Below are 72089 nucleotides of genomic sequence, written 5' to 3'. Positions count from 1 at the left end.
TACACGCCTGTCGACTGACAGCGCTGACAGGCTGACGCTTATTAAAATGAATAAAGGCTGGATTTCTCAGAATTTCCAATCTCCACCAGGTGAAGGAAGCTCAACCTGAATAATTGATCCACTCCTCCTCCTCCTCATTTTCCTCCTTCTCCTCCTCTTTGTACAGTAAAGCAGAGGAAACTGGCTATTTTTTGACAGGGCCCACTGGCTCTTGCTATAGTACTTTATGCATTTAATTTTTCTGGAGGGCCACCTACCCGGTCCTCTGTTTGAAACAATTTTTGTGAGTGCCACATACAGGCACTCAATCTATTCCATTTTTCTGGAGGGCCACCTACCCGGTCCTCTGTTTTAAAAAATTTTTGGGACTGCCACATACAGGCACTCAATCTATTCCATTTTACTGGAGGGCCACCTACCTGCTCCTCTGGTTTGAAAAATTTTTGGGACTGCCACATACAGGCACTCAATCTATTCCATTTTTCTGGAGGGACACCTACCTGCTCCTCTGGTTTGAAAACTTTTTGGGACTGCCACATACAGGTACTCAATCTATTCCATTTTACTGGAGGGCCACCTACCTGCTCCTCTGGTTTGAAACATTTTTGGGACTGCCACATACAGGCACTCAATCTATTCCATTTTTCTGGAGGGACACCTACCTGCTCCTCTGGTTTGAAAACTTTTTGGGACTGCCACATACAGGCACTCAATCTATTCCATTTTTCTGGAGGGCCACCTACCTGCTCCTCTGGTTTGAAAACTTTTTGGGACTGCCACATACATGCACTCAATCTATTCCATTTTTCTGGAGGGACACCTACCTGCTCCTCTGGTTTGAAAACTTTTTGGGACTGCCACATACAGGCACTATCCAAATTAAATTGTCTCCATAGCAGCCTCCACACGTTGTCTCCATTGCTACCTCCAAAAGTCGTCCATATAGCTGCCTCCATACATCCTCCCCTTATCAAACGAGGTGTGTCAGGCAGAAATTTGGGTTGTTTTCATGGATTCCACATCAAAGTTGTTAACTTTGTCGCCACCCTGCTGTGTTATCCACAAAATATACTGGCAAACTTTTATGATTAACCGATATTATTTCACCGCTTCTTGCGCAGCTGTTTACATTCCCCTCACCCGCCATATCCCAAACTTATAAGAACGCTACTACACTTGATCTTATACAAAAGGTTCTTAGAAGTGCTGTTTGGGGAGTAGCCTAGAGACAGGGGCTTGGATTGGCGAAAGCTCGCCTGGCTGCAGAGCGCCAGCTCCATCCCAAGATCCAACTAACATAGTTTTAACTGCAGCACCTTTAATCTACTACTAGTTCACTGCCTCCATAATAATAATAATAATAATCTTTATTTATATAGCGTCATCATATTCTGTAGCGCTTTACAAATCATAGGAAACAAATACAAATGTAATGTAACAGAGCACAACATTTGTATGGAACAACAGGAGTGAGGTCCCTGCTCGCCAGAGCTTACGGTTTATGAAGATGATGGGGTAACACGAGGTAAAAGAATATTTAATGGTCAAGCCATTCTTCTTAGGGAATAGAACAAAATATAATAAATGGAATTGCTGTCGCTTGAACCACTCAGCCGTCATCTTATATACCAGGTCCAGGGTGAATGGGACTGCAGAGAAGTCTGGTGCCTGTTGGTTGCTGGATAACAGATGGGAGGACGACACAGGACGGGTTAGTAGAAGAGTTAAAACTTCATGCAGTTAATGAGTGTTATAGGCTTGCCTAAAGAAATGGGTTTTAAGACCACGTTTGAAACTTTGGAGGTTAGGTATTAGTCTGATAGTCCGGGGCAGAGCATTCCATAGAATTGGTGCAGCTCTAGAGAAGTCTTGGAGACGCGAGTGGGAGGTCCGCACTAGGGTAGAGGTTAATCTAAGATCACTGACGGATCTAAGAGCACGGGTTGGGCGATAGACTGAGATAAGAGAGGAGAGGTAGGGGGGTGCAGCATTATACAGAGCTTTATGGATGAGGGTTATTATTATTTTAAACTGTATTCGAAAGGAGACTGGCAGCCAGTGCAGCGACTGGCATGAACTGTAAGCATACATGGTCCCCTTATCAAACGAGCTGTGTCAGGCAGAATTTTGGGTTGTTTTCATGGATTCCACAACAAACTTGTTAACTTTGTCGCCACCCTGCTGTGTAATCCACAAAAAATACTGGCAAACTTTTATCATTTACCGATATTATTTCAGCGCTTCTTGCGCAGCTGTTTACATTCCCCTCACCCGCCATATCCTAAACTTATAAGAACGCTACTACACTTGATCTTATACAAAAGGTTCTTAGAAGTGCTGTTTGGGGAGTAGCCTATAGACAGGGGCTTGGATTGGCGAAAGCTCGCCTGGCAGCGGAGCGCCAGCTCCATGCCAAGATCCAACTAACATAGTTTTAACTGCAGCACCTTTAATCTACTACTAGTTCACTGCCTCCATACATGGTCCCCTTATCAAACGAGCTGTGTCAGGCAGAATTTTGGGTTGTTTTCATGGCTTCCATGTTAACTTTGTCGCCACCCTGCTGTGTAATCCACAAAATATACTGGCAAACTTTTATCATGTACCGATATTATTTGAGCGCTTCTTGCTCACCTCCTTTGGTTCCTCTCTGCCACCCATTGGTTTGAAGCCTGAGTCCATTTAGGGTATGTCGCCATGACACTCTCTAGCCTGCTGCCGCTGCCTCTGCATGCCGTCCCCTATAGTGTCAGGGTCAATTATTGGATGTTTTAGATGCTATCTAGCTTCATTCTGTCACTCTGTCATGGCCATGCTGTTGCCCATAATTTTGGCATAATGTTGCGATTATGCAGCCTCAGAGGCATCCATGCATGCTGCCCCTGCTGTTTCCTGTCCATTTCCGTGGTGTTTCCATCCTTTTCTGAGGTTCCCAGGTGTTTGGCCAAGCTTCCCTGTGCAGAGCCTTGGTCCCCTTGAAAAATGCTCGAGTCTCCCATTGACTTCAATGGGGTTCGTTATTCGAGACGAGCACTCGAGCATCGGGAAAAGTTCGTCTCGAATAACGAGTACCCGAGCATTTTAGTGTTCGCTCATCTCTAGTGCCAATGTATTAGCCACACAATAACAGAACCCTCCGCACTTCATAAGAATGAAAGTTAGAATGTCATAACATAGGAGTAAATAATGGAGGATGATGGGATATAAAAACTTTATTCCAGAACATGTGTGTGTTTTTGGTGTTACATATAACTTTATGGACATGTTCTGGGTTGTGGTGTTAATATATAATAGCGACATTAGGCGAAGAGGATCGAATGTTCATCATTTTCACAAAATAAAAGGCAATAGGAGAGAAAGTGTGTTCTTAGATAGTTCTGCATAGAGAAGGGCTAAAAACATGTTAGTTGATATCATTCCTTATCAGAATGTAGTAACATATAAAGTGAATATTTCCATTATCTGTGAGGAGCAGCAGCTCCTGTGTCCAGCAAATTCTCCCTGTAGCCTGATGGCTAAGAATCTGGAGGGGGCTACACTTCAGGGGGCTGTATCTCTGGCTCTGTGACCTCATAGAACCTAGTGTCAGGAAAACGGAGATATTAACTGTTAAACTGCCGCCGGGAGTGATTTTTATATATAAAAATGGCACCTGATATTCTCATTTTAAACCTGAATATCTTTGGATCCATGGCACCTAGAAACACAATTCAAAATTCATTTGAACGAAGAGATTCTCCCCTTTCATGGGATTGCCCACTTTGCCCACATGTTACGCATGCTCAGTTACTTACACTGTACACTGCAATACAAGTGTATTGCAGTGTAAAGGCTTGAGCAAGCAATCGGATGAACGTTTGTTCAAGCCAAGAAGTAGTAAATGTAAAAAAGTTTTAAATAAAAAGTCATTTTATAAAATGATTGAATAAATAAATAAAATAAAAGTCCCATATTTTCCCAATTACACATAAAATGCAAATAAAGTATATAAAACACAAGAAATATACCTGGTATATCTGGTATCACCGCATCCGTATTAACCTGTACAATAAATCTAAATCAATATTGAACCCGCTCGGTGAACGATGTAAAAAAAAAAAAACACAAAAAACTTCCCGTAATATACAATTTTCCATCAAAAACCATCACAAAAAATGTTCTAAAATGTGATCAAAAAAAGTTACATTCCCTAATATAACACAACTGAAAACGGCAACTCTTTTTGCAAAAAATAAGCCCTTAACCATATCTGAGAACAGAAAAAAAACAGAAGTTATAGTCCTGAAAAGGTGTCAATAGTAAAAACAATGCAATTTCTCCAATATTGGTTTTGCTCAGTAAAATTGAGCAAAGATAAGAAAAACTATATACAGTAAATGAGGTATCATCGTAATCGTAGTGACCAGTGAATAAAGATAAAAAATTATTTTTACGTTACGGTGAGCAGGGGGAAAAAAATGCTAAAAATCTTAAATAAAAATGAAATAGTTAATAAAATCTCATGAATAAGCTATAGACCCCCAAAATGAATTATCTATACATTGTATCTCATCCCATAAATAATAAGCCCTCATATGTTCGCATTACCAAAAAAAATAAAATATATAGCTTGTAGAACAGGACAATACAAATCTGCTGTGAATGGCGCAGCTTCTATTCTATGCCCGGCCGTGCGCCCATATAGCTGTTTACCACCACATATGGGGTATCAGTACATTCGGGAGAAATTGGGCATCAAACGTTGCAGAGCGTTTCATCATTTTATTAATTATCAAACTGTCAGTTTTGGCCTAAATGGATGTATTTTACAAAAAAAATCAAAAGTTTCTAAATCGCAGTTCCATATTGTTTTAACCCATGTGAAACGCTTAAAGGATTAATAGACTTAATAGAAGTTGTTTTACATACGTTGAAGGGTGAACTTTTTATAATTATAATTTATGGGGTTTTACTATTATTAAGGCCTTTCAAAGTCACTTGAAAGCCCAGTTCTCATTCAAAATGTGAGTTTTTGGGATTTTTATTGAGTTCTGCGCCTCATAACATCCTAGAAAAATGAGAGTACGCATAAAATATCTCAACATAAAGCAGACATTCCGTAAAAGTTAATTATCAAGCTTTTTGGGTAGTTTTACTTCCTGTTTGGAAAGCAGAACATTTCAAACTTGGAAAAGGAAGAATTTTTACAAACTTTTGAAAAATTTTCACTTCTTTTCAGAACGAAAAGCAAAACTTATCACAAAAATTTTACAACTAACAGATTTGAAAAATCGAGTCTGGTCATTGAGCTAAAAACTAGTGTCAGTGATAAGGGGTTAAACATCGCCTTGCTGGAACGGTGAGAGAGAGTTCTGTTGCATCATTAATTTGTGTTATTTAACCAATCTAAAGTCATTTACCCAGTAACATTAACATCAACATCATGTATGTATCTGATCACATAAAATCACAGCATGCCTTCTTGGGGGCATGGGGAAGAGTAGAAGTCCATTGATGCATGCTGTGATTTCTTGTGATCAAATACATACATACATGAGGTAGATGTTCATATTACTGGGTAAAGGACTTTAGATGACATCACGTCACATGACATGAAGTTCTGAATAGTAAGGAGGCATAAGGCATGGGGAGGACTAATGAGAAGGGGCTGTCTGAGCAGAAAATCTTTTTCCCCCTCTAATGCAAGGTAGATAACAAAGATTGTTTTATGGGGATGTGAGGGAAACTATTTTTAGCTAAATGCATGCTTACATTTAGTTAGTATGGCTCTATGGGGACTTGTCACTAGTTGTATTTGTGAAAAATGTGGAGACAGGTTCCCTATAACTACATGGCCTCTCCCCCATGATAGGGGATGTCCCAGATCTTGGCCAATACATTATTGCACTGTGACTTCGGGTATGCAGTTAGCTTAGCATCCACACTGCCTGAAATGTGAGGTATCCAATATTCTGCAACAGGGTAAGATGATCCGGCCACCATTCCCCGCTGACATAGCAAAGGGAGGCAGGATTCCCCTGGCTTTGGCAGCATCTCCCCCCCACTGCTAATGTCACATCAGTGATGGGACTGTACTCCCACTGTATCAGCTGCAGAAAGTAGACATATCCCCTATGTCTACATACCTGAGGTATTCTTTCCACACAGGCAGGAGGGAGGAATGAGCGGTTGTACTGATGATAACATGCTAAGTACTGTCCACTACACCCTGGGTGGGTCAACCAGTCTCTACCCGCCTCAAAGTACATGCAACATCCCCGACTGGGGCCTAGTCTTTTCTTTGGGCCTGGAGGCAGGCGAGGCCAGAATACTGGAGTGGCTGTTGGTTGCGGCCTAGGGTGCGCTGATGTCATGGTGCTTGGTATGGGGACCGGAGGGCTGTCCTACAGCTTGGCAGGTGTCCAGCAGGTGGTGTGTGCAAGAAATATGGAGGGAGAGGCTGATGTACTGAGTGTCTGTAAGATAGTTCCCTGGCATCATAGTGATGTGTCATAGTGCGGCTGCTGCTGGACATGTTATTAGAGTAGCTGCATTTCCCACTCTTAGGGCTTATACTCCAGTCAATAACTTTTCCCAGTTTTTTTCCATGGTAAAATTAGGAGCCACGGCTTATGCACGAGCATTTACAATATGAGGGGGAGTTCAGCTGCAGAGCCCAGCGGCTGGGCCAGCCAGGAGCAGCAGTCAACATTTCCTACGCTGTCTGGGAGACCTGGTCTGGACAGTAGTCGGGTTAAGGTTTCATGCAGTTAGGGAATGTGATTGGCTTTCCTAAATAGATGGGTTATAAGAACACGATTGAAGTTCCTAATTAAATTATTTTTATAAACAGTTCAAAATTAAGAATATAGAGTATATAGAGGAAATATCCAAGACAAGGAAGCAGCACTCCATGAAAAAAACATTATCACCAGTGGGCAGATGCAACGTTTCAGGTGTTTCAATGCAGCCATTTTCAAGCATAATTTGTGATAGTACAAGGCAGGTTTTTATCCCCCACAGGATGTGACATTATAAATTTAGTAACAATGGATATAGCAAATAAAAGACATAATTGCATAATGTGCAGTGGTACATAGTGTGACAGCGTTACAACTATTCATAAGCGAATACATAATTTGTGTATTTACAATGTTGCCAACAGACAATCAGCCCGGAGCTCCGTCATGCCTCCATAAATAAATGAACCAATAGCGCATGTCACAAGGGTTGCTATGCAGCCAAGTAAACAAGAGGAGGGGTATAATACAATAAAGAAAGATACAGGAATCAGTAGCGGCACAAACACAGCTACAAGCCCCATACATCAAGAGTAGCTAGGGGTTATCCCACTCAGCTGGTCCGCAGACATCGCGAGAGAGCTAAGCACCTAGACAAATCTTCGCTATTGACACCAAGGACCACGGATCATACACAATCTGATAGGATCCCATTTGTATCCACTTTTGGCCCACAGAGCCAATTTATTTCTAACTTGATTTCTAAACATTGGCCCATTCTTTCCCGGTACCACCATGATATTAAAGCATTTCTGGCCCCTCCTTTGTTCTCCAACTGGAGACTGAGGAATTTGAGAGACTGTCTGGTTAAAAGTGACTTTGGTCCCATTGACAGGAAACACAACTTGGCATCGAGTCTGAAACCTGGGTGCTACCCATGTATGCACTGTGGAAATTGTAGTTATTTGCTTAAAGGTAGTTCTTTTGCTGACCTGGTTTCCAGCAAAAAGTTTATTATTATTTACCATTTGACATGTAGATCAGATCATGTTATCTATGCCTTGACATGCCCTTGCCCAAAGGTTTATGTAGGGGAGATCACTACTGAATATAGACTTAGACTACACAACCATAGGTCATCTATAAATACTTCCAAACTTGTCTTACCTGTCCCTCGACATTTCTCTGAGTGTGGTCATTCCACACAGCAATTGAAATTCTGTATCATCGATCACATACCACCACTGAGAAGAGGTGAAGATAGACAAAAAATCTTGAAAAAGCGTGAAACCGAATGTATCTATAGACTCAACACCTTACAATCTAATGGGTTAAATGTAGAGTTTACTTTGAATACTCTGAATTAAGTTTGCCCTATGATTCCTCTTTCTATACCTCCATACATATGACAATGTAATGAAGTCTTTTGCTTTGTGCATTACCATTATTGTTATTAAATTTTGTTCTCTCTTTTTTATTTTAGATCATATTCTGTATGGAGCAGTGGACATCCAACCCTGTGTATTCTGTCTGCCTATTTTCTGTTTTTGCATGTTGTTTTTATTATACACTGTGTAAACTGTGCATGTGTGATCATCTCAAATTGATACAGTACCGCTACATGCCGTACAGGATACCGATGGGCACTCGAATGGGTGGATTTCTTATGATGTTGTGGACTTTCGGCGCAAATGTCACATAGTGAAATTGCCGGTAGTTTTTTTATTATGCATTTCATTATTCTCACCCTGTACCCTGCGATTGGTTATATTCTTATGTCTTCGGCCTTAGCTCTCCTTTTGATACTTACCCATGTAGTGGCATTTTTACACGCTTTCCCATTTCCAAGATGGTCGCTGCCCTGTCTGGATATTCTCGCGAGAGTAGAGGCTCCCTTGTGAGAGTGACGTTGCAGAGTGACATGATCGAATGCGGTGGGTGCTCCTAGGGTACTCTGCAACGCGATCGCACTGTCGCAGTGAGTTCTGCCGGGAGCCCTGTTTTTTCCGGACTTAGGTATGCTGTGACTCTTGATGTGTGGCTGTGTTTGTGCCACTACTGATTCCTGTATCTTTCTTTATTGTATCATACCCCTCTTCTTGTTTACTTGGCTGCATAGCAACCCTTGTGACATGCGCTTTTGGTTCATTTATTTATGGAGGCATGACGGAGCTCCAGGCTGATTGTCTGTTGGCAACATTGTAAATACACAAATTATGTATTCGCTTATGAATAGTTGTAACGCTGTCACACTATGTACCACTGCACATTATGCAATTATGTCTTTTATTTGCTATATCCATTGTTACTAAATTTATGATGTCACATCCTGTGGGGGATAGAAACCAGCCTTGTACTATCACAAATTATGCTTGAAAATGGCTGCATTGAGACAGCTGAAACATTGCATCTGCCCACTGGGAAATTAAAACACAGTTTTTTCACGGAGTGCTGCTTCCCTGTCTTGGATTTTTTGCTGTTTATGGGATCTTGAGCCGGACCCCTTGAAGCCTGCACCCACCACGAATCTTAATTCGTCTTTCATTGTGTTGCTCTACCTATCTTCTTTGTTTGAGCATATAGAGGATGTAGAGGATATAAAGGATATAGAGGATATAGAGTAATAAATAAAGACGACCTGGCATCCTGCTAGGAGCCGCATACTAAAGTAAGATGCAGATGTAGAAGTATTAAACTGCTAGCTTTATTGGAAGCTTCCAATAAAGCTAGCAAACACTGCAGTACATAGCGCTGTGAATGCCGGACCGAGCTAACAGCAGTCCAGCGTATTCTTGAGGGTGGTACAAGGAGACGGTGAATGCTGCTTGAAGTCTGGCCTATGGTGTGGGAGGGGCGGTCTGGAGATGAAGCAAGGGAAAGGTGAAAGCCTCGGACGCCCCCCTCACGAATACACCAGACTGTAAGCTCGGTCCAGCGTTCATGGCACTATGTACTGCAGTCTTTGCCAGCTTTCTCCGAAGGTTCTGATAACGCCAGCACTTTAACGCTGCTACATCTCGGATAGCGCTAGGAGCTGCTTACTTTAGTAACTTTACTTTAGTAAGCAGCGCCTAGTGGGCACAGGATGACAGGTCCCCTTTAATTCCTAACATCTGGGCACATGTTGATTTGGATGCTGGGGGGCCCTAGGCATGTGAACAGCCTGGGGCCCATGGGACACTTAATCTACCACTGGTTCCCTTTATTTATTTTAGTGCAGTATTCATAGCTTTTATGTAACAATCTTTCCATTTTTTAGTCTTTCATTTAATCCTCCACATCTGCTGCTTGTCAAGCATATTAAATATATATTATAATAATTGTATGAAGAGTGTCACCTAATTGTGCAGAGTAGCGTTGGATTTTATAGTGTGAGAGTTACATTTAGCTTTGGTTTATAAAGCATCAATATTACTTCTGGTATACCATTGCTAGTAATGCAGTATAAGGTGTGGTTTTTTTCATATCACATTCATACAAATGAATGCAAAAAAAGCTTACTCATAATATGAATAATTCATGTTGAAAAAGGCTACCCAGTGGCTAGTACTGATTTTGGAAGTGTTTATTTATTGATTTATACATCGGTTAAAATATTAAAAATGATAGAATTATTATAAATATTTCTTCTTGTTGAACACCAGAAGGAGCTGCAGCTGTGTTTTATGTCAATGCACACAGAACAAAGTCAATAGAGGAGTTAAAACTCTCTCTCTAAGTTTTTAACCCTTCCCATCGCATCTTAATTTTGTTCTTTTTCCAGCCTAATTTCCCAAACCTGACAAACATTTAGAATGCTTTAATAGTTCTATATTATTTTAAGATAATGGGGCACAGTTACTTACCCGGTCCAGTCCCGCGATCCCGTAGTGCGTTCTCCGACGAGGATTCAGGTTCTGCCGGGATTCACTAAGGTCCGTTCACACGGTTGCTGCTGCAACGAGGCCCGCCGGAGTTCACCTTCTTCTCTTCGGTGCATGTAAGTTCTTGTCAAGCGACACAAATTCTTTTTTAAATACCGCGTTTTTTATGAATCCTTCAGGTTTTCCACGCCCCCCATTTTCCGTCGTGTACAAGCCGGCGCGGATGCGACGCAATCCGATCACATGCGCCAAAATCCCAGGGCAATTCAGGAAAAACTGCAAAAATCAGTAATATTCGGGAAACCCGGCGATTCGGCCCCTCAGTAAATGAGCCCCAATGTGTATATGACGTGTGACGTCACATGTCAGCTGCGGGTATTTGGAGAGGGTTCATGGGCTGAAAGTACCTTAGGGGGTCTGAAAAATGGTAAAAAAAAAATAAAAAGTAAAAAAATAATTAAATAAAAGTAACCTAAAAATTCAAATCACCTCTTTTTCCCTACAACTGATCTAAAAAAAATTATAAAGAAAGAAAAAGGCGCAAATGGTTTTTTTCACCAATTTCACTGCATTTGGAATTTTTTTCCTGCTTTCCAGCACACGGCATGAAATATAATATATCATCACTTTGAAGTGCAATTTGTTACGCACGTTTGTTAAAGCAAGCATCCACACAGCTCTTAACATGAAAATTTTTTTAAAAGTTATAGATTTTTAAAGGTGGAGAGTGAAAAATGAAAACTCAAGAACGAAAAAGGGCCTGGTCATTAAGGGGCTAAAGGGGTATTCCCACAAACTTAATTTTTTGAATGTACTCAGGATGACAAAATAACACATTCTCTAATTCAATGATATTGACAAAAATACAGCATTTTACAGATATAATTACAACATGTCTCTATCAGTCCTGGTGTACATAATTTTGGTTGCCCCTGGACTCAACCCTGGATCTTAGTTTCGGCAGACATCTTGCTCTTCTTCCTGATGCTCTGGAGCTGAGCTGTTCTCTACTCTCTCCCTCTATGCCACACCTAACCACATTATCAGCATACAGCATCTCAGAGAACTAGAATCATAATTTGTCTGCTTAGTGAGTCCCTGCACACAGTGACCATAACTAAGTGATAAGAGCTGATAAGACTGATAAGAGCTGAAACAGCAATAAACAGCAATAAAACTGAGTAATGTTGTAAAGTAAAGGATTAAAAATTATTTTTATTGTGTAAACATCACTAGGCAGTTAAAATTTAAGAATTGTCTTTCATGGGCGGCAAACCCCTTTAATATTGTTACATATCATACGGTAGTTATTGTTAGTGTTAAATGTTAGGCAAGTATTTTGTATTTATTCATTTTATTAATGTTTTTTGTTTATTTTCATTAAATTCATGAAAATGTACTTGGCTCATGTAATCAGAGACCCAGCTTTCTCTAACTAATTCCTCCTGTGTAGGTTGTACTAGTGTAGCAACAGCATCACCTAGTGCTCCAAGTGGGTATTATTTGTTATACTTATGTTTACAGTTTAATTCACCTAATTCACCTAACCTTAATGCTGCCCGTCTTATTGGCTGCTTACTTTCCAGACGCTGAGTCCTAGATTCCATAAGTATTGGCTTAGCCCTGTGTTTTCTGTCCCTAGTGTGACTTCAGAGAGAAAGACTTCGGATTCACGCTACTGATGGAGCAGAGCGCATACTGATCCCAGGAGATTTGATCAGTCCTGCAGACCAGAGCTAATCAAACACCTGCAACCAATTGGAAAGTTTTCAGCAAATCTGAATCAAAGTGGAATTTGCAAGTTATACAATAAAACATACTGACAGTTTTTGCATCATCTCCTTTTCCAAGTGTGACTCCCTGGCTAAAGCCACTAACATCAAGGGCCCATGCTGTAACATCAGCCGGGACCATTCATATACATCAGGTGTTTTGCAGGGGAAACCATGTTAGCACGCGGCCCCGCTCTTCTTGCCTCACCCTGCTGGTTCAGATAGTTGTGATAGAGGCCTTGTCCAGGGCTGTGCTATTGCAACATCCACAGCTTGGCAACAACCAAGCCAACCTTGCAACCAAGCCAATTCACCTTTTGCTTCACATCTACCCTTATCTGCATGTTAACATTTACCAGATTTCTGCATTATGATGGCACTATTTTAATGCAATTTTATGTAATTTAATATTTAATGAAACAAATATATATACAGAAGAAAGTATTTGGATCCCTTTCGCTCTTTGTTTCATTGCAGCCTATTGATAGGATCAAACAACTTCTTTAAACTTATTTAACTCACATGCTGTCCATTTCCTTCTGATTCTCCTTGAGATGGTTCTACTCCTTTCATTGGAGTCCAGCTGTGTTTAATTAAACTGATTGGACATGATTAGGAAATGCACACATATGTCTATATATGAGAATCATGAGGTCTAAAGAACTGCCCAAGGAGCTCAAAGACAGAATTGTGACAATGCACAGATTTTGTCAAGGTTAGAAAACTATTTCTGCAACACTCAGGGTTCCTAATCCTTAAATAGAAGGATATGGAATACTAGACCTCCATAATCCTTAAATAGAAGTAGTTTGGGACAACAAAAGAGAATGGCAGAGAATCCCCAACTTCAGGTGTGAAAAGCTTAATTCCCAAGAAGACTCATGTCTGTACTAGCTTGAAAGGTATTTCTACTCAGTACTGAGCCAAGGGTCTGAATACCTATGACCATGTGATATTTAATTTTTTTTTGTTTAATAAATTAGCAAATTTATCTACATTTCTGTTTTTTTCTGTTAATTGGCTGCAATGAAATAAAGAGTAAAACAGCTAAAGGGTTCTGAATACTTTCGCACCCACCGTATATTTTTTAGAACATAAGAAGCCTTACAATTTATGTTTTAGAAAACAATATAGTAGTTATTTTTAGATCTACATCATGCACATGTACATAAAGTGCACAAAAAGTAAAAGTGCACTCAAGATCTGCCTACACCTCTGTCATTTTTATGTATAAAAGGATGGTTCAGAGAACATGTCCCAATCACCCCATACATGGGAACAATAGAGCAGTGCTCCCCAACCTTTATTTTCCCCAGGGACTGGCTGTAAACATAAATTTTTTCCCGGGATCGGTGGGCGAGGGGATGCAGTCTGGTGTCATAGTTTCATAGCCAAAAATGTATATTTGCATGCCCCACCATAACTCCCTGTGTGCCTATTTTATATTGTCCCATTTTCTGAAGAAGCAACCCCACTTATATTGTAGCATGCCCCCTCCCATGTCTCCTTTCCTACAGCATGCCTTCCTCCCATGTCCCCTTTCCTTTAGCTGTCCCCACAGTCTGCTTCCAAAGTCCCCTTTCCCAGCCGAACTCTAAAAAAATTCTTCTTCATTTCCCTGCATAATCTTCTCTTCCGCATTAATGCATGGCTCTATTGTCGGTAGATGACGTGATGACGCAAGAAATTAAAAAAAAGAGAAGACTGCTGCAGGGGAACGGGGAAGGCGAGTTATTTTTTTTGTTTTTACAGAGGTCAGCTACGACCCGGTACTAGGTGTTTTATGCCCTGGTCTTGGGCCGCAGACCGGTGGTTGGGGAACAATGCAATAAAGGAGTAAATTTTAAAAATATTTCATATGTAGGAACCAAGTCAGTTTTAAGATGCTTTGAAAATCCTACATATTAGATATTTCCCATCAATCTACCCAAACTCGGAAACTTCTGCTGAGCCCCTGACATAACAGTTAAATTGGAATATTCTGAGATTACTTCTCTATTTGGAAACTACACAGCCTAAAGGAGTTAGAGGAGTCCAAGTGAGCTCCTAAAAACAGGTTGATTTTCAAACCTTGATCTTCAAAGTGAATAAAGTGTGTTTAGAATATTAAGATGCATTGTGCAGGAATGCCAGATGGTTCTGACCCGTTAGAAAATCTAAGTGCAGTAATCTACACCGGGTGCAGCCTGGCCCTCCTTGTTCCTGATCCCAACATTTAAATTTTTTTAAAGAGTGGCGCAAAAGGGCCAAAAAGCATCAAATAACATGACGTGCACCAGAAGTTTGGGGGGGGGGGGGGTTGCCTTGTATGCCATAACACTGGCACACAAGGCATGATACTACCAAGCTAACAAAGTATTCAATCTTTATTCAATATTCATACTGCTGTAAAGCTCCCTGCACTACTGCATTTAAAGGGAACCACGGATAAAGGTAGATCTGGTGGTAGGTCTATTGGACGTGAGGCTAGCCCATTTAAGGGCTAATCCTTACGTCTCCGCAATATTTTAATAACTATTATTTCGCTAATATGTTAATTTTCTAAAGAGACTACTGGGGCGTTGAGTAGCCGGAGATGAGGCTACACGGTGCGGCTACACCACGCCCCAGTAGACTACCAGATAATTTTGTGTGTCCTCGTCTGCAATGCCTCCCGCCTGCGCAAGCGCAGGACAGCAGGCCTGTGGCTGCGCGGTCACTGCTTCGAAGCCAGAGCCACTGCGCATGCACAGACGGCAGACATTGTGGACGAGGTCGCGCAGCTATGAGGAGCTGTGCACTGAAGTTATCTGGTAGGCAGATCAAAGAGGCTACTGTGACGTGGAGTAGCCGCGCCGTGTAGCCTCATCCCCGGCTTCTCCATGCCCCAGTAGTCTCTTTAGAAAATTTACCTGTTAGCGAAATAAAAGTTATTATAATATTGTGGGGACGTGAGGATTAGCCCTTAAAAGGGCTATTCTCACATCCTATAGATCCACCTACCACCCAATCTACCTTTATAGGTAGATCCATGGTGGTAGGTTCCCTTTAAGTCATTAAATTAAGTTTTATGTTATTATTCACCGTTTGGTAAAGTGTAGGATCCAGCACCACACTCGAAGACAGTCCAGTATCAAAATTCTTCCTTTATTCAATAAAATCAATGCAGACAAGTACAGCTGATATAAAGGATCAACACGTTTCCATACAATGTGTCTTAATAATGTTTATAGACTAGGTTTTGAGCCAAAATGTTCACCCCATGCTTTCCAAAATCCACTTATTAACCTCCATATACAGAAGTCATTGTGTGCTGCTGCTGTGGCAGTTAGAAGCTGAGCCGTGTTTGGGTGCTATTCTGCCACAGGTTATTAATATGAGCTCTGAGCTTTGAGACACAGGCAGGGAGAGTGAGTAAGAGACATGGAGAGTGAGTGACAGAGAAACAGGCAAGGAGACAGAGTGACAGAAAGACAGACAGGGAGAGTGAGAGACAGAGAGACAGGCAGGGAGAGTGAGAGACAGAGAAACAGGCAGGGAGAGTGAGTGACAGAGAGACAGACAGGGAGAGTGAGTGACAGAGAGACAGTCATGGAGAATGAGTGACAGAGACACAGGCAGGGAGAGTGAGAGACGGGCAAGGAGAGTGAGTGAGTGACGGAGACAGGCAGGGAGAGTGAGTGAGTGAAAGAGAGACAGCCAGTGAGTGAGAGACAGGGGGAGTAAATGAGAGACAGAAGGGAAGAGTAAGTGAGTGAAAGACGGAGAGACAAGCAGGGATAGTGAGTGAGTTACAGACATGGAGAAATGTATAGATAGATGTATAGCTAGATGCATATTATTTTTTTGTTAACCAATTCTATTTTGTTATAGCTTAGAGCCGTTATTTACTATCCTGGGCAATGCTGGGATCTTCCTCTAGTTGAAAATATTATATCATGTTGCTGTTATTGAAATGTAGCAGTTGTTAATGAGCGTTACCATATTTAGTTACCACACAAACTCGTCTGCTAAACAAGTTAAGTCAATTAACCAGTGCTACTACTGTACATTGTGCAAATTAAATTCTCCTAGAGACGAAACAACAATATCCAAATGTTCTCGTATGTATTTGATGTTATCACTGCTAAAGAGCACATGCAACACCTTCTTTCCTTTTTTGTAGGGGATCAGATCAGCACTGATTTTAAATTCATGGCCAGGTTTCAAATTTCCCAACCTGTGAAAAGAAACAGTGTAATATTTATTAAAACAAACATATGATCAAGAATGTAATTTTAAGTTGGTGACATGTTCCAATAGCCTAAGCTATGCTGATTTTAAAAATGCCTTTGTCAGCCTTCTGAATCATTTCTGTTCTTTATAAAACTTTATTTACATTACCTGGCTCCCTGCCAGCAGCATGTGTCAATAATCCATCAGTATTGCTAAAGCCAAAAACAAACAGGAGTTGATCCATAACAGAGATGACCTGTAAATGGGATATTTGAATGCCCTCTGTGTTCTGTATCCATTCCTGCTTCGGGCTATCAATCTTGAGGCTTTTCACTCCTTCTGACAGATGAAATGAAGGGGAAAACCCAAACATAGTGGCAACGTCACAGAGTGGTGGAGGGAGAAAACAGAATTATGGAAATCACAGGGTATTCCAGGGAGACAGCAGTCAGTTTGCAGCAGCATGAGTAGGCTGCAGTTTGGCACAATAACAAATTCTGGAGCTGACAGCAACATGGTAGGCCACAGAGTGGCACAATGGCAGAGTGTGGAGGTGGTAGCAACATGGCAGGCCACAGAGTGGTACAATGACAGAGTGTGGCGGTGTCGGCATCATCAGGCAGTCAGAGAGTGGCACAATCACAGTATGTGTAGGTGGCAACAGTAGCAGTAGCATGAGGTCAGAGAGTGGCACAATGACAAATTCCGGTGGTGGCAGCAACATGGTAGGCCACAGTGTGGCACAATAACAGAGTGTGGAGGTGCCGGCAGCAGCAGCAGGAGGTCAGAAAGTGGCACAATGACAGAGTGTGGAGGTGGGTGACAATTCCAGTCCCTGGTAAAGATGGTGGGAAGCAGATGGAGCAACTGGCAGCAGATGTGTGGCATCAGGCGGGTGGCAGCATCAGAATAGTGGCTGAGGCAGGTAGTTAGAATCCAGACTCATTTCTCAACGTTTGGGGGAGGCATCAAGGATGATCAAATCTGATGCATAAGGCATTGGTGTGTTGAAATCCTGGCTGATCCAAGCCTGATTCATCTTGACAAAGGTCATTCTCTCCACATTACAGACATTATGGACAAGCGGTTCTCCATGGGGTAACAATGGCCCCCGCCGCACTGAACACCCACTCGGAGGCCACACTACTGGCCGGGCAGGACAGATTCTCTACTGCAAACTCCGCAAGTTGCAGCCACACATTAAGTTTGGCTGCCCAGTAGTCCAGGTGATCTACCTGGGTTGGTACAGTGCTGTCCAAGTAGGCCACCACCTGCTAGTGCAGGGTCTGCTCCATGTCCTGCTGCTGCTGGTGGCAGCTAACCTCCTCACTAAGTGTATGAAGGAAGCTGCTCATTTAGGACTCCAGATTACAGAACTGAAGAGTAAAGAACCCCAAAAACTAACACCCTGGACTTTGAGCAAAAATCACTTCATCAACTATGTTGATTTGACATGGATACGTTGTTCCTTTCTTCTTCCCAGAGTTCTCTGCCCCATGTAACATGTTGTGCTCACAGCCATCTCTAAACAGAACAGATTTTGGAAAAATTATGTCACACCGGTTAATGGTGTAAAGAGTGTTCAGAATCAGTTCACCATTCTCAAGGTGTTCTTCTTTGGATGACGTCCTTGTACTTCTGGTAGACTCTGTGTCATATTGGCCTATGGCAGTATCAGCAACCCAGTAAACAGCCACAGTTGGCCCTCCAGGTGTTCTCCTCACATAACCATGATAAGAGGGCACCGCATTCCACTACTTGTTTGTAAATCACACAATGTGGCTGATTTACGCCCCATAATAATGAGAGAGACCGACTCCAGGAGTTTGATACCATCAGTTGGTTTACAATAGGATTAACCTGCAACTGTCCATTTGTGATCCCTATCAGGGTGTTGTCCATTCTGTTACCTTCTTGCTACTTTACTTTATTTGACATGAAATGTAATCATGTTGATTTCAACATAGGAATAAAAAAAGCTATAGGAAAACCATATTTGTGACCCTTCCTCTCACTGTAGCTAAAGGTGCTATGGGTGTTCAGATCCAGTTATTCAAATACGGAATTGAAAAAAATGTTATTTGAAGTTTGAAATTAATTTGAAGTTCAAATTTTAATTTTAATTAGAAATAATCCTCTCCTGAAGATTACAGACGCCACATGCATCATTCATTACAGTTTCACTGAAAATATTATGTCTTTGCCTGTTTTTTTTTGGTTATGCACCTACTGCATGAAGCAGCAGATATCTGCCCCACCTCTTCACTGCCATGCAGCTGCTGACTGTCCTCAAAGAGTTTGTCCTCTCTGTATAGTGGCGCTGAACCCAGAACAGCTAGTAGATCTCTGGCTGAGGGAAATGAACAGGATAGTGGCTGGTTGAGGATAGGTGAGGGACGCTGACCTGCTCCTGGGCCATGTCAACTAAGGGTTGTATCTGACGAGCCCACAGACTCTTGGCTGGGGCTGTCATATGTTATTTGGGAGGAAGTGGATGACCTAGTCAGCCAATCAAGAACCTTTAGGTTGTTTATCAACACACTGCCGTCATCTCGACATCCCCTTACTGTGCCGCGACCTGTGCCTTCTCCACCTGCCACCTCTCCGTCTCACATATTGGTTAATCAACCATGCAGATTTTACACAGATTTCTTGCTATTAACTCGAGCAACAAAAAAGCAATTTGGGGTATACAGATCCCCCAAAATGGACACCCTGGAATTGGAGCAAAAATCTCTATAGCAACTACTGTGTACAAGCAGCTAGACGCTACAGGCAGCACATGCAGTGTGAAGTGACGAGATTGGAAATGGCTGCCTGCTTTTATAGGGCTGTGACGTCACATAATCCTGCCGGTCACTGATTGGCTTTCATGTCTGCACATCTGATTGAGAGTGTGCCTTTCTTCTTCCCAGAGTTTTCTCCCCCATGTAACACATTGTGATCGTGCCCATTTAGCTAATAAAGGGGGGGGGAAAAAACCACAAATCACTGCAAACTTTGAAATCATGACGAATCGAAGTTTTCCGGAAATTCTAAACAAATTCAGATTTGTTAGAATCGATTCGCCCATCTCTAGAAATAAACTTTTTTAAATAACTGAAATGTTTTAGAATGCTGACAATTTTTTTTTTTAATGAGCATCGCATAGGAACCTGTCTTTGTTGTGCTGTGTGTCATCTACGCATCCGCAAAGTAAAACGAAAAATGAAGGTTTAACATTCTTTGAAAACATAACAATTGGTTTCTCAGCCTCATCAATAAAAAAGATCATATTTCATCACTTTTTTCTTTGCAGACCCATAGATCCGCATCCTTTAAAAAAATAGGACTTTTCATAATTTTTTCCATGGACAACGGATCAGTGAAAAAATAAGCCAATGTAAACACCTACTGAAAACAAAGACTTTGTGAGGCATCCGTGGAAATCACTGAAACACGTACGTAAAAAACAATGCCAATATGACAGAGCTCTAAAGGACATCTATCATTAAAATTGATATTCATATACCAGGAACACTCATAAATGCAGACTATGACTGTAGTAATCTTGTTATATTTGTTATCCATGGCCTCTCTTCTTCTAAAATTAACTCTGGGTGGTGTTACAAGAACCCCTTAATGTTCTGGCATGAGCACATCTGACTCTCCCTCCAGCTCTCTTGGCACTTCCCTCCTCCCTCTGCTTGCTGTGATGGCAGCAGGAAGATTTAGCAAACAGTCAGAGGGGGAAGTACTCTTGCACAGTGTAACAGCCTGTAAAGCTGCAGAATAGGGGGACTTTGGTAACATCCCCCAGACAGGGGTACACCAAGCCTATCTGCTGCCCGAGGCGAGCCATTGAGACACTCAACCCCATATATGTAAAATATTAGGGAGTGTTAGGACCAGATCCATTATACTGGTTTGGTGTGAAAATAAAGCAATGCAAAATTCGTACAACATACCGCCATGTAGTATAAAATGTATACAGCATACCGCCATGTAGTAAAAAAGAGATATAGCGTGCCACCATGTAGTATAAGATAGATACAGCATACCACCATGCAGTGTAAAATGCATACAACGTATCGCAACGTAGTATAAAATGTATACAGCATACTGCCATGTAGTATTAAATGCATACAGCGTGCCGCCATGTGGTATAAAATGCATACAGTGTGCCGCCATGTAGTATGAAATTCATACAGCATACCATCATGTAGTAAAAAATGCATACAGCATACTGCCATGTAGTATAAAATGCATACAACATACCACCATGGAGTATAAAATGCATACAGCATACTGCCATGCATTAAAAAACTCATACAGCGTACCGCCATGTAGTATAAAATGCATACAGCATACCGCCATGTAATATAAAATGCATACAGCATACCGCCATGGAGTATAAAATGCATACAGAATACCGCCATGTAGCATAAAATGCATACAGAATACCGCCATGTAGTATAAAATGCATACAGTGTGGCGCCATGTGGTATAAAATGCATACAGTGTACCGTCATGTAGTATAAAATGCATACAGGTAGTACAAAATAGAAGCCCTGAAAAATTTCACAAATACTGCATATACCACATTTCACATACATACAGCAAATACACACACACTATATATATAAAAATATGCACAAATAAAGTAACTTTACCTTTCTTTTATGGTCCTGGCAGGTTCGGCTTTGTCCTCCGGCGGCAACGAAGGGGGAGGGGGTGGAGAGAGGGGGAGCCGGGAGTGGAGGGGGGTAACGGGAGCGGGGGAGACCGGAGCGGGTAGGGGTGAGATGTGAGTGGAGGGGGGAGGACAGGAGCAGAGGGGGAGACGGGAGCAGTGGGGGGAGGCCGGGAGGGGAGAGAGGCGGGAGTGAGGGTGGCGAACCAGGAACAGGGGTTTCGAGGAGTGAGGGGCGGCCAGGAGCATGGTGCTGGCTGGGGGCGGGAGCACAGTGCCTGCGGCGGTCGGGAGCACTGTGCTGGACTGAGGGCTGAAAAGCAGTGCCGGCGGTGGCGGGAGCACGGTGCAAGTGGCGGCCCGGATGCTCAGTGCCGGCCGGCGGGAGCACAGTGCCGCCCCTTGACCAGCAGGAGGCGCGCTGCCTGAGGCAAATGCTCAATTCACCTCATGGCAGGTGCGCACCTACCCCCAGAGACTTCTGGCTTATTAGCAAAGTTGAACTAAAAATAAAGGAAGCCATGGATAATAAATAAAAGTAGATTAACACATCAAAGTTCCTGGATCTATGAGTAAGTGTCCCTGGTTTATCATGCTTGATTTTGATGGATTTACTTTAACTTCCCACATTGCGAATACAACCCTTTTATTTATGTCCAAGTATAGTTATACAGGGTATTAAAATTTGACTTACTCTCTTTCGATTTTTCCAATTATCAATCCATTGCCTTCCATTATCAATCTACAGTTTGTTAAATTCTCAGTCAGTGGATTGGCAAACCTAACTTTAACCTTACTGGGGGCAAACAACAGTGCATTTCCTGGTATCTGTAAAGTGTCAGAAAAACATAATAAACATATATATATCATGTCTAATAGGGCCACAGTCTTTAGTTTTTGACATGGCTAAGGACTAAAACACATTTGCTGAAGTTCCTGCTTCCCGCACATGTAGCAGAACTGACACTGTGATCATTAGTTGATAAGTTCCATCCCCGGCAGTGTGGTGAGCCTGTGACATGACACTTTTCACAGACTGATCACTGCGAGTGTGTCTTCTTTTTACCCATCAGCAAATTAAAAAGCATTGGAATTATTCAGATGCACTTTAATAAATGATAGGTTATAAGGCACCTTGTTTCCCAGAGGGGGGGGAGCATTTGCCTTGTAAATAGGTGTTAATTACGTTAACTTAGAAGGCAAAGGTGATTTCCTCTGGGAAATAACCATCATTTATTACATGCATTTATTAAATGCATGATAAAGACATTTCTGAGGCTATTGGAACCTGCCATAATGTAAAAGTGACTTTACTAGTGACAGGTTCTCTTTAAACTACCAGATTTATCATCCAGAATCAGACACAGGGATAAATGTGGTGTGGTAGAAGACTATCTGGTTCTTCTCTGCACTGGTCTAATGTGCAACACATTGATAAATCTCCCCTACATTCTGCACTACAGGGGTCGGCAGGCTCAGTACAAAAGTCTTTTAACTTTCTTTGGAGCACTGACTGTTCTGGTTGTCAGATTTATTAAAGGGGCCCTTTAATACTGTAGATCTATCTGTAGTGTTTTGTAAACTGTTGGTATTTTCCATGTGCCAGGGGGATTTGAGAGACTTTAGAACTTCTTTTGCATCTTTTTAAAAAGTAACATTTCATAAATTCGGGCCTTACATGGCGTTTCACGTTAAATGATGATTCTGTCGGTTTGTAATTCTAAATACAAATGTAGAGAATCGAGCAGTGTGCTTTTTTGACAGTAAAAAGTCTCAAAGCTACTGATAACTGATAATTGTTCACCTATTTTTGTTTATCATTTGTTATTGTTTTTTCACTCTATACATGACGTACAGCAAATACTGTTTAATGTGTATTGTATATTATATTCTAAAGATAAGTTTAGTAAAATTCTTACCTCAACCTGCATTTTTGGAGAATCTAATGTGATATTTCTTTCAACCAACAGCTTTTCCTTTGTGTCAGTCAGTTCTCCCACAGCACAGACTTTTAATAGATTGCTTTCAGTAAGCTCTGTTTTGTACAGTGAATAGAGAATCACACATAGGACAGAGTGCTCTGTGGGGGAAAAATTAATATAATAATATAGGGCAAAAAAAAAACAAAGGCTGCATTCATTTTTCTCATCCTGCAATCTTATATTGCTCACCAAGAGAAAAAATAAAAAGATTGTTTCAGACAGAGCAGAAGACAATTTTCCCTAATTTGCAGTAGTAAGGCAATCAATCAATTGCTCAATTGTTATGCTGCCTTTCTACAGTGGTGCTTCAGAAAAAGTTAGCAGGATTGAAGGGGATTTATCATTAAGCAGGATTCTTAAAGAGGACCTTTTACCATCCCACCCATGTGACAATTAACATTTTGCTTCACAGGCGCACTTTGAATTTTCTTTCTAGCCCCAAGTTTTGTGGAAATATCAGTCCCAGTATCTGACCATTATAATCTTCTCCACTGTTAGAGAGGAGGTGCTAGAGAAACAAGTGTATGTTATGCTAATCCCTGTCTAATCCGAGGCAGAAAATGTCAGATATGTTACTGTGGAGTACACACTGTGGATCTCTCTATGCTAATCTTGATGCAGTGTTAAAACATAATGCGTTCCCATTACACTAATATGCAGTTACAATTGTGTTCATACCATGTTTACATAATCACAATGTTACAAAGTTGCAGTGTAAACAGGATGTTCCCATGATGCATTCAAAACACAAAAAGCAATATTACTGTAACCGCAATGTAAAGGCAAACACTGTGTAAACAGGATGTAACCGCAAACACAATGTAAAGTGATGTAAAAGTGATTTGAACAAAATGTGATGTAAACGTAATGTAAACACACTGAAATTGGAGATGGCACGTAATCATAGACATAATGTAGACGCAAATGTAGCACTAATCCAATGTACTGATTTGGGGCATATCTACTACTGATGCTAGATTTCTCATGGTAGGTTTCCTTTTAGGGGTTAAAATATTTATTAGATCTCATTTAGGGATATTTATTTGAGAGCAAAGATGTTCACGTGTTGATCATCTTTGTAGATAGTTCAGAATTTTATGCTGCTGGCTAAATTTTCTCTTTTCAAGAAGTGCCAGTTCAGTGCTAGTTCTCTTACTAAGCCTCCAACTTATTCACTTGTAATAGAAAATGCAATGTCTATGCTAATACTTTTTTTCTTTGTAATTTCATATCAATGTGACACAGGAAGGTACCTAAGAGTGCCAGTGAGGAAAGTCTCCGTGGGAAAAGTCCGGAAGGAGGAGTCTGTAGACCGGTGGGCCCTCTGGACCACCGCGCGAGATGGGGATGGTACTAGCTGCAACCCGGGACCGGAGTCTAGGTGGCACCTGGTCTTCACCAGAGCCCGCCACAAAGTGGGATGGTCTTGCTGCAGTGAGGGGCCACCAGGTCATTCCATGGGTGCGACTAGGCCTGCGGTGGTAGCCAGGGAAACAGGGGAAGAAGGACACAGTCTGAGCCTGGGATGACAGCAGGAGTAAGGCTTGGAAGGAGTAGCTGGAACTCACGGCAGGCAAGCAAGCATCTGGCACTGGACCCAGGCAGACCAGAACGGACAGGTCCACAGAGGAGAGCTGGTGGCTTGGAGATGTCTGGAAACGCTGGAATACAGGAGCCACCTGGAGCATCTGGGAACGCTAGAGAAATGCAGGATACAGAAGCATCTGGAAACACTGGAGACACAGGAGACACCAGGAGCATAAAGGAACGCTGGAGACACAGGAGACAGGAGCCTCTGGGAACGCTGGAGACAGAGGAGACACCAGGAGCATATGGGAATACAGGAGACTGGAGCGTCTGGGAACGCTGGAGACAGGAGTGTCTGGAAAGGTTGGAGACAGCAGCGTCTGGATACACTGGACACAGGAGCATCTGGAAATGCTGGAAGGCTTTCTCTTCAACAGGAGCAGCTATGGAAAGCAAGGTCTGGGAACCTTGGAAGAACCTGGAAGATCCAATGAGGAAGGAAGGGAGGTGCCAGATTATAAGGGCGAGCCGGATAAGCATGCACCAATCAGGAGGACGCTGACCCTTTAAATCTTGAAGAGCCGGCGTGCATGCGCCCTAGTGAGCGGGTATGCACGCGGCCTAGTCAGGCAGCCAGATAGTGGCCTGATCAGGACGCAACAGCATTGGAGAGGTAAGTCCGGGCCGGGGGGTTGCCGTACTGCAGGGAAGGGCATGGGTGTGGTCGTGACCCAATGTCATTAACAGAATGTTGTACTGTCTTTAAGATGGTTATGAATTGCATATAATACTATAGAATGCCTTTATTTTTCCTCTCTCTTTGTATATCTGCCTCTCCCTTACTGTTAAAACCAAATAAAAAATATGTTTAAAAAAAAAAGATGTTTAAGAATTTTATTGCAAAGAGCAGATTAATACAAGAAAAGAAAAGGGCTACTTACCATTTTAGAGAGAGTACAGCCTCATACATACCAACTGAAAATTATTCCTTATTTGACATTATCTACAGATACCCAACACAAAAATAATTTTTATAATTTACCTTCTTGGGGTTTAAGTTCCACAGAATATGATTTTTGACACACGACATTCAGATGTACTCCATTATTCTCTATAGCTTGAACATTGATATTAATAGTAATTTTTTTAAGTGAAGATGTCAGATTTTTCAACAAAGCAATTAGTTGAACATCTTGACCCAAAACTGGAGACTCTTTCATCTTGAGCCTCATACTTATTCCTATTTTACTTAGAGAAGGATTTGGAGTTGATGTATCATCATGGCCAGTATTTACAGTATGTGGCTTATTCCTCATCTCCAAAGCTTTGCTAAAAACAAGTCGTTCTTCTTCAGACCCTAGAGAAATGAAGCAAAAGAAGAGTTTCATGCTACTAATTATTAACAAGCATCAGACAATTTACGTTAAGTTATAATTACCTTTACAATTAGTTTTTTATTAGCAAGGAATTTACTAAAATAAGATTCCCAAAAGTCAAAACTTTTATTTTTCTTTAAATTATCTATTTAACGCTATCTCTAGCCAGACCACATACAAAAGATATGAAATTACCTTCTGCATACTTGTAATTACTGGTAATATCCATTCTCCCTTTAGTTCCAACTTGCTTAGTGCTAATTAGCTTTCCAATTTTATTACTATCTTGGTAAACCCTTTCTGGTGCAGTCATCTTATTTGTCACGACCCATTTTATAACATCGGCATTGACCTCCGCAAATATAAAAGGGCAGTCATATTTCAGATGAATGTCTCCCTCTTTAATGGCTTTTACAGGAGCAGGTCCACAGCAAAATATTCCTGAGAAAAAAGGCAATATATTAGGAGATATTTTCCTTGAGCTTGAAGCTTGAGCTACACTGCGATAATAAAATATGTTATTTAGAGTTATAGTTAAAAGGATTATTTAGGGGTTAAGTGTAATCACTGCCGTATTCACTGCTACTTCACAGGTTTTTTCTGGATCATAGAAAACTGAGCCCCTTCCTAGGACCCATTAGAAAATTTCCACTTCATTGTCACCAACTGCGAGAAGTCCCTGACTCCCTCTGTAGTAAATCATCACATCATGTGATTGGGTTCAAGCTTTTGTACTGAGATGAAGACCCCAAAGTCACTGCAGCTGCCACAAGTCACATGTGAGTTCAGAGATGTGCATGTACAGTATTAGCAGCTCAGGTCTCTGTGCAAGGACTCCTCCATTGGAGCTCCTCAGTACAGAAGTTTGGATTTAGCCCCTTCACCCCTTTAGGATGCTGACAGTTTGTAGTGTAAGGCTTAGCCCCATTTTTATAATCTAACATACGTTGCTTTATATTGTTACAACTTTTGAACAGTTTAACCTCTTAATGATCGCCCTATCGGCTTTTTACGGTGGTCATTAAGGGTAATTCTTCTGATGCAACGCCTTTCTACGGCGGCGCATCAGAACAAGACTTGGGGACATCTGGTTTTGCTGCTGCCGGTGTCAGGCTGTGATATCACAGCCCAGACCCGGCACTAACACACGGGATTGGAAAAACTCTGATCCTGGGTGTTTAACCCCTTAAACGCCACGGTCAAGCATGACCGCGGCGTGTAAGTGCCCCCACCGTGGATCGGACCTCCCAAGGTGTGCTTACCGGGGGATCTGATCCCTCCTGCCGCAGCCCCGGGGTCTGGCGAGTGCCCCGAGGCCGTCGGCTTCTGTCTCCGCCGGGTTCCACCTCCTGGCAGGACCCAGGCGTATGTAGCTGAGCATGTGCGGCATGCTCAGTTACTTACACTATACACTGCAATACAAGTGTATTGCAGTGTAAAGGCTTGAACAGTCAATCGAGTGAACGCTTGTTCAAACCAAAAAGTAGAAAGTCTAAAAAAGTTTAAAAAAAAGATTAAGTCCATTAATAATATGATTAAATAAATAAATAAATAAAATAAAACTCCCATAATCTCCCCGGTTACACATAAAATGCAACTAAAGTATATAAAATACAAAAAAAGTACATATTTGTTATCATCGCGTCCGTATTAATCTGTACAATAAATCTAAATCAATATTGAACCTGCTCGGTGAACGACGTAAAAAAAACACAAAAAACTTCCCATAATTTACAATTTTTCATAAAACACCATCACAAAAAAATTTTTAAAAAGTGATCAAAAAAAAGTTACGTTCCCTAATATGATACAACTGAAAAGAACAAATCTTTTCACAAAAAATAAGCCCTCAACCAGAACTGACAACAGAAAAACACAGAAGTTATAGCCCTGAAAAGTTGTCAATAGTAAAAAAAAAAAAGTGATTTCTTGCAATAAAATTGAGCAAAGATAAGAAAAACTATATAAATGAGGTATCACTGTAATCGTAGTGAATAAAGATAAAAAATTATTTTTACGTTACGGTGAGCAGAGTAAAAAGGTGCTAAAAATCCAAAATAAAAATTGATGATTTTGTTTGTATCCCCTTTAAATAGTTAATAAAATCTCATGAATAAGCTTTAGACCCTCAAAATTAATTATCTCAGCCTGCAAATAATAAGCCTCATATGTTCCCATTACCAAAAAAATTTTAATTTATAGCTTGTACAATGTGACAATACAAATCTGCTGTGAATGGCGGTGCTTTCACCCTATGCCCAGCCGTGCGCCCATACAGCAGATTACCACCACATATGGGGTATCAGTACACTCGGGAGGAATTGGGCATCAAATGCTGCAGAGATTTTCATCATTTAATTTATTCTGAAACTGTCAGTTTTGGCCTAAATGAATGCATTTTCCCAAAAAATTCAAACGTTTCTCCAATCACAGGTCCATATTGTTTTAACCCATCTGAAACACTTAAAGTGTAAATAGACTTAATAGAAGTTGTTTTACATATGAGGGGTGAAGTTTCTATAGTGGGATAATTTATGGGGTTTTACTATTATTTATGACTCTCACTTGGAAGCTGAGTTTTGGGGATTTTCATGAAAATGAGAAAAATCGCACCTAAAGTTCTGCGCCTCATAACATCTTAGAAAAATGACAGCATGCATAAAATATCATCTCAACATAAAGCAGACATTCCGTAAATGTTAATTATCAAGCTTTTTGGGTAGTTTCACTTCCTGTCTAGAAAGCAGAACATTATAAATTTGGAAAATGAAGATTTTTTACGAACTTTTGCCAAGTTTTCACTTTTTTTCTGACCGAAACGCAAAACTTATCACTTACATTTTACAACTAACATGAAGTACAATGTGTCACAAGAAAACATTCTCAAAATCACCTAGATATGTTAAAGTGTTCCGAAGTTATAACCAATTATTGTGACATAGGGCAGATTCGAAAAATTGACTCTGTTCATTAAGCTGAAAACTGGCGTCGTTGATAAGGGGTTAACTTACCAAAGTGATTTTGAGATTGTTTTTTCACCACATGTTATACATGAAAATTTGGGCTGATTAGTTTTGTGTTCAATTATTTTAAAAATGGAAATATTTTTAATTATCAAGTTTTTAGACAGATAGTAACTTATTTCGGTGGCAAAACTAACATTCCCCATGTCTGCTTTATGTTTTCATAATTTTTAAATGTCTGAATATATTATTTTGATGTCAAGTGGCTTACAAATCAAACATCAGTTTTCTATATTTTCAAGAAGATTTCCGAATTTACTTTTTTGGGGATCATTTTTGTTTTGCATGAGCTATGAAATATATAATGTTAGAAACCCCTTATATATCACTCAATTTTCAAATCTGTATCCCTTAAACTATTAGAAATGGCTTTTAGGAAGATTGTTAGCCCTTTCAGTTCTACATAGTAATTAAAACAAAATGGAGGTAAGATAATGGTCCGATTTTGTCAGTAATACGTTCATTTAGCCCTAAAATTTAAAGATAAAAAGAGAAACCTTAAAATCTTAAAAATTGTTATGTAACTTCTTTAGACTACAGAGACACTCCACATGTGGACGTTACTTGTTGTATGGGCTTATAGGGAGACGCAGAAGGGAACAAAGGCTAATGCATGACCAAGTTTTGTCCTACAGACTTTAATGTTTTTTTGTTGGTTCATGGGTGTGACAGGACCTTACAAGCATTTACTATGTACAGGCCTGAGGTCATAGATGAAACCCAAGGATTGCCATAGCAAAGATCAGTGTCCCCCAAAAATGTTTCGATCGGGCAGGGAATCTCCCTGCAGGCATTTAAATGCTGTGGTCATGACCGGCACTTGCTGCAATTATGGGTATTACATGGGGATGTCAGTTGTTTTTTTACAGCTAACACCCTGTGTTTTCCGTTGCCGATTCAGCTTAAAGAGCTGAAGCAGAATCGGGATTTGCAGTCAAAGCATGATTACATCATAGTATGTCAGGTCCCGCTAATTCACTACCTGGTGCGGCATTCTATTATTCCAAGGATATCAAATAGTTCACACAGCCTTAGACTTTTCTGCTGCTTTTTTGTATTGATTTAAAATGCTTTGTTCATTACAGTTTATGAGAGTTTGCGTTGCTTAACAAACATGGAGTTGCTTTATTCAACTTGTGTACTGATGGGTTTTGATTAGATATTCCTATCGAACGGTAATTTTCCTGCTATTAAATGCACACCTTCCAAAAGTCTTGAAGTAAGGAAATTAAATTGTAAACGTCAATGAGAATGGAGGTAAAACAATTGTAATTCTTTACTATTAACTCCAACACAACAGAAAAAAAGCATTATATAAATAGTTTTCTTAATTATTCAATATGGTTTTTACCGTTGCTTGCCTCTTGTGGTGTCGCATCTAGTGCCTGCCACCCATTGTATCCTGGGGGTAAATCCCTACGTTCCATCCAGGCTTCATTCCAGACATGAAAATTCCTGTGTGATTAGAGAACCAGAACAGAATTTGTGTACAAGATTTATAGAAAATATGTAAAGAACCACCCTTGTGGTATGTGTACCAGTCTTTAGGGTCATTTATCTTTAGTCTGGGACTTTGAGGGTTTTTTTTCTTCTGGGACTTTATTTATCTTAGAGGGAGATATATTTAAATTTGAGTTTAACATTTTTATGAAACAAAGTTGCAAAAATCAGAGTAGGCTACCCATACAATTCTATTGCCTGCATCTGCCAAATACTGGGGTTTATTTGCGAATTTTTACCAAGATTGCTAAATTTGCTACTTTCCATATGTCCACATCTGTTTGTTTTTTTTAATATATTAAAGTGCAACACTGAAAAGACAGGTAACAAACTTTGCTACGATAAGAAAAAGGGCACAAAAATAAGAGAAAGAAAACACAAATCTAAGATAAATGTGTGTTCTACAAACTAGTATAATGTTCTGTGTGCGGCTCAATAATGATTCCATCAAATAGTGAAGATGATTTCAACACAAGCTTTGTTCCCAAAGAAATTTCCAATTTTTACTCTTACAGTAGCCATGTCCACCTTGTGCCTCAATACACATTAGTGCCCTGTTAGAACTGCTGAGAAACTAATGCCTCTTAACTACTAATGGTAAGTGCCACGTTAATGCTTTATCACATACTGTAATAAAGATGCCAACTCAAAGTCTTCCAAACAGAAATATGTCTCAGATTGCGCCTCTCCAAAGCATGATGTCCCATTATGGCCTCCCCATATAGATGCCCCTCAATGTCTTCAAAATACATATTCTAAAGATTTTTACCATAGGGTGAATGGTGGATTAGATAGCTGATGTTCCCTATATCATCACGGTAAACTATTATCAAAAGGATCATTAATCTCTATGAGGGCGTTCTCAGCTATTTTCGTCACACCTAGACACTAAGCTTAAACACCTGCTTAAATGCCACATTCTTGAACTCCTTAGCTCTCATGATTTTATGAAGATATACAACAGTAGACATAAGAATAACTGTCATGCATGACTTGAGGACGTCTTAACTTTAGGATGTTTTCATCTTATCCTCTGATTGAGTTAAACTTTTAGCATTTTTTATATTAAAATACATATTTAATTCTAACCCGGTGGTTATTTGATTTATTTATGAGGATCATGATTAAGACGCAGTAGCGTTGAAACGCGTAGGTCCTTCCTGTATCCATCCCATTTTAATTTGTGATGCAATAAAAGAAGGCTTTTAACAGTATCATCCGTGTGGAGGTATTCTGAGTGCTGCCGCACCGTGTTTTGTTCTTATTTGATTTATTGCTATGGAAAACTCCTTTTTATAAGGGAGTCCCCAGTGTCACAAGACAAAAACTTCATAATATGACTGAATAACAGATAAAGATTTTTTTGTGAAATTGAGTAAATCACATAAAACTCAAATGCCTTGGCCCCTGATTAACCCTTATAATGCAGATTTATATTGTGTTAGCCATAGAGAGCAGAAGAGTGAAGAAATCAGGCAATACCGTTTTGAGGCTGAGTTTATTTACTCACAAAGGTATTGTCTGATTTCTTCACTCTTCTTAGAGGAAGGCAGACCTAGGGGGTTTCTGGAGGGGGTTTTTATGTTAGAAAGGGGTTTAATAAAATTTTAGAAAACTGCTTTAAAAATTATTGGGCAATATAACAGGAACAAAAAGTGATCAATGCTTGTTGTATCCAAAAAGAAAATAGTTTGGAAAAGGGGCAACTCACCAAACACTGTCACGTTTGCCTCTTGAAATCGGTTTTCCTGTGATGTCATAGTATTCGTCAATAGAAAGATTTCCATCAGTATCATGGGCAGAGTCAAAATTTGTTACTACTCTTGCTGGGATTCCTAAGCATCTTAGTGCTGAAGAGATATTGTAAAATAGAACAAACTATTTGATTAACTGCATTTTCATGTGTATTACAGCTTTTTTATGAATGACATACGCAGTAACTACATTGTATCATTAACCCCATTTCTCATTTTAGCTTTTAGTTATTTAAAATAGTTTATTAATAGAAATGCTCCAGTTAAGTTATCTATCGTCTAAATAAAGTTTTCACATTAAACCAATTTTTGAAAGTTTTTTTGTGACTTCACTATTTTGAAGAGATTAACTTTTTTCAGTCATCTTGTTACCTGCACAGGTTGGATTACAATGACAGGTAAAAATTTATGATAAAGCAAAAGGTAGACCCAAGATCTGCCATTGGCAGTGGTGACAAGGTCAACCTGTGTGCCCCACTTTCAGAGAGATGTTTAACTCATCGTATCTACAATATACGCTTCATAGAAGTAACTGCAATGCTGCCTGAGAATTATTGTTACGTGAAGGTGCTTGAGGGTCAGCAAATGTCTCAAATGTTGTCCACAGTGAAGACTAACAAGATGGCATGTACAGAAAATGTTAAATAGTTACAGTAGTGTAAGTCATTTTTTTTTTCACAGAACGATTGTAAAAAAGTAGATCTTCATGGGAACTTTCACTTCTGCAATTATTTAAGTATCTCCGCATCACAGTTTCTTCTTTTCTAGCGATGACTTTAGTGTCAACTTCCCCAAAATTAAAAAGTAACAAAAATACTGCTGTATCATACTAAGGAAGGGTGACAAGATCTCTCAGCCTCTTATACCACAATTGTTTTCTGTTACTATTTACAGCCAAATGACAGCACTCATGGGTATGAAATACCCCATGAATTTTCACTGACATTTATTATTTGCTTTTGTTCTTGTTTCCTGTTTTCTACTCCTGACTTTAGTTTAACCTTCTGCTTTATTGCTGAATATTACAAAAATACATCTGTTCAGAGTCTGCAGAATCATACAAATGGAGGGTAAAAAGCAGTTAAGCTCTTTCAACATAGTTTTTTTCCAATTCTGATCATCAGAATATTCAAAGTGAAATTACACGTGTGAAGAATAACCTCTTAGTTGCATTATGACTTTTCAAAGGACATATATATATTCATATCTACAGAGGCAGTATAAGTGGCCAAACAATCTTTATATTCTGTATTCTGATTAGGGATGATCAGATGAAAAATACAAACCCGTAACCTGCAATGGGAATATGATAAGTTCACACATGCAAGAATTGTTTTAGAAATCAAATTTACAATATCTGAATGGAGATGAATTTGTAGCAAGAACAACAATTTCTTCAAGTTCCTTCCTGAAGAAATCTTCCATATGTGCATTCAATGTCCAGAGTTTCCCATGATCCACTAAAACACTTTCTGAAAATAAGTTTTTTTTGTGCAAAAAATAGTGGCAATCTTATATTCTATTTATACTAACTACTTTAGCTGCAGTGGAGGTAACATGCAATATCCCAACCAAAGAGAGTTGCCGTTCAAAAGGATTTCATGCATACTTACCTGTACAAAAGACTGCGGCAAAAACCCAACACTGCCCATATTTCACCGGCTGGCAACCAGATGAGTTCCACTGTCGTAAAATGTTGCAGCTCCCGTTCCACTTTGTTGGACTTATTCCATCACTGTAATTGCCACCCCATTTCCCAAACATTACACCTTTGTCATCATTGCAGTTGATCTATAAGATAGCATATTTGAGATGAATATAACATATGTTGCAAAGCTTAAAGGAAAGCCATCAGTACAATTTAACATGATAAACCAGTGTCACCTATTTTTACATCTCGGCACTGAAATTCTGTAAAGATGCTGTAAAAGTATGTAAATATGACTGAAGTGCTTCAGGACATCGGCAGAGCCCCTCCTGACTCAGGCTTCACTGTCTAATACACCCCCAGCGCTTATTACTCATTTCATTCCTACTATGGATATTTCAGCCAGTAACATTACCCAACCCCGCCTGGTCAGATTGTCATTGCACAGCCATGTCTACCATAGATATTGGTAGTTAAAGACACATTACATAAGTTTAACTTTTTCCGCCTTGCATTCCTAACAATGTCTGTATCTCCTTTTGTACACTAGAGAATTGCAACCCAGGTTTAAGTTATATCAACTTATACATTTCAATAGGTAAAGCTTACCATGGCACTGAGCACTCTGCTAATATAAACTGGATCATTTCTCTTGGAATAGTCCTCCAGTTTGTTGGTGCGGCTTTGTAGACTTTCATCTAGTAGCTTCAAGCAAATGTCTACTATATCTTCTTCAAACTTAATATGGAGAAAGTAAAAAAAGAATGTTATCACTAGGTAGGTATTATTTTAAGTAAATGCTTTATCCTGGATTAAAATATTTCATACATTTCAAGTTTCTTTCAAATGGTAGAATAAAAATTAAGACAATGGGGCACATTTACTAAGGGCTTTTTGCCAGTTCTTTCTAGTGTAAACTGCTTGCACAGGTATTTAAGAAGTGTATGCACCAAAATTGTGTTGCATACGACCCTTTTGCACTAGGCAACATGCAACACAAATTAGGGGGAGTTCCAGTGATCTATTGGACTGTGCGCCAGATTTATCATGCAAAGTCTGTTGCACGCCCTATGTTAAAGGTGCCACGCAAAGAAGTTGGTGAACTCTGTCGGGCCAGTGCAGGGAAGTGCCAGATTCATTATTTCTGGCGCATATTCTTAATAATCTGATGCCCCCTGCATTATACACAGGCAGGGCACTTTTAGTGCAGTTTCCCACATTCTTAGTAAATGCGCCCAAATGTCTGAATTTTTTTCCCAAAACCTGGGTCAGTCTCCACAATATCTAGAAATAATCTTACATCAATATATGCAGAAGTGAAACTAAAATAGATGCCACTTAAGTTTGAGGGGCTTTAACAGGTAACTGCTGTGTTTTGTGTTACTCTGACTGTAGATTCTTCTTTCTGTGCATATTTCTATTGTAATCCCCATTAGAATAATGGACTCCATAAGTGGCATTGCTACACAGTGTACATCCTGTGCCATGTATGCTTTCCTTGAACAGCCGTTCGAGGGGGAATACTGCTGTGTGGGGTGTGTGAAAATTGCTAATCTGGAAGCCCAAATTCTGGATCTCAATGAGCAAGTTTCAAGGCTGCGGGCAATTGATAATATGGAACGAAGTTTGCTGCTCCTGGAGCACAAACTCTCTGGGGAAGATGGGTGTGGGGAGGGAAGTATGGAGGTGCAGAGAGAGGGGGCAGCTAGTTGGTTAACATGTAGAAGGCGGGGTAGAGGGAAGAGTTGTAGGGAGTCTAGTCCTGATCTGGTGCACCCCAATAAGTTTGCCAGGCTGGCGGATGAGGGGGATATCAGCTCTGGGGTAGCAATGCTGCAGAAAGACGTGGCCGCTAGCAACCAGGGGAATGTCTGCTCCGGTAAGAAGGGTAATGGAAGCACAGGCAAGGTCAGACAGGTGCTGGTAGTGGGAGATTCGATTATTAGGGGAACACAAAGGGCAATCTGTCACAAAGACCGTGCATACCGAACAGTGTGTTGTTTGCCGGGTGCTCGGGTTCGGCATGTTGCGGATCGGGTTGACGGATTACTGGGAGGGGCTGGTGAGGAACCAGCTGTCATGGTCCACATTGGCACTAATGACAAAGTAACAGGTAGGTGGAAGGTCCTTAAAAATGATTTCAGAGATTTAGGCCATAAGCTCAGGGCAAGGACCTCAAAGGTAATTTTCTCCGAAATACTGCCTGTACCACGTGCCACACCAGAAAGGCAGCGGGAGATCAAGGAGGTAAATAAGTGGCTCAAAAGTTGGTGTAGGAAGGAGGGTTTTGGGTTCATGGAGAACTGGACTGACTTTTCTGTCGGCTACAGGCTCTACAGTAGGGATGGGCTGCACCTCAATGGGGAGGGGGCCGCTGTTTTAGGGGAAAAAATGGCTAGAAGGTTGGAGGAGTGTTTAAACTAGAGACCTGGGGGGAGGGCAACTACACTTGTGCAGGGCAAATAGACAGTGTACATAGAGAGCTGAGAAGAGTCATAGTCCATGGGGGAGGAAGGGGGGCTGGAATGAGATTGGGGAATAAGGACAAAAGGAATACGGACAGGGATAACCATATAAAGTGCATGTACACAAATGCCAGAAGCCTCACAAACAAAATGGAGGAACTGGAACTCTTGATGTTGGAGCGGAAATATGATATAGTGGGTATCAGCAAGACATGGCTGGACAGTAGCTATGACTGGGCTGTTGCTATAGATGGTTATAGTCTTTTTAGAAAGGATCGTATAAATAAAAAAGGGGGAGGGGTTTGTTTATATGTGAATTCTCGCCTCAAGCCCGTCCTGCTAGATGACATCAGTAACACAAATGCAAATGTGGAGTCCCTATGGGTGGAGATAAGGGGAGGGAAAAAAAATAATAAAATATTACTAGGGGTTTGTTATAAGGCTCTAAATATAATGGAGGCAGCAGAGGAAATGCTGATAAGTGAAATGGATGCGGCTTCAAAGCATGGTGAAGTACTTATCATGGGGGACTTCAATTACCCAGATATTGACTGGGGGGCAGAAACATGCAGGTCCTTCAAAGGCAGCAGGTTCTTGTCAACAACAAAAGACAATTACCTGTCGCAACTAGTCCTGGAGCCAACAAGAGGAGGGGCACTGCTGAACCTTATCCTTACCAACAGACCTGATAGGGTATCAAAACTACAGGTTGGGGGGAACCTGGGGAATAGTGATCATAATATTATTGATTTTGTATTATGCTTTACTAAGAGTGTTAGTGAAGGGGCAACCAACACTCTAAACTTCAGGAGGGCAAATTTTCAGCAACTAAGGGAAGACCTTAAAGGCATAGACTGGGATAATGTTCTCAAAGACAAAAGTACACCCCAAAAATGGGACTTTTTCTTATATATTCTGAAAAAGTCCTGTGAGAAACACATACCTTATGGGAAAAAGCATAAAAGGAACAAGAAAAACTCTATGTGGCTAACTAGTCTTGTTAGGAAAGCAATAAGCGAGAAAGATAAAGCGTTTAAGGTGCTAAAACGTGAAGGTAGCGATGAGGCATTAGAGGATTATAGAGAGAAAAATAAATCCTGTAAAAAGCAGATAAAGGCCGCAAAAATAGAGACTGAGAGAAATATTGCCAGGGAGAGCAAAAATAATCCCAAATTATTTTTCAAGTATATAAATGATAAGAAACTAAAAACAGAGAGTGTGGGTCCCCTTAGAAATAACATGGGGGTCATGGTGGAAGGAGATGAGGAAAGGGCCAATCTACTGAATGTCGCCTTCTCAACTGTCTTTACCCAGGAAAATCCCCTGGTGGAAGACACAATGAGGAATAATGTTAATTCTTTTTATAATGTCAACAGTTTAACCCAGGAAGAGGTACGGCGCCGCCTCGCAACCACTAAGATAGGTAAATCACCTGGGCCAGATGGCATACACCCCCGGGTTCTGCATGAATTATGTACGGTGATAGACAAACCGTTATTTTTAATATTTGAAGATTCACTGAGGACTGGTTATGTTCCACAGGACTGGCGCATAGCAAATGTGGTACCAATATACAAAAAAGGATCAAATAGCGATCCTGGAAACTACAGACCCGTGAGTCTAACTGCTCTGGTGGGGAAAATATTTGAGGGGTTTATTAGAGATGCTATCCTGGAGTATCTCACTGTGCACAACCTTATAACCCAGCGTCAGCATGGGTTTATGAGAGATCGCTCCTGTCAGACTAATCTGATTGGTTTCTACGAGGAGGTAAGTTCAAGACTGGATCTGGGGGACGCTGTGGATGTTGTATATCTGGACTTTTCAAAGGCATTTGACACCGTGCCACATAAAAGGTTGGTATATAAAATGAGACTGCTGGGAATAGGAGAAAATCTGTGTATTTGGGTAAGTAATTGGCTTAGTGATAGAAAACATAGGGTCATCATTAATGGCACATTCTCAGATTGGGTTGATGTTACCAGTGGAGTGCCACAGGGGTCAGTATTGGGGCCACTTCTTTTTAATATTTTTATTAATGACCTTGTAGTGGGCTTACACAGTCAAGTTTCAATATTTGCAGATGATACTAAGCTGTGTAAAGTAATAAATACTGAGGTCGATAGTTTAGCATTACAGAGGGATTTGTGGAAGCTTGAGGGATGGGCAGAGAAATGGTTGATGAGGTTTAATGTAGATAAATGTAAAGTTATGCACTTGGGCCATGGAAACAAAAAGTATAATTATGTTCTAAACGGTCAATTACTTAGTAAAACTGAAGCTGAAAAGGACTTGGGGGTATTGGTGGATGGTAAACTTAATTTTAGTGACCAGAGCCAGGCGGCTGCTGCTAAAGCAAATAAAATAATGGGATGTATCAAGAGAGGAATAGATTCTCATGATAAAGACATAGTTTTGCCCTTATACAAATCCCTGGTCAGACCACACATGGAATATTGTGTACAGTTTTGGGCACCAGTGTATAAAAAGGATATAGTAGAGCTGGAACGGGTGCAGAGGAGAGCAACCAGGATTATTAGGGGAATGGGAGAACTAGAATACACTGACAGATCAAAACATTTGGGATTATTCAGTTTAGAAAAAAGACGACTGAGGGGAGACCTCATTACAATGTACAAATACCTGAACGGACAGTACAAGGATCTCTCCAAAGATCTTTTTATACCTCGGCCTGTGACCAGGACAAGGGGGCATCCTCTACGCTTAGAGGAGAGGCGATTTTACCATCAACATAGACAAAGGTTCTTTACTGTAAGAGCAGTGAGACTGTGGAACTCTCTGCCGCAGGAGGTTGTTATGGCGGACTCTATGTACATGTTCAAGAGAGGCCTGGATGCCTTTCTGGAGAGCAAAAATATCACGGGTTACGGGGATAAAACATTTATTTAATTCTTAAAGGTTGGACTTGATGGACTTGCGTCTCCTTCCAGCCTTATATACTATGATACTATGATACTATGAACTATCATTCATGAATGGAAAGGTCATCATTTTGCATAAGTGTTTATAAGCCAAAGTCAGGCATGGCATTAGGTGACCCCTGAGAATAAATTTCACTGGCGGCCCTACTGCTCCCAGTCTGAGCATTCATTGGCAAATTTTGGCCTCTGTCCTGTCATATGGTGGTTCCAGGCTGTCTGCTTAAGACCAGGACCACACATCTGACGGTTTAGAGTTGAATTTGCATATTTTCAGTTTAGTTTCAGTACTGAATTTTATGAATAGCCTGTGTCTTGGCAATTAACAATATTCATTGATCAGTAATGTTGAGGACTAGAAAGACTTCCACTATGTGAGTTTCAGTGTAGTGATGCATAAAGTTGGAGGGGAATGTAATTCATTTGCCCACATCCCCATATCTCATAGTAATAATCTATCCAACAGAGAGAATGCAAATATTTTGTATTTTGCAGCACCTGTGTTAGGGTGTTCAGTGTAACAGCCTGTGAAGCTACAGCGTGAAAGTGCTCTAGTAAAGCCCCCATAGCACATTTGGATCATTAGCAGAATAATTGATTTTAAAAGGAAGGAGGCCATGGATAACAAATATAAAGATTACCACAGTCACAGTCCCTGGATCTATGAGTATGTTTTTCAAGATATAAAAAGAAAATCTGTGACTCCAGTTCTATCTTCAAAAGTCAGATCCCTATAGATCAATGTTTGAGGTGTAAGAAGCCTTGTGACTTGACTTGAAATAATAGTCTTGGAAAATTATATTCGCATATTTCTTACCCAGAGTTTGCAGTGAAGAATGCATGACCTGATAGTCTCCATAAAGAATTAACATCCCCTTACCAAATCCTTTTTATGGCTTACAAATTTAAATGCAAATTATGAGATTGGACTAAGAGATAAAATATTATACATATTTGTCCCTTTTTCACAGTTTAGATTTGGACTAAATTAAGTGCTTATTTGTGTCACCTTGTATTGTCTATTTACCTGTCCAAAGTTCCAGGAACATTTAGAAATGTAGTCTGCATTGCCAACAAAGATAAAACCATTCTCATTCATAACATACTCATTTCTCTCTTCCTGATCCTGTAGGTAAACTGCATCATCTACAATAAAATAAATAATATCATTAAAAGCTATTCAAACATATCCAGAAACATGGAAAGCAAATTAAAGTTCATAGTAGAATTGACCATGTCCATATAGTTTATCTGTCTCACAGTGTCATTTAGAGATACATATACAACACGTTTAATAAAGGGAACTTGTCCAGGGCTGTTTCTACTGCGCGGGATGTGAGCCATGTGGAGCAGGTTGGTGCAAGCATCTGTCCTCCACCTTTTCCATAAAAATTATAATTAAGAGATTTTGTTGATGTATAAAAATTATTGAATTTTTACCAAGTGCCGTTCTGCTGTAAGAGACCGTGATATTTTTAGGGGCACAGCATAAAGATGTGATCCAAGAGCTGAAAACATTGAATCTGATTGTGAATTCTGCAGCGATAAGTCAATAAGGTATTGCATATTGTATGTGGGTATCTACTGTATATTTAAGTGCACCTATATTTGACTGTTAGTATATATGGTGTATATGTATATAACAAAAGATGCTAGAAATGGCCCTGTGTGCATGAGCTGTATCATTAACAAAGAGTCTGTTAAAAATGGTTGTGTGAATAGATTCTTAGATTTGCTTGGATTTAGCCATGTGCAGCCCATTGAAATACAGATTCTACTCTTTAACTATATAAAATTAAGTATAAAATTGACAGTTAATCATGAAAAAATAATACCTGGACACCAAGCATTGAAAAGTATAATAAATTCTCCAAGAGAATAGATTCTGGCTTGTGGAAAATTGGATATTTGTAAATTTAAGGTGTGAAGTCCAATGATGGCGTCAGCTGGAGGGAAAATCTTTATTTCCAAGGACGTTTTGTCTTCATTGATAACTGATGCATTCCACTCCTTCTTCATGTTACCACTTGACAATCCAAAGACTTTCTTTGTGTCATTATTTTTAAGATTAGGTTTTCCTAAAGTAAAAATAGAAAAGGAAGGAAATAAAGATAATAAATGTAATTCTGAATCTATGTGAAATTTTAGAAGTGAAACTTTCTTCAAAACTTGTCATATTTGCTTTCATTACTAAGATGATTAACTCATTAACAGATAAATATACAGTAGGTATGGCTCTAACAAAGGGTATTGTGTCACCTATGGTGTCCTTGTCACGGACAGTGTTGAAGGTGGTGCATAGCATCATGGCTTTCACCCACTTTACCTTGTAATAGATTGTTAGAGACCATGCAAACAGGTAGATACATCATATAAATAGTTACAACTAGAGATGAGCGAACATACTCGTCCGAGCTTGATGCTCGTTCGAGCATTAGCGTACTCGAAACTGCTCGATGCTCGGACGAATACTTCGCCCGCTCGAGAAAATGGCAGCTCCCGCCGTTTTGCTTTTTGGCGGCCAGAAACAGAGCCAATCACAAGCCAGGAGACTCTGCACTCCACCCAGCATGACGTGGTACCCTTACACGTCGATAGCAGTGGTTGGCTGGCCAGATCAGGTGACCCTGGGATAGACTAGCCGCTGCCCGCGCTGCTCGGATCATTCTGTGTCTGGATGCCGCTAGGGAGAGAGCTGCTGCTGGTCAGGGACAGCGTTAGGGTGCTAGTAGATTACTGTTAGGCAGGAGTGATTCAACAAGAACCCAACAGCCCTTCTTAGGGCTACAATAACGTTATACTTTTTTTTTTTTTGTTTGCTTGTGGCTGGGCTTGCTGGCACTAGTAGTGCAGCTAGTACCATATTGTGAGGAATTTGCAGGGGGACTTGCTACCGTTGTGTTTAGCTCTTAGTGACACACATATCCACCTCAAACACCAAAGTGGGAAAATTTATTAGGGGTTGGATTTCAATTAGGCACAGTCTGCCATTTCCTTTTTATTTTACGTTTATTTTTTCATAACTCAGCGTCATCTCATCAGTGTGCTTTCATACTTGGCTAGAAAATAGCCAAAGGAGAATCCAAACGGCTTACTTACGCCTACAATAGCGTTATATATATTTTATTTCTGGTTGATCTGCTGGTGGCTGTCCTTGCTGCAGTGCATATACTAGCCAATTGTGAGGAATTTGGAGTGAGACTTGCGACCGCTGTGTTTAGCGCTTAGTGACGCACATATCCATCGCAAAGACCGAAGTGGGAAAATTTATTAGGGGTTGGATTTCAATTAGGCACAGTCTGCCATTTCCTTTTTATTTTACGTTTATTTTTTCATAACTCAGCGTCATCTCATCAGTGTGCTTTCATACTTGGCTAGAAAATAGCCAAAGGAGAATCCAAACGGCTTACTTACGCCTACAATAGCGTTATGTATATTTTATTTCTGGTTGATCTGCTGGTGGCTGTCCTTGCTGCAGTGCATATACTAGCCAATTGTGAGGAATTTGGAGTGAGACTTGCGACCGCTGTGTTTAGCGCTTAGTGACGCACATATCCATCGCAAAGACCGAAGTGGGAAAATTTATTAGGGGTTGGATTTCAATTAGGCACAGTCTGTCATTTCCTTTTTATTTTACGTTTATTTTTTCATAACTCAGCGTCATCTCATCAGTGTGCTTTCATACTTGGCTAGAAAATAGCCATAGCAATAGGATAGCATTGTTTGGTTTTAAAAACTAAAAAAACACAAAAAAAAACTAAAAAACACAAAAAAACACAAAAAAAAAGTTAAAAAAAAATTAAAGTTATATAACTTTCATTTTCAAAATGTTTAACCCGAGGGCTAGGGGTAGAGGACGAGGACGAGGGCGGGGACGTGGGCGTCCATCTACTGCAGGGGTCAGAGGCCGTGGTCCTGGGTGGGGTGAGACACCACCTGCTGATGAGGGAGCAGGGGAACGCCGCAGAGCTACACTCCCTAGGTTCATCATGTCTGAAGTTACTGGGACTCGTGGTAGAGCACTGTTGAGGCCAGAACAGTGCGAACAGGTGATGTTGTGGATTGCCGACAATGCTTCGAGCAATTTGTCCACCAGTCAGTCTTCCACGCAGTCCACCCATGTCACCGAAATCGGCACTCCTCCAGCTCCTGCACCTCAGCCTCCTCCCCCCCAGTCTGCCCCCTCCCAGGAAAATTTGGCATTTGAAGCGGCATACTCTGAGGAACTGTTTTCTGGACCCTTCCCACAGTCACAAACCACTTGTCCGGTTGCTGCTGAGCAATTTTCCGATGCCCAGGTTTTCCACCAGTCGCAGTCTGTGGGTGATGATGACCTTCTTGACGTAGTGGAAGAAGTGTGTAAAGAGGTGTCCGACGATGAGGAGACACGGTTGTCAGACAGTGGTGAAGTTGTTGTCAGGGCAGGAAGTCCGAGGGGGGAGCAGACTGAGGGATCGGAGGATGATGAGGTGACAGACCCAAGCTGGGTTGAGAGGCCGGGTGAACACAGTGCTTCTGAGACGGAGGAGAGTCCTATAGCAGAACAGGTTGGAAGAGGCAGTGGTGGGGCCAGACGGAGAGGCAGGGCCAGAGCAGGTGCATCAGCGCCAAATGTGTCACGTAGTGAAGTTCCCGTGGCGAGGGCTCCCGCGGCGAGGGCTAGATTTTCAGAAGTCTGGAGGTTCTTTAAGGAAACACCGGATGACCGACGGACTGTGGTGTGCAACCTTTGCCAAACCAGGATCAGCAGGGGTTCCACCACTACTAGCTTAACTACCACCAGTATGCGCAGGCATATGAATGCTAAACACCCGAATCAGTGGCACCAAGCCCGTTCACCTCCGGCCGTGCACACCACTGCTCCTTCCCCTGTGTCAGCTGATAGTCAGCCCCCTGCCCAGGACCCTGGCACAAAAACCCCATCGTCGCCTCCACGATCCTCCACAGCATCCACCAGCGTTCAGCTCTCCATACCCCAGACGCTGGAGAGGAAAAGAAAATATAGTGCAACCCACCCGCACGCCCAAGCCCTTAATGTCCACATCTCCAGATTGCTTAGCCTGGAGATGCTGCCCTATAGGCTAGTAGAGACCGAGGCCTTTCGCAACCTCATGGCGGCGGCCGCCCCTCGGTATTCGGTCCCCAGCCGCCACTACTTTTCCCGATGTGCCGTCCCAGCCCTGCACCAGCACGTGTCAGACAACATCATCCGTGCCCTGACCAACGCCGTTTCTGACAAGGTCCACCTGACCACGGACACGTGGACGAGTGCTGCCGGGCAGGGCCACTATATATCGCTGACGGCACATTGGGTTAACTTGGTGGAGGCTGGGACCGAGTCTGACCCTGGGGCTGGTCATATACTGCCGACGCCGAGGATTGCGGGGCCTACCTCGGTCCAGGTCTCAAAGGCCTACTATGCCTCCTCCTCCTCCCACCCCTCCTCCACCTCCTCCTCCGAACTACCATCCGTGGGCATGGCGCCATCAGTCGCTAGCTCTAGGCACAGCAGCAGTGCCGTCGCTAAGCGACAGCAGGCGGTGCTCAAACTGCTGAGCCTAGGCGATAAAAGACACACCGCCCAAGAACTATTACAGGGCATCACGGCGCAGACTGATCTGTGGCTGGCACCGCTGAACCTGAAGCCAGGCATGGTTGTGTGTGACAACGGCCGTAACCTGGTGGCGGCTCTGCAACTCGGCAGACTGACACATGTGCCATGCCTGGCCCATGTGTTAAATCTGATAGTTCAGCGTTTCCTCAAGACATACCCCAATCTGTCAGATTTGCTCACGAAGGTGCGCCGCATCTGTGCGCATTTCAGGAAGTCCAGCACAGATGCTGCCACTCTCAGGGCAGCGCAGCGCCGCCTCCAACTGCCCGCTCACCGACTGTTGTGCGACGTGCCCACGAGGTGGAATTCAACATTAACCATGTTATCCAGAGTTTACCAGCAGCGCAGAGCGATTGTAGACTGCCAGATGTCAACTTCCACCAGAACTGGTAGTCAGGTCCGTCAGCTTCCTCAAGTCTACAATGAGGAGTGGACGTGGATGTCTGATATCTGTCAGGTGCTGAGTAACTTTGAGGAGTCAACACAGATGGTCAGTGGCGATGCCGCCATCATCAGCCTCACCATCCCGCTGCTTGGCCTGTTGAAAAACTCTCTGATCAGCATGAAGTCGGAAGCTTTGCGCTCGTCACAAGAGACGGGGGAAGAAGATTCCCTTGTTGATAGCCAAAGCACCCTCAGGTCCGTTTCTCAGCGCATATCGGAGGAGGTGGAGGAGGATGAGGAGGAAGAGGAGGAGAATGTTGGCGAGACACAAGAGGGGAGCATTGCTCAGACCTTCACTGTTCAGCGTGTATGGGCAGAAGAAGAGGAGTTGGAGGAGGAGGAAATGGGCAGTCAGGCCAGTGAGGGGAGTGAATTCTTGCGCGTTGGGACTCTGGCGCATATGGCAGATTTCATGCTAGGCTGCCTATCCCGTGACCCTCGCGTTCAAAGAATTTATTCCAGCTCCGATTACTGGGTATTCACTCTCCTGGACCCACGGTACAAGCAAAATCTTTCCACTCTCATCCCTGGAGAGGAAAGGAGTGTGAGAATGCATGAATACCAGCAGGCCCTGGTGCACAAGCTGAAACAGTATTTCCCTCCTGACAGCGCTAGCGGCAGAGTGCGTAGTTCTGCGGGACAAGTAGCGAGGGAGAGTAGGCGAGCAGGCAGCTTGTCCAGCACTGGCAAGGGTACGCTTTACAAGGCTTTTGCCAGCTTTATGTCACCCCAGCAAGACACTGTCACCTGTCCCCAGTCTCGGCAGAGTAGGGCTGATCTTTACAGAAAGATGGTGAGGGAGTACGTAGCTGACCATACCATCGTCCTAAATGATCACACAGCTCCCTACAACTACTGGGTTTCAAAGCTGGACATGTGGCACGAACTGGCGCTGTACGCCTTGGAGGTTCTTGCCTGCCCTGCCGCTAGCGTGTTGTCCGAGCGGGGTTTCAGTGCAGCTGGTGGCATCATCACCGATAAGCGTACACGCCTGTCGACTGACAGCGCTGACAGGCTGACGCTTATTAAGATGAATAAAGCCTGGATTTCTCATAATTTCCAATCTCCACCAGGTGAAGGAAGCTCAACCTGAATAATTTATGCACTCCTCCTCCTCCTCATTTTCCTCCTTCTCCTCCTCTTTGTACACTACAGCAGAGGAAACTGGCTATTTTTTGACAGGGCCCACTGGCTCTAGCTATAGTACTTTATGCATTTAATTTTTCTGGAGGGCCACCTACCCGGTCCTCTGTTTTAAACAATTTTTGGGAGTGCCACATACAGGCACTCAATCTATTCAATTTTTCTGGAGGGCCACCTACCTGCTCCTCTGGTTTGAAAACTTTTTTGGACTGCCACATACAGGCACTCAATCTATTTCATTTTTCTGGAGGGCCACCTACCTGCTCCTCTGGTTTGAAAACTTTTTTGGACTGCCACATACAGGCACTCAATCTATTTAATTTTTCTGGAGGGCCACCTACCTGCTCCTCTGGTTTGAAAACTTTTTTGGACTGCCACATACAGGCACTCAATCTATTTCATTTTTCTGGAGGGCCACCTACCTGCTCCTCTGGTTTGAAAACTTTTTTGGACTGCCACATACAGGCACTCAATCTATTCCATTTTTCTGGAGGGCCACCTACCTGCTCCTCTGGTTTGAAAACTTTTTTGGACTGCCACATACAGGCACTATCCAAATTAAATTGTCTCCATAGCAGCCTCCACACGTTGTCTCCATTGCTACCTCCAAAAAGTCGTCCATATAGCTGCCTCCATACATCGTCCCCTTATCAAACGAGGTGTGTCAGGCAGAAATTTGGGTTGTTTTCATGGATTCCACATCAAAGTTGTTAACTTTGTCGCCACCCTGCTGTGTTATCCACAAAATATACTGGCAAACTTTTATGATTAACCGATATTATTTCAGCGCTTCTTGCGCATCTGTTTACATTCCCCTCACCCGCCATATCCCAAACTTATAAGAACGCTACTACACTTAACTTGGTGGAGGCTTGGACCGAGTCTGACCCTGGGGCTGGTCATATACTGCCGACGCCGAGGATTGCGGGGCCTACCTCGGTCCAGGTCTCAAAGGCCTACTATACCTCCTCCTCCTCCCACCCCTCCTCCACCTCCTCCTCCTCCAAATTACCATCCGTGGGCATGGCGCCATCAGTCGGTAGCTCTAGGCACAGCAGCAGTGCCGTCGCTAAACGACAGTAGGCGGTGCTCAAACTGCTGAGCCTAGGCGATAAAAGGCACACCGCCCAAGAGCTATTACAGGGCATTCCACATCAAAGTTGTTAACTTTGTCGCCACCCTGCTGTGTTATCCACAAAATATACTGGCAAACTTTTATGATTAACCGATATTATTTCAGCGCTTCTTGCGCATCTGTTTACATTCCCCTCACCCGCCATATCCCAAACTTATAAGAACGCTACTACACTTGATCTTATACAAAAGGTTCTTAGAAGTGCTGTTTGGGGAGTAGCCTAGAGACAGGGGCTTGGATTGGCGAAAGCTCGCCTGGCAGCGGAGCGCCAGCTCCATGCCAAGATCCAACTAACATAGTTTTAACTGCAGCACCTTTAATCTACTACTAGTTCACTGCCTCCATACATGGTCCCCTTATCAAACGAGCTGTGTCAGGCAGAATTTTGGGTTGTTTTCATGGCTTCCACATCAAACTTGTTAACTTTGTCGCCACCCTGCTGTGTAATCCCCAAAATATACTGGCAAACTTTTATCATTTACCGATATTATTTCAGCGCTTCTTGCGCATCTGTTTACATTCCCCTCACCCGCCATATCCCAAACTTATAAGAACGCTACTACACTTGATCTTATACAAAAGGTTCTTAGAAGTGCTGTTTGGGGAGTAGCCTAGAGACAGGGGCTTGGATTGGCGAAAGCTCGCCTGGCAGCGGAGCGCCAGCTCCATGCCAAGATCCAACTAACATAGTTTTAACTGCAGCACCTTTAATCTACTACTAGTTCACTGCCTCCATACATGTTCCCCTTATCAAACGAGCTGTGTCAGGCAGAATTTTGGGTTGTTTTCATGGCTTCCATGTTAACTTTGTCGCCACCCTGCTGTGTAATCCACAAAATATACTGGCAAACTTTTATCATGTACCGATATTATTTGAGCGCTTCTTGCTCACCTCCTTTGGTTCCTCTCTGCCACCCATTGGTTTGAAGCCTGAGTCCATTTAGGGTATGTCGCCATGACACTCTCTAGCCTGCTGCCGCTGCCTCTGCATGCCGTCCCCTATAGTGTCAGGGTCAATTATTGGATGTTTTAGATGCTATCTAGCTTCATTCTGTCACTCTGTCATGGCCATGCTGTTGCCCATAATTTTGGCATAATGGTGCGATTAAGCAGCCTCAGAGGCATCCATGCATGCTGCCCCTGCTGTTTCCTTTCCATTTCCGTGGTGTTTCCATCCTTTTCTGAGGTTCCCAGGTGTTTGGCCAAGCTTCCCTGTGCAGAGCCTTGGTCCCCTTGAAAAATGCTCGAGTCTCCCATTGACTTCAATGGGACTCGTTATTCGAGACGAGCACTCGAGCATCGGGAAAAGTTCGTCTCGAATAACGAGTACCCGAGCATTTTAGTGCTTGCTCATCTCTAGTTACAACCATTTGACATATCATCCAAACTCACTTGAATCATCTCCTTAGCTGCAATATCAAATGTCCCATAAAGGAATGGTCAGGTGCAGGTCTGTTTGTAATAGTCCATTGTTTATGTTGTTGCACAACCTGTGAGCAGTGGTACAATAGAGTTCTCTGTCATAAGAATAATGACAAATGGATACATATGAGAGTTCCGGGACACGGACTGGAACACATATACGCCAGGAACATATATAGCTAGATATCTCTTAAGCTTAAACTAGCGATTAAACTAGTGAAGAAATCTTCTGATTTATATTTTGGACTACATTGGACATACTTTTCCTCTATAGATCAAAGATGAATATGGATTCTGCATAACAAATGTAACACAGCATATCTTAAAACTATTGTAGGATATTCAATATAAGGTTTAGTACAATCAGAAACATATTCATGAGGCCTTGAAATAATTGCAAATGTTTGCTTATTGCTTATTGCCAGAGGGGCGTGAATGGGGGCAATAAGGGGAGGTGCGGCTGGCCGACTGGAGGGTGTTACTGTCCCCGAGCTGGTGCACTAGCTGATGCCCACGACTTTTCACATATGCCTCCCACTCTCACAAACTAATGCATTCCCTAGAGATTGCTGAAATAATATCAGGAAGTACTGTATAAAATTGTCAATAAATGTTGAAAGTTTGTAAAGTTCCATTATCTTTTGGAACATTTCCAAGCCTCATTCCATTAATAGTGCTTTGAAAATAGCAGATTCTCTATGCAACTATAAATTGCATTTGTGCATCTTGAAAATAGAAAAAAAAAAGGGTCACTCCTAACTTTTCCATAAGAACAATCGATTTTCATTCTCCAAATAATCTGATAGAGGGAAAATTCCCTTGAAATTCAAACAGTTTGGAGGGGGCAGAAAAACTGCTCCACTATCTGCATTGTTGTTGGAAGTGATTTTTCTGATTTTATAAGTCACAATAGTATATTATATGTGTATATATATATATATATATATATATATATATATATATATATATATATATATATATATAACAATTTCATAACCCCTTTGTACAATGAAGGGACAGCTTTCCTTCCTCCATACTTGTTTTCCTAAGCAGCAAGAGAGGTGGAAACAGTGTGTCACTGTATTTCTATACATCTCAGGCAGGAAACCAGGTGAGAACTTGCCTTTTATAGAGGCGGCTAATGTTTCTTCTAGAAGTGGAAAACTGACTTGCTGGTGTACTTACAGTACTGTTTTTTTTTTCCACTGAACTGTAATACAAGGGAACATTTTGGAAATGACCCTATTATTTTTACATAGATCATGTGGGTCCACAGTTTCAGCCATTTTTTATTTCACTTATGATGTTGTCGAACCAGGCCATCAAATTCATGTAAATATGTTTTTTATATGCCATATGGACATGAGAAAAATGGTTGTGGATACAATACTGACACAAAAAGTTAACAAACAGTAAATTTTCCTTGTATATCCTATAATTTGTTCTGTTAGACTATATATATTCTAATAAATTTATGAAGCTCTATATATACAAGTATATCTAAAATCTGGAAAAGTGTAAGTACTGGACCCAAATAGCACTTTCCCATTACTGAAGGGAAGCTAGCATTTTTGCCTGTTATTAAGGATTTTGCATATACCAAAAACCTAATGATGTAACAGTCAGCATTTGGCATGACGATGACTTTGCCATAATATCATCAAAATCATGGCAAAACTGAAACAAAGACATCTCCATATTTCCAAATGTTCAATGACTTACCTGGTTCGACTATAAACTGTAAACTTTCTTTTTTGATTTCAGTAACACCACTATTTGACTTCTGTAAACAGATTTTGAAGTCCTGTCCCCGTCTGACTATTAGACGTTTTCTGGTGATTTCATCAGTGTGATTATTTCTGTTATTGACTTTGATACATAAGTCGACATGTTGCTCAACTGTAAAGAGGAATGAGGTAAAAGAAATTATAGAGGTAAAATGTCTGCCATACCACTCTTTCTGTCATATATTAATGGTAATCGAGCCAGTGCTATGTTCATACATATTGTACAGAATTGTGAAATGGTATTCTTGGATCTCACTTTGAAGGATATTCCAGGACAGCAGGTGACAACATCCACTTATAGAAAGCCTATAGCTGGAAACACTATACTTCATGCAACCAGTCAACACCCAAAGCAAGCAGTAAATTCAATACCGGTTGGGGAACTCACTAGAGCTAAACATAATTGTAGTAGACAGGTAGATTTTGACAAGGAACCAAATTCAATTATGAAAAGACAACCGGAGGTTACCCTGAGTGAATGTTCGTTAGAGCACAAAATACAGTAAAAAAGAAAAAAAGAGAACAATTGGTACCATGGAGGGTATTCTTAATAGATATACGTAACATCATTTATCAAATATTTGTTACTACTGAGTATGAAAAATATATTATCTGACGGGTGGAGATATGGGAGCTCTTTGAAAAAAAAGCATTCTGGATGTTTACACCAGATACCAGACATCTTTTTATTAGGAATGAGTTGACGTTTCATTTAGAAAAATATATGAATCTGCAAAATATTATTAACATATGGATAATCAAATGTAATCTGTATATATGATCACTTATACTGTAAAGGTGGTTTTATAATAGATTTTTGCTTACATGTTCTCTTTTTTATTTTTCTATAGTGCCATTTCTCAGAGCATCTTTCCAATAGGTAATAGTGCCAGGGGCGTTACTAGGGTGGTGTCATGCTTATGGTTATTACACATGAACCCCGAGTGCTGGATTTTCACCCAGTAATGTCCCCCAAACAGCCCCCCCAGTAATGTCCCCCACACATCCCCCCGGTAATGTGCCCACACAGCCCCCCAGTAATGTCCTTATACATCCCCCAGTAATGTGCCCACACAGCACCCCAGTAATGTGACCCACATAGTCCCCAGTAATGTCCCCACACACACCCCCAGTAATGTGCCCAGACAGTCCCCAGAGTAATGTGCCCACATAGCCCCCAGTTATGTCCCCCACACATCTCCCTAGAAAGGTGCCCACACAGCCCCCTAGTAATGTCCCCCGCACAGCCACCGAGTAATGTGGCCACACAGCCCCCAGTAATGTACTGTGGGAGATTTGACCCAGTAGAGACTGAGGTAGCGGAGATTTGTAATGCAGTTTAACACAGTGACACCAAAGTTCAGTCTAAACAGGTATCACCTGCGTTTATTCCAGCAGCAGGTACAAAATAAAACAGCTTTCACATACAGGCATCAAAACATAAACAAAATCCTTCCCATCTGGTATAACAGTTTACGGTAGGATCAATCAGGCAACGTAGTGTTAAAGTACCCTAGGGAGTCTGAAAAATAGTAAAAGTAAAAATAAAAAAAGTTAAAAAGAAAAAAATTATAATAAAAAAAAATTCCAATCCCCCCTTTCCCTAGAATCCAAATAAATATAAATACCGTATTTTCCGGGCTATTAGGCGCACCGGACTATAAGGCGCATTAGTAATAAACGCCTTATATATGGAATAATTCCATATATAAGGTGCACCGGACTATAAGGCGCAGGGTCCGGGGGCGAGGCGGAGGTCCGGGGGCATGGCAGGCAAGCGGAGCGGAGACAGACCCGGCAACAGGTGAGCGGTCTCCGGGGAAGGGGGTCTGTTCAGGTGGAGGAGGGCAGCGGACCCCACTTACATAGGTCCCCGCTACCGGAGACAGCAGATCTCCAGCGGGAACTGCAGACCACGCGGCAGAAGTTGGTTGGCGATATGGCGCCTGTTGTTCGTGCCGCGTGGTCTGCAGTTCCCGCTGGAGATCTGCTGTCTCCGGTCTCCGGTAGCGGGGACCTATGTAAGTAGGGTCCGCTGCCCTCCTCCATACATAGGGCGCACCGGACTATAAGGTGCACTTTGGATTTCTAAGGAAATCCTAGGTTTTTATGTGAGTCTTATAGTCCGGAAAATAATCAAAATATAATACATTTTTCACTGCATTTAACCCCGTAACAGAAACAAACATCCAAAGTTTAAAATGGCACTTTTTTGCCATTTTGAAAAATAAAAAAGTATATAAAAAGTGATCAAAAGGTCGTAAAAATGGTAGCATTGAAAAAGTTATCAAAATTCGCAAAAAGTATATGCAAATTGCCATTATAAAACCTGATGCAGTAGACTTTGTAAAAATTAACATTTGTATCATTCTCAAAACTTATGGCCATGACTGTATAGTACATCCCAATACCCTCCTTCATTTGAACTTCAGAAAATTCGCAAAAAACTACACCATTCACAGCTCTGTACACCAAAGTATAAAAAAGTTATTAGCTGCAGAAGATGACAAAATACCCCCCAAAAAATTGTACAGGAGGTTTTAATTTTTGCAAATGTATGAAAATATAAAAGCTATACAAACTTGTTATCCCTGTGACTGCACCAACCCAAAGAATAATCTAGACATGTCATTTGGGGAGCACAGTGAAGGCCATAAAATCCAAGCCCACAAGAAAATGGCGCAAACTGCATTTGGAATTTTTTTCCTGCTTCCCAGTGCTTGTCATGAAATAATAAATACTGTCACCATGAAGTGCAATTTGTTACACAGAAAACAAGCCATCACAGAGCTCTTTAGGTGCAAAAAATAAAAAAGTTATAGATTTTTGAAGGTGGGGAGAGAAAAATGGAAATGAAAAGAAACAAAAAAAGGGCCAGGTCGTTAAGGGGTTAAAACAACTTTAAAAAGTACATTTATGTTGGCATTGGACACCCAAGAGACTAGGAAAATTCTATGAGGGAAACTCCTCTTACTGTTGGAAAGGTTGTAATAAAGAAGGGTCAAACAAGCATGGCAAAAAATGTCAATATCTTAAGGTATTCTGGACTGGTCTTTACATTTTTATCAACATTTATAGGGATTAAAATTAAAGCAAGTCCATAATTAAAAATATTGCATATAAGTATAGATATACATGAGATAGATAACATCTAGAAAAAACACAAATAGCTCACCAGAAATACTCTATGTTAATTTGCTAAATGGCTGATTCCTCTGCTGAGGTGAAAGGTCCATGGAAAAATGGAAGAATAGCTGTGTCACATCTGAATAGCTGTGATACTTGAATGAGTTAAAAGAGTATTCAAGCACTTGTTTCATTTAGTTAAAAAAAAGTCCTTTTAAAGTCTTCTTTAAAAACATGTTATACAAGTTTGTATAATACAAAAAAGATCAAAGACCTATGCGTTTCGGACAGTGTTACATCTTTACTCACCTTTTATGAAAGAGAGGCTTGGAACATCGCAACACAGGAAATATAAAAACTTTCAAAGGACATGTTTTTAAAGAAAGTTATATTACAGGACATATTTTTTAACTAATTGAATACTACGCTGGCAGTACAGAAAGCCCATCTCTCATATACTAATAAGAGCTAGATAGACAAAGTATTGGTTATAAATGAAAAACTGACAATATGGGGGTTATTTATCGCTCGGCATATTATAGTTCCCGCTGAGCATCCAGAGCAGCCAGATACATCAAGAGGCTTCAGCCTCTTGATGTATCTGGCAGGGGCCTGCACAGATTTTATTTCTACGCCAGGCCCTACCTGCCGCAAGTGCCCAGGCTCTATGACAGGAACTCCCACAGCCACACCCCCTTCACACCCCTCCACAACCCCCGGCATGGAGGTGACAGAAAGGGGGAAATAAGCGTGAGTGCTATTAATAAGTCAGCATTTGCAATTATTATATGGTTTTTTCGGCACTGGTGTGGTACGGAAGCCCTGATAAATACCCCTATGCCTATGGGAAAAAAAGTAAAATAATTTATGAATGATAATGACAGCTATAAAATTTTTTAAAGAACAAGGGTAATTTGAGAATGAAGGAGGTTAAATTGTATGCCTACTGTTACTGTTATATACTTATTTGGTTTCTTAAAAATTATAGAGAATTTATTTTGAAAAAAAGGGATTATAGTCATACAGTGGGTCAGCAAACAGTAAAACCTGTCACTCCTGGGTAACTTAATAAAACAAAAGAGAAGAATGATTTTGTATAACATTATAGGTATTTATAAATGAAATACACTAACGTGTACACACATAGAACCAATTCCCTGACTGTACCTCGATTCCTGTTTGATTCCATTCTTTCCTGTGTGATCTGAAGCTTTAGGCTTTGCTCAGGTCCTGTAATGTGCTGTAGCAGACACTGTCACTGACAATGATGACATTGGATGTTAGCCCTTTATATTCATGTGTGACTACAGTGAACTCGTGGGTGTAACCTTTCGTACAATGTGTGACTTACAAAATACAAATAGATATGTAGTAACAGGATTAAAAGGTTATTAATTTCCTTAAAAGTAATGTCCTAAATTAAAAAGATCATTCATATAAGATTATTGTGGGTCATCGCAGTTCCACCACCTATGAGCTGTTTGAATGCACCACAACATGCTGACAAGGATGTGCTGTATTGTTTACCACATTTCCAAAATGTACACTAATAAAGGGCAATATCATGTCAACAAATCCAAATTATGTGGGAGATTTATCAGAAGTGTCTGAGGTAGAGATGAGCGAGCACTAAAATGCTCGGGTACTCGTTATTCGAGACGAACTTTTCCCGATGCTCGAGTGCTCGTCTCGAATAACGAGCCCCATTGAAGTCAATGGGAGACTTGAGCATTTTTCAAGGGGACCAAGGCTCTGCACAGGGAAGCTTAGCCAAACACCTGGAAACCTCAGAAAAGGATGGAAACACCACGGAAATGGACAGGAAACAGCAGGGGCAGCATGCATGGATGCCTCTGAGGCTGCTTAAACGCACCATTATGCCAAAATTATGGGCAACAGCATGGCCATGACAGAGTGACAGAATGAAGCTAGATAGCATCTAAAACATCCAATAATTGACCCTGACACTATAGGGGACGGCATGCAGAGGCAGCGGCAGCAGCGGCAGGCTAGAGAGTGGCATGGCGACATACCCTAAATGGACTCAGGCTTCAAACCAATGGGTGGCAGAGAGGAACCAAAGGAGGTGAGCAAGAAGCGCTGAAATGATTTCCTCTGTGAACAAAAGGTTGATGGTATATTTAGTCGATAACACAGCATGGTGGCGACATAGTGACCAAGTTCCATAACGTATCAGGTGAAACACCCGAAAAATGAGCCATGGAGAGGACTTCCATGATTAAGAGCGACAGTATGGGGCATCCATATTGCGCTTCTATGATTGCAACTGCAGGTCTCCAGCATGGCGGCGACAGACGCGCCGAGTTCCACTATGTATCTGGTGAAACACCTGAAAATTCTGCCTGACACAGCTCGTTTGATAAGGGGATGATGTGCTGCATATCCTCTCGTGCTCCAGCGTCTGGGGTATAGACAGTTGAAAGTTGCGCATGGAGACATTGGTGGACGCTGTGGAGGCGAAATGGACGGGAAACAGCAGGGGCAGCATGCATGGATGCCTCTGAGGCTGCCTAATCTTGGGATGGAGCTGGCGGTCCGCTGCCAGGCGAGCTTTCGCCTGTCCAAGCCCCTGTCTCTCGGCTCCTCCCCACCCAAAATGGGCCTGGGAGCCAGAAGCGTTTACTTTGAAAAAATTATAATTTTCAAAGCAGGCGGGGTCGTTTGAATATTTCACCTAGGAATAATGGAATAGCATAGTGGTTCTATTTTTAATTGTTTTTACGGAAATGGTTCCATGATTAAGAGCGACAGTATGGGGCATCCATATTGCGCTGCTATGATTGCAACTTCAGGTCTCCAGCATGGCGGCGACAGATGGGCCGCGTTCCACTATGTATCTGGTGAAACACCTGAAAATTCTGTCTGACACAGCTCGTTTGATAAGGGGACCATGTATGGAGGCAGTGAACTAGTAGTAGATTAAAGGTGCTGCAGTTAAAACTATGTTAGTTGGATCTTGGGATGAAGCTGGCGCTCCGCTGCCAGGCGAGCTTTCGCCAATCCAAGCTCCTGTCTCTAGGCTACTCCCCAAACAGCACTTCTAAGAACCTTTTGTATAAGATCAAGTGTAGTAGCGTTCTTATAAGTTTGGGATATGGCGGGTGAGGGGAATGTAAACAGATGCGCAAGAAGCGCTGAAATAATATTGGTAAATGATAAAAGTTTGCCAGTATATTTTGTGGATTACACAGCAGGGTGGCGACAAAGTTAACAAGTTTGATGTGGAATGCCCTGTAATAGCTCTTGGGCGGTGTGCCTTTTATCGCCTAGGCTCAGCAGTTTGAGCACCGCCTGCTGTCGCTTAGCGACGGCACTGCTGCTGTGCCTAGAGCTACCGACTGATGGCGCCATGCCCACGGATGGTAATTCGGAGGAGGAGGAGGTGGAGGAGGGGTGGGAGGAGGAGGATGTATAGTAGGCCTTTGAGACCTGGACCGAGGTAGGCCCCGCAATCCTCGGCGTCGGCAGTATATGACCAGCCCCAGGGTCAGACTCGGTCCCAGCCTCCACCAAGTTAAGTGTAGTAGCGTTCTTATAAGTTTGGGATATGGCGGGTGAGGGGAATGTAAACAGATGCGCAAGAAGCGCTGAAATAATATCGGTTAATCATAAAAGTTTGCCAGTATATTTTGTGGATAACACAGCAGGGTGGCGACAAAGTTAACAACTTTGATGTGGAATGCCCTGTAATAGCTCTTGGGCGGTGTGCCTTTTATCGCCTAGGCTCAGCAGTTTGAGCACCGCCTGCTGTCGTTTAGCGACGGCACTGCTGCTGTGCCTAGAGCTACCGACTGATGGCGCCATGCCCACGGATGGTAATTCGGAGGAGGAGGAGGTGGAGGAGGGGTGGGAGGAGGAGGAGGTATAGTAGGCCTTTGAGACCTGGACCGAGGTAGGCCCCGCAATCCTCGGCGTCGGCAGTATATGACCAGCCCCAGGGTCAGACTCGGTCCCAGCCTCCACCAAGTTAAGTGTAGTAGCGTTCTTATAAGTTTGGGATATGGCGGGTGAGGGGAATGTAAACAGATGCGCAAGAAGCGCTGAAATAATATCGGTAAATGGTAAAAGTTTGGCAGTATATTTTGTGGATTACACAGCAGTGTAATCAACAGATGCGCAAGAAGCGCTGAAATAATATCGGTTAATCATAAAAGTTTGCCAGTATATTTTGTGGATAACACAGCAGGGTGGCGACAAAGTTAACAACTTTGATGTGGAATCCATGAAAACAACCCAAATTTCTGCCTGACACACCTCGTTTGATAAGGGGACGATGTATGGAGGCAGCTATATGGACGACTTTTGGAGGTAGCAATGGAGACAACGTTTGGAGGCTGCTATGGAGACAATTAAATTTGGATAGTACCTGTATGTGGCAGTCCAAAAAAGTTTTCAAACCAGAGGAGCAGGTAGGTGGCCCTCCAGAAAAATGAAATAGATTGAGTGCCTGTATGTGGCAGTCCCAAAAATTGTTTAAAACAGAGGACCGGGTAGGTGGCCCTCCAGAAAAATTAAATGCATAGAGTACTATAGCTAGAGCCAGTGGGCCCTGGCAAAAAATAGCCAGTTTCCTCTGCTTTAGAGTACAAAGAGGAGGAGAAGGAGGAAAATGAGGAGGAGGAGTGCATAAATTATTCAGGTTGAGCTTCCTTCACCTGGTGGAGATTGGAAATTATGAGAAATCCAGGCTTTATTCATCTTAATAAGCGTCAGCCTGTCAGCGCTGTCAGTCGACAGGCGTGTACGCTTATCGGTGATGATGCCACCAGCTGCACTGAAACCCCGCTCGGACAACACGCTAGCGGCAGGGCAGGCAAGAACCTCCAAGGCGTACAGCGCCAGTTCGTGCCACATGTCCAGCTTTGAAACCCAGTAGTTGTAGGGAGCTGTGTGATCATTTAGGACGATGGTATGGTCAGCTACGTACTCCCTCACCATCTTTCTGTAAAGATCAGCCCTACTCTGCCGAGACTGGGGACAGGTGACAGTGTCTTGCTGGGGTGACATAAAGCTGGCAAAAGCCTTGTAAAGCGTACCCTTGCCAGTGCTGGACAAGCTGCCTGCTCGCCTACTCTCCCTCGCTACTTGTCCCGCAGAACTACGCACTCTGCCGCTAGCGCTGTCAGAAGGGAAATACTGTTTCAGCTTGTGCACCAGGGCCTGCTGGTATTCATGCATTCTCACACTCCTTTCCTCTCCAGGGATGAGAGTGGAAAGATTTTGCTTGTACCGTGGGTCCAGGAGAGTGAATACCCAGTAATCGGTGCCGGAATAAATTCTTTGAACGCGAGGGTCACAGGATAGGCAGCCTAGCATGAAATCTGCCATATGCGCCAGAGTACCAACGCGTAAGAATTCACTCCCCTCACTGGCCTGACTGTCCATTTCCTCCTCCTCCAACTCCTCCAACTCCTCTTCTTCTGCCCATACACGCTGAACAGTGAAGGACTGAACAATGGTCCCCTCTTGTGTCTCGCCAACATTCTCCTCCTCTTCCTCCTCATCCTCCTCCACCTCCTCCGATATGCGCTGAGAAACAGACCTGAGGGTGCTTTGGCTATCAACAAGGAAATCTTCTTCCCCCGTCTCTTGTGACGAGCGCAAAGCTTCCGACTTCATGCTGATCAGAGAGTTTTTCAACAGGCCAAGCAGCGGATGGTGAGGCTGATGATGGCGGCATCGCCACTGACCATCTGTGTTGACTCCTCGAAGTTACTCAGCACCTGACAGATATCAGACATCCACGTCCACTCCTCATTGTAGACTTGAGGAAGCTGACTGACCTGACTACCAGTTCTGGTGGAAGTTGACATCTGGCAGTCTACAATCGCTCTGCGCTGCTGGTAAACTCTGGATAACATGGTTAATGTTGAATTCCACCTCGTGGGCACGTCGCACAACAGTCGGTGAGCGGGCAGTTGGAGGCGGAGCTGCGCTGCCCTGAGAGTGGCAGCATCTGTGCTGGACTTCCTGAAATGCGCACAGATGCGGCGCACCTTCGTGAGCAAATCAGACAGATTGGGGTATGTCTTGAGGAACCGCTGAACTGTCAGATTTAACACATGGGCCAGGCATGGCACATGTGTCAGTCTGCCGAGTTGCAGAGCCGCCACCAGGTTACGGCCGTTTTCACACACAACCATGCCTGGCTTCAGGTTCAGCGGTGCCAGCCACAGATCAGTCTGCGCCGTGATGCCCTGTAATAGTTCTTGGGCGGTGTGCCTTTTATCGCCTAGGCTCAGCAGTTTGAGCACCGCCTGCTGTCGCTTAGCGACGGCACTGCTGCTGTGCCTAGAGCTAGCAACTGATGGCGCCATGCCCGCGGATGGTAGTTCGGAGGAGGAGGTGGAGGAGGGGTGGGAGGAGGAGGAGGCATAGTAGGCCTGAAAGACCTGGATCGAGGTAGGCCCCGCAATCCTCGGCGTCGGCAGTATATGACCAGCCGCAGGGTCAGACTCGGTCCCAGCCTCCACCAAGTTAACCCAATGTGCCGTCAGCGATATATAGTGGCCCTGCCCGGCAGCACTCGTCCATGTGTCCGTGGTCAGGTGGACCTTGTCAGAAACGGTGTTGGTCAGGGCACGGATGATGTTGTCTGACACGTGCTGGTGCAGGGCTGGGACGGCACATCGGGAAAAGTAGTGGCGGCTGGGGACCGAATACCGAGGGGCGGCCGCCGCCATGAGGTTGCGAAAGGCCTCGGTCTCTACCAGCCTATAGGGCAGCATCTCCAGGCTAAGCAATCTGGAGATGTGGACATTGAGGGCTTGGGCGTGCGGGTGGGTTGCACTATATTTCCTTTTCCGCTCCAGCGTCTGGGGTATGGAGAGCTGAACGCTGGTGGATGCTGTGGAGAATCGTGGAGGCGACGATGGGGTTTTTGGGCCGTGGTCCTGGGCAGGGGGCTGACTATCAGCTGACACAGGGGAAGGAGCAGTGGTGTGCACGGCCGGAGGTGAACGGGCTTGGTGCCACTGAGTGGGGTGTTTAGCATTCATATGCCTGCGCATACTGGTGGTAGTTAAGCTAGTAGTGGTGGAACCCCTGCTGATCCTGGTTTGGCAAAGGTTGCACACCACAGTCCGTCGGTCATCCGGTGTTTCCTTAAAGAACCTCCAGACTTCTGAAAATCTAGCCCTCGCCACGGGAGCCCTCGCCACGGGAGCTTCACTACGTGACACATTTGGCGCTGATGCACCAGCTCTGGCCCTGCCTCTCCATCTGGCCCCACCACTGCCTCTTCCAACCTGTTCTGGTCGAGGACTCTCCTCCGTCTCAGAAGCACTGTGTTCACCCGGCCTCTCAACCCAGCTTGGGTCTGTCACCTCATCATCCTCCGATCCCTCAGTCTGCTCCCCCCTCGGACTTCCTGCCCTAACAACAACTTCACCACTGTCTGACAACCGTGTCTCCTCATCGTCGGACACCTCTTTACACACTTCTTCCACTACGTCAAGAAGGTTATCATCACCCACAGACTGCGACCGGTGTAAAACCTGGGCATCGGAAAAGAGCTCAGCAGCAACCGGACAAGTGGTTTGTGACTGTGGGAAGGGTCCAGAAAACAGTTCCTCAGAGTATGCCGGTTCAAATGCCAAATTTTCCTGGGAGGGGGCAGACTGGGGGGGAGGAGGCTGAGGTGCAGGAGCTGAAGGAGTGCCGATTTCGGTGACATGGGTGGACTGCGTGGAAGACTGACTGGTAGACAAATTGCTCGAAGCATTGTCAGCAATCCACGACATCACCTGTTTGCACTGTTCTGGCCTCAACAGTGCTCTACCACGAGTCCCAGTAACTTCAGACATGAACCTAGGGAGTGTAGCTCTGCGGCGTGGTGTCTCACCCAGCCCAGGACCACGGCCTCTGACCCCTGCAGTAGTTGGACGCCCACGTCCCCGCCCTCGTCCTCTACCCCTAGCCCTCGGGTTAAACATTTTGAAAATGAAAGTTATAACTTTAATTTTTTTTTTACTTTTTTTTGTGTTTTTTTTTGTTTTTTTTTTTGTGTTTTTTAGTTTTTAAAACCAAACGATGCTATCCTATTGCTATGGCTATTTTCTAGCCAACTATGAAAGCACGCTGCTATGCCAGATGAGATGACGCTGAGTTATGAAAAAATAAACGTAAAATAAAAAGTAAATGGCAGATTGTGCCTAATTTCAATCAAACCCCTAATAAATTGTCCCACTTCGGTCTTTGCGATGGATATGTGCGTCACTAAGCGCTAAACACAACGGTCGCAAGTCTCCCTGCAAATTCCTCACAATATGGTAGTAGATGCACTACAGCAAGGCCAGCCACCAGCAGATCAACCAGAAATAAAATATATAACGCTATTGTAGGCCTAAGTAAGCCGTTTGGATTCTCCTATGGCTATTTTCTAGCCAACTATGAAAGCACACTGCTATGCCAGATGAGATGACGCTGAGTTATCAAAAAATAAACGTAAAATAAAAAGAAACTGGCAGACTGTGCCTAATTGAAATCCAACCCCTAATAAATTGTCCCACTTCGGTGTTTGAGGTGGATATGCGTGTCACTAAGAGCTAAACACAACGGTCGCAAGTCTCACTGCAAATTCCTCACAATATGGTAGTAGATGCACTACAGCAAGGCCAGCCACCAGCAAATCAACCAAAAATCAACTGTATAACGCTATTGTAGGCCTAAGTAAGCCGTTTGGATTCTCCTATGGCTATTTTCTAGCCAAGTAGGAAAGCACACTGCTATGCCAGATGAGATGACGCTAAGTTATCAAAAAATAAACGTAAAATAAAAAGAAACTGGCAGACTGTGCCTAATTCAAATCAAACCCCTAATAAATTATCCCACTTCGGTGTTTGAGGTGGATATGCGTGTCACTAAGAGCTAAACACAACGGTCGCAGGTCTCCCAGCAAATTGCTCACAGTATGGTACTAGCTGTACTACTATTGCCAGCAAGCCCAGCCACAAGCAAACAAAAAAAGGAAAATATAACGCTATTGTAGGCCTAAGTAAGCCGTTGGGGTTCTCCTATGGCTATTTTGTAGCCTACAATGAGAGCACACTGCTTTGCAAGATGAGTTTGAGCTATAAAATGAAATACAGCTAAAAAAAAAATAAATCAGCAGACTCTGCCTAATTCTACTCAAACCCCTAATAAATTGTCCCACTTCGGTGTTTGAGGTGGATATGCGTGTCACTAAGAGCTAAACACAATGGTCGCAGGTCTCCCAGCAAATTCCTCACAGTATGGTACTAGCTGCACTACTAGTGCCAGCAAGCCCAGCCACAAGCAAACAAAAAAAAAGGAAGATATAACGCTATTGTAGGCCTAAGTAAGCCGTTGGGGTTCTCCTATGGCTATTTTGTAGCCTACAATGAGAGCACACTGCTTTGCAAGATGAGTTTGAGCTATAAAATGAAATACAGCTAAAAAAAAAAAAATCAGCAGACTCTGCCTAATTCTACTCAAACCCCTAATAAATTGTCCCACTTTGGTGTTTGAGGTGGATATGTGTGTCACTAAGAGCTAAACACAACGGTAGCAAGTCCCCCTGCAAATTCCTCACAATATGGTACTAGCTGCACTACTAGTGCCAGCAAGCCCAGCCACAAGCAAATAAAAAAAAAATGTATAACGTTATTGTAGCGCTAAGAAGGGCTGTTGGGTTCTTGTAGAATAACTCCTGCCTAACACTATTCTAATAGAACAGCCTAACGCTTTCCCTGACCAGCAGCAGCTCTCTCCCTAGCGGCATCCAGACACAGAATGATCCGAGCAGCGCAGGCAGGGGCTAGTCTATTCCAGGGTCACCTGATCTGGCCAGCCAACCACTGCTATCGACGTGTAAGGGTACCACGTCATGCTGGGTGGAGTGCAGAGTCTCCTGGCTTGTGATTGGCTCTGTTTCTTGCCGCCAAAAAGCAAAACGGCGGGAGATGCCATTTTCTCGAGCGGGCGAAGTATTCGTCCGAGCAACGAGCAGTTTCGAGTACGCTAATGCTCGAACGAGCATCAAGCTCGGACGAGTATGTTCACTCATCTCTAGTCTGAGGTAAAACTGTTCTTGTTGCTCATAGTAACCAATCAGAGCTCAGCTTTCATTTTTCAACAGCTGAGTATAAAATTACACCATATTGGGTTCATATTGATTTCCTTGGGCAACTAGAACAGTTTTACCTAGGACACTTCTGATAAATCTCCCCCACTTTTTTTAATGAACAAATAGCAAACAAGTACATGAAAACATTTTATAGAATATATTACCATAACTTAGAGCAGCGGGTCTCAACCTGTGGGTCGCGACCCCGGCGGGGGTCGTACGACCAAAACACAGGGGTCGCCTAAAGCCATGGGAGCCACGATTTTATAGCATTTTTGGGCATGAATACAATATTCTTGTACATGGTTTGGGGTCACCGCAACATGAGGAACAGTATTTCTGGGTCACAGCATTAGAAAGGTTGAGAACCACTGACTTAGAGGTTTTTTTTTTTACTTTTTTAACGTGTCACAAGCCAAAACTGATACAAAATCATACCAAGGCCAAACTAGAACAAAATATATTTTCTTTTAACAATGTAAATAACAAGCAACAGATATGTGATCTGTAGAGTTGTGGGCGATACAGAGAAAACTAATGAACAATTAGAAACAAAACCAATACTTCTGCAGGGTAAGGGACATTGCATAATTGAGGTTCAGCAAGGCAGAAATGAATGGCAATCACCAAAATGGGTGGAACAAAAGATCCATAGAATGTGGTCAACTAGCTTCCTGTAATTCAAGGAAAAAAACACAGTCCAATAGTAAAGACAGATGGTAGTCGGTAGAAGGTCTAAGCGGACATGAGCTCCCACCAATGGGGGGAGTAAGAAAAACGCCTCCTCCAACTACTAGTTGATGACAGTGCATGCCAAAAGAGTGCAGGAGGGAACCAATGTGCCCACAAAACTGCCAGCATCTTTCTGAGGCACCAGAGATTATCTTTGCCAAATGTTCCAGTGTAGAGTCATGGCCATAAGTTCTGAGAATGAAACAAATATTATATTTTCACATGATTTGTTGCCCTCTGGTTTTTATGTGTTTGTCAGATGTTTTTATCACATACAGAAATACAAGTGCAATCATATTACGAGTAACAAAAGTTTTTTCTTTCATTGACAGTTAGAATGAGTTAATGCAGCAAATCAATATTTGCAGTGTTGACCCTTCTTCTTCAGAACCTCTGCAATTCTCCCTGGCAGCTCTCAATCAACTTCTGGACTAAATCCTGACTGATAGCCGTCCATTCTTGCACAATCAATGCTTGTATTTTGTCACAATTTGTTGGTTTTTGTTTGTCCACCCATCTCTTGATGATTGACCACAAGTTCTCAATGGGATTAAGATCTGGGGAGTTTCCAGGCCATGGACCCAAAATCTCTATGTTTTGTTCCCTGAGTCATTTAGTTATCACGTTTGCTTTATAGCAAGGTGCTCCATCATGCTGGAAACGGCAATGTTGATCACCAAACTGCTCTTGGACGGTTGGGAGAAGTTGCTCTTGGAGGACATTCTGGTACCATTCTTTATTCATGGATGTGTTTTAGGCAAGACTGTGGGAGAGCCGGTTCCCTTGGCTGAGAAGCAACCCCACACACATGAATGGTTGCAGGATGCTTTACAGTTGGCATGAGACAAGACTGGTGGTATCGCTCACCTTGTCTTCTGCGATCAAGCTGTTTTCCAGATGTTCCAAACAATCGGAAAGGGGATACATCAGAGAAAATGACTTTACCCCATTCCTCAGCAGTTCACTCCCTGTACCTTTTGCAGAATATCAGTCTGTCCATGATGTTTTTTCTGGAGAGAAGTGGCTTCTTTGCTGCCGTCCTTGACACCAGGCCTTGCTCCAAGAGTCTCTGCCTCACAGTGCATGCCCTGAAGCCTTTTTGGCAACAATGGAACCTCTCTCCTTGAATTCCTTGAGCTGCGATACTCTTCCCTGTTAGGCCAGTTTTGTGCAGTGCAATGATGACTGCACGTGTTTCTTTAGAGATAACCATGGTTAACAGAAGAGAAGCAATGATGCCAAGCAGCAGCCCCCTTTAGAAGTGTCCAGTGGTGTGATTCTTACTTAATCAAGACTGGTCTCCAGCCCTCTCCTCATCAACACCCACACCCATGTTAATGGAGCAATCACTGAAACAATGTTAGCTGCTCCTTTTAAGGCAGGCCTGCAATGAAGTTGAAATGTGTTTTGGGGGAAAAAGTTAATTTGTTTTGGCAAATATTGACGTTGCAATTAATTGCTGTTAAGCTGATCACTCTTTATAACATTCAGAAGTATATGCAAATTGCCATTATAAAACCTGATGCAGTAGACTTTGTAAAAATTAACATTTGTATCATTCTCAAAACTTATGGCCATGACTGTATAGTACCTCCCAATACCCTCCTTCATTTGAACTTCAGAAAGGTTTTTACATTTTGGGACTTGCGGTTGGGTTCTTTCAGCAAGTTACTGATATTTTTTGCATAAACAATAGTTGTACAATTTTCCAAAATTTCTGTATGAATTCCCCCTGGTTTTCTAGATCTCTGCTTTCTATCATTCAACATAAAGCTTTATTGTTTACTTCTTACGGATATAAACCATTCAATGGTCATGTCATGTCACATAGGTGCACAGGTCTGATTACTTTCTGTGATACTAAAAAGCTTGCGCCTGTGTAATACTACAGAAAGTAAACAATGAAGGTTCCTGTTGAATGACAGCAAGTATATTGGATAATTGTATAACTTTTCATCACACAAACAATATCCACAGACACTTCTTACCTTTAGGTAGAAGAAAAAAAAACCTGTAGATCTTTTTCTTTTTTTTTATTAGACATGTGGGCTCTCTAAAAATACTCTCCCCAACTCACTTTGAATAAAACTTTTTAGGGGTGTAATTTTTGCTAGATGTGGCCTGCAAAAACATCTAACTAAGTATGACATAGAGATATTGGGAGAGGAAATGCTGAGGGGAGGAAATAAGTCCATAGTAGGTAAAGCAGGGGGCCATTTAAGCCCTTCTCTATTTCAGGCAGCTAAATACAACCATGGCTTAAAGAGTGACCATCATTAAAAAAAAACTTTTGATATGTTGTAGGGCATGTAATTGAAAGTCCTTCTGCATTGGAATAGTTACCAGAATCTTGTTCCTTTAACTGCTATTGAGCAGCCTTCCCCCTGTTATCTCTGTCAGATGGCCAGACTGACTGAGACTGAGAATGTACACATGAGACAAACCCTCTATCTCCCTGCTCTGCTCTCAGCTGATTTCCACATGGCCTCTCCCAGCACTCAGTCATGTAATCCACTACAAGCTGCAGTTTGTACACAGTCTCTCCCCCACCCTTCCCACCAGGCCAGTAGTGGATTATAATATAGACGGTTTGGGTCTTTTAGGGGCCCATGGCCACCCAAACCACCCACCAAATTTTATACTCAAAAAGTCCTTCGCCCATAAATTCTCATATATCTGTTTATGTTCTCAATACACATGTACACAAGAGCCATTTGAGGACCTTTGAAGGTCCTCCAAAGGACCTGAAACTGCAGATTGATAGCAGGCATAAGGAACACTTTCCCAATAAGCTTGATTCTAGTACCATATGTAGGAAGGGTCCTCCAGACTTGTAGGAGCTATAATATTCATACAGCCCCGGGACGTGGCAGTTTTAATCCACCCCTGTACCAGGCAACAGGAATGGCAGACAGGAGAAGATAGAGAGAGCAGTAATAATGTGCTCTTTGCCTCTCCAAGTCTACAATCTGCTCCATGCACTATGCTGCAGTTTTAGATAGATATATAGATAGTTACATAGATAGATAGATAGATAGATAGATAGATAGATATGAGATAGATAGATAGATAGATAGATAGATAGATAGATAGATAGATACATACATACATACATAGATATATAGTTACATACATAGATAGATACATGTGAGATAGATTCATAGATAGATTGATAAGTAGATGAGAAATAGATATGATTGAGAAGAGGGCTGAGGTTTCATTATTACCCTCTTCTCTAGTTACGCCACAAAAAGGAAACAAAAACCAAAATGTAGAAAGCATAAAATAACACATTATTAGATCACTTAAAACAAATACATTAAAAAAGAAAACATAGATAGAAAAAGTCCACCAATGGTCAAATAACTAAATATACATAGATAGATGTAAATAAATAGATCACAGTTACCGGTATAGAGGTATGGAAGGTCTAGTCCTCAGAACCAGTCAAGGTATTTGTTTACAAACAAGCATTGCAAATTACCCAGAGGAATAACAGAGGACAAGGGACACATACAAGAATATACAGACCAATGGTGGACAACACCCGACACGTGTTCCGCCTTGCTTCATCAGGGCTATGTGTGTATGTAGACCTGTATACTCAAAATATAAAAGAGAACAAAAAGAGGACAAGCAAGAGGACGGCGTCTCAATATGAGCCACGTGATCCCTCAGAGGAGGTGGGTAGGTACAGCACATAAAGAGTTAAAAAACAGAATATAGCTGGCATGGCACTGGTAGTAGGATGATCCACGGGTAAAAAAGTTTATTTTCCAGAACTTATATGCGTTTCGGCCAAAAGTCCTTCTTCAAGTACAAGTGAAAAGGAAATCTGTATATTACAACACTAAAATACACAAAAAAACCTGTATACTTTCTGCATCATCCTACTAACAGCGTCGTGCCAGCTATTTTATGGTTTTTTTAACCCTTTATGTATGTAGACCTGTGTATGTGTCGAGCAGCACTTGCTGGTGAGGATGTAATAGGAGGCAGGTCCCGCCCCTCCATCTTGCTGATTGTAGTTCTTTCAGAGCTAGAAACCTTGGTTGCTGGGGGACAAAAAGGTACTAAATGGTGGCTGAAAGGCAAAATACTATGAGGAATGATTAACAGGGACACCTGGAGCAGAATTATGGTTCTTTGTTTTTTTTACTCAGAATAACGGTTACACTTTAAGTTGTTGTAAGGAGAAAACATGATTATACTTCTGAGAATTCAAAACACCTAGTCCTCCTCTGCCTCTCGAGTCATATAGTTTAGATGCTGCTATTATCAGCTGGTTCACCACCACACAAATTACAAAGAATACTTGAGAATATAACTATGGGAGCACCATAATTTAATATAGGGTAATCTGACCCATCCAATAATTTCAACTCTATCTGGTTCCTATTGGCGAGAAGAAAGCAGAGGAAGCAGATTAATTTTGCCCATTTTGGGATGAATAGTTTTATCCCTAGCTAAATAATCAATACTCCCCATTGGTAGGGGATTTCTTGGCAAAGTTAGCTTTAAGAGAGGTATTGAAATGACATTCAAATGTCCCAAAAGCTGTATCACAGTGGTTATCTCCTTCAGGGACTGATGGAGGAAACAATCGTGTCATAATCATCGTATGCTGCTTATGTCTTGATGCTACCCCTCCAATATTTAGATTGCTTCTAATAGTCCTGACAAAGGGAACAGCCCTACCGGGTGCCATTCATAATGGTAAATGCATCAGAAAGGGCTATAACTGTTGCTGAAGTTGCCATATGTACACTATTGGCAGATAAAATTGTTCCAGAGAAACCAAAATCCGCATGGGGAAAGCAAAAACCCAGATTATCCTGTCAAATCCCTCCTCATAATGCAAAGTGAGGTGCAGAGAAGGCAATGAGAGGCCTCCATTGCTAGGATGGAGGCCATGTGCCCCATTCTTGTCTCCGCCACAGCTGCTTTATTGAAAGCTTTTGGAAATAGCGTAGTAATATCTGTCTAAAATCCTCATATTAATTATTGTCCAGGCCATCTATTTATTGCCATACAATTTTCAAAGTTCTCAATTTAGGCTGTTATGATCTGTATTTGGCAATTGCCCCGGTGAACTCTGTTCAGGCTGAAAATACAAACATTATCTTTATTTTTGTTAAAAAAAATAAAAGGTGCTTTCCAGTGAATAAAACTTTTCTCTGGAAACTAACTACACTACATAAAAAGGACACCCACTCGTATTTCAAAACACATCTTGTTTTTCACAGAACCAAAATTACTGGTAGTTAAAAGGGTATTACGAGACTATGAACCTCTGATACAAAAATAATAATGCTATAGAGAAATTGATACAACAATAAACAATGCCATTTATCCCAAATTGGTCTTTTTAATGGTCCTTCACTCCAAAAACATTATGGGTTTTCCAAAAAAGCAGAGGTTCCAAGATGGCCAGCAAAGGATACTGCAACTGAGTGCTCAACTCTCAGTTAAAGTGTTGTAAGATCCGTGAGGGGAGGGGGGTGTTGGTTGGGTAGGGGTTTAAGTTAAGAAAATAACAATGTTCTATTTGTCCAGGTTTCCATTCATTTGGTATATGTATGAAGAAATGCAAGACAATACTTGTAATTATCTGCTTTAATAAATTTTATCTGATTTGAAATTAAAAAAAAGTGTTGTAAGATAAGACAGTGCAGACTCTAGAGCAGTGATGTCAAACCTTTTAGAGACCGAGTGCCCAAACTTCAACAAGACCCGCTTATCTATCGCAAAGTGCCAACACAGAAATTTAATTTGTGATTTATACTCCCTTCTCTGTCACAGTTTCCATTGATACCAGCACACTGAGGCACCAATATAGCAGAAAATAGTCCCAGGCACAGCTGTCACTTTAAAATACCTCTTTGCACAGCAAGTCCTGGGCTGTCTGTGACTGCAGGAAGATACCTGGGTCATCTCTGGTGATGGCCTGAGTGCCCACAGAAAGGGCTCTGAGTGCCACCTCTGGCACCAGTGCCATAGGTTACAGTGACATATGCTAAGCTCTTAAAATAGGTCTTGGTCACAAAGGTGAAAACTTGCATTGGATCAAGGGGTTAATTTGATACCAAAAGTATGATGGTACCGAAGAAAAGTCTTAGAAACTCTGCTCATTTTCACATGATTTTTTTAGATACTTTTTATAGCTAAAACAAGGAATTCTAAAAGGGGCTTTTCATACCCCACCTGAGAGTGCTGCTAGTTTAGTTGGATAAAAGCTAAAGTTACAAAAACTAGAAAAAAAAGGTTACTTTTATAATGTATAGTACATATTTTTTCAATTTTCTATTTAACTCAAAATGATCATTATAAATACATTCCCTAGTGTGTGATGGTCGTTTTGATATATAATATGTATAGTTTTGGACAAACATGGCGACTATGGCAATGTTTATTATATTGTAAAGAGAGATTTTTTAAATTTTATTAGGACATATTGTTTACATTTAAATATTTATTAATATTTTGTGCCTTTTTTTCTGTCTCCCATGAGACCTGTAACTGGGGGCTGTGGGTGCTGATGTGTGATCAGATCTGTACTGACTCTGATCAGATCCAGCAGCTCTGATTAACCCCTGCAAACCTAGAAACAAGTTGATTGATTTCCGGTACATCCATATGTCTCCAGTTGATTTTACTCAGGGTTGCAAACAGTCAAGTTAGCTTCCTCCACTAAGATTTTTCACTTGTTCATCTATTATTTCTTGATGTCAGGGATTTGGTCCACTCACTGTGTGGACTGGGAGTCTGATATCAAACAGTGATCACATTTCTCAAAAACAAAGCCACTGCTAAGAAAATGGCCTTCACTGCAAATGCTATCATGCGTTCTTTCTAAGGAGAAGAAGCTCTACTTTACTGAGAGCTCTACTTTAAATCAAGCTACATATATAATTTTTTTCCGGACTAAGTAACTCTTAGTTTGACTCTTAGTATATCATTGTATTCTAATCCACCCATTCTCCTAATTAGTTCGGTCAACCTCCGGGAACGCCCCTTTTAGTGCCGAATTTTGTGCAGTTTGCTTTTAAAAAATGTCCGAAAGAAAACTGGAGCTTTAATATATGTGGGCCAATGTTCTTAAATATTTATTATACAATTGTACTACTTCAGTCAGCATGCATAA

The 72089-nt window shown here is 42.1% G+C and overlaps 1 protein-coding gene across 2 annotated transcripts; it reads right to left on the bottom strand.

The window, feature by feature from the left end:
- Nucleotides 1–15461: 15461 nt before the first annotated feature.
- On the bottom strand, nt 15462–55356 carry LOC140070860 (protein-glutamine gamma-glutamyltransferase 5-like). 2 transcript variants are annotated; one of them, XM_072117866.1, is made up of 13 exons: nt 55273–55356; nt 50915–51091; nt 41270–41512; nt 40462–40580; nt 34640–34768; nt 33996–34173; nt 32340–32478; nt 30480–30583; nt 26301–26546; nt 25772–26086; nt 23140–23300; nt 21915–22048; nt 15462–16552 (listed from the first exon to the last, which is right to left on the bottom strand). In XM_072117866.1, exons 1-13 carry the CDS (start codon nt 55292–55294, stop codon nt 16375–16377), a joined length of 2145 nt encoding a protein of 714 aa, XP_071973967.1. In that variant the 5' UTR covers nt 55295–55356; the 3' UTR covers nt 15462–16374. The 2 variants fall into 2 exon arrangements, with proteins under 2 accessions (XP_071973967.1, XP_071973968.1); XM_072117867.1 differs by lacking the exon at nt 55273–55356 and adding an exon at nt 54155–54361.
- Nucleotides 55357–72089: the final 16733 nt, after the last annotated feature.

The sequence above is a fragment of the Engystomops pustulosus genome, chromosome 7, assembly GCF_040894005.1.
Source record: "Engystomops pustulosus chromosome 7, aEngPut4.maternal, whole genome shotgun sequence".
NCBI classification, from domain to species: domain Eukaryota; kingdom Metazoa; phylum Chordata; class Amphibia; order Anura; family Leptodactylidae; genus Engystomops; species Engystomops pustulosus.
The sequence above is the reverse complement of the archived record's forward strand: the minus strand, read 5'-3'. Positions and strand labels throughout refer to the sequence as shown.

Coding starts and splice junctions, on each gene's coding strand:
- LOC140070860 (XM_072117866.1), bottom strand. CDS start 55,294: ATGGAATCAAACAGGAATCGAG. Junction 26,547..30,479: donor ACCACAAGAGGCAAGCAACG/GTAAAAACCATA, acceptor CTTTTTTCTCAG/GAATATTTTGCTGTGGACCT. Junction 23,301..25,771: donor GGAACTTAAACCCCAAGAAG/GTAAATTATAAA, acceptor TTTCCCCCACAG/AGCACTCTGTCCTATGTGTG.